This window comes from Rosa chinensis, chromosome 6 (genome assembly GCF_002994745.2).
Source record: "Rosa chinensis cultivar Old Blush chromosome 6, RchiOBHm-V2, whole genome shotgun sequence".
NCBI classification, from domain to species: Eukaryota; Viridiplantae; Streptophyta; class Magnoliopsida; order Rosales; family Rosaceae; genus Rosa; species Rosa chinensis.
The window spans coordinates 36,913,345-36,965,280 of record NC_037093.1 but is presented as its reverse complement, the minus strand read 5'-3'; the positions used below and the strand labels follow the sequence as shown (position 1 = coordinate 36,965,280).

Sequence of the window (51,936 nt, the reverse complement as noted above, 5' to 3'; positions counted from 1 at the left end):
GAAGATGGGAAGTAATTGTCATTCAGAAGTATGGGCGACAATATGGAGGCCAAAAATATAAAACCAACTATGCAAGAAGAGCAATGTCATGTAAGCGGAAAATCAATCACATAGCATATATAAATAGAATATATACAGTTGTGGTTGAAAGAGTATGAGTTTCATGTAAAGAATGGGTGATGCTACCATAAAGCAGTAGTAGCAACAACAAACTTCATAACAAATTACGGGAGAAAAAGACTTGCATCTTGGCTTGGTGGATTTGCAAGGAATATACGATGGAGATGGGGATGACAAAAGCTGCAGATAGGTGGCTTAACAAAACCAACCGTGGTCATAGATGAGGTGGCCATAGTTGGAATATACTGCTCTTTGACGCAAGAGGTTTACGAAATGAAATGAAAATACAGTGGCTCCTAGAGGGTTAATATTCGGCCTGCAATAGCTTTACTAGCTTAGGAGCTCTGCAATGTTTTGTCCTCATCATCCCTGCCATATACCATTGAGAAAGCAAACAAAGGAATCTCACTTTAAATTTTATATTTAGGAGCAAAGAGTCCAAGTAGGGGTTGCCTATGAAAGGAAAAGTGGTACTAGTTTTCCAGATTGTCATCTGTGCAAGTACAGAGGTTGACAAAAAACCATTCCATGGTGACTAAGTTGGGATGCCTTTTGCTGATATCAAGATGGTTGAAAACACATACAATAGTTGCATTGTTGAAAACACACCCGTCGGGTAGCTAGGAGGAACAAAATTATGTGACAGGACATGGATAAGATTATGAGATCAAGTGCTACACATATATAAAATTGAGAAATATGAAACAAGTGGAGGCCATGTGAGCTATAGGCAAGTGCTGATCAGGCCCCTACAAGTTTACATCCATTGGAAGTTCCATTTGACAAGAAAGTTGTCATATGATTATGCTGCATTTGAAGATTGGACATGGATGATGGTGGAAAAACAAATATGTTAAAGCAAATAAATGTGATGGTGCAAATACTCGTCCCAACTATGCATTCCTATAAAAAAAATAAGGAGGATTTGAACAAGCATGATCTGTAGGCGGCCAAATTGCTGCTTAAGCTAATATGGAATGAATTTCACTTTATTGTAATGTAACGCTCTCATCATTTCAGCATATTGGACAAGAGATGGGTTCTTTTAGAGGAAATATCTTCCCAAATCAGATGTGGGATCCTTGGACGAATATTGTTGCTCTTCCACAATATATGGCCTCCTTTACAAGATAGTGCATTGGCCCTAAACAGGAAATAGGGTCGACGATAGTTGATTTCAGCATCTAGGAAGGAAGGATGAGTGCAGCGGATATAGGTAAAACAGGGTCTACGCTGGAAACCTATTAGTTCTCGTCGACGTTATATATACTCGTCGACAACATATTTCGTTTATTGACAAAATATTGCATGCTCGACATGAATGGCTTCATTTTTAATAAATTTCCTCCTCCACAACATAGGTGGACACGGATGATAGTTTAGTTTATTGTATGAGTTTCATATAAAAAGATGCATGAATCGATGTGTTGATCACATGAATGTGTGTTATGTTATATTGATGGTCAAGTTTGACTAATGAGACACATAGGTAGTTGCTATATATATATATATATATATATCTCTATAGATATATATATATATAGATATATATCTATCTATATATATATGTGTCTTCTAACTAAACAATTTGCCACAAAGCTGCAAATTTCTAGATATCCTCTCATCCAACAACGCAAACCACCATTGCTAGCTACATTCAAGAAGGTCAGTGAACTGTAAATTTCACAAATAACATTTGATGTGGGTGAGCTCATGTAGTTATTAAATTGAGCTAATGTCATTGTTTCCTTTACACAATCATGCAGCACACACCATCTATGGAGATGCTACCCTACTTCTTATTAAAGATTGATCAACCACAAACCATTGAGCTTCCCAACAATGCAATGAAGGTACATGTCATTCCGATCTTTGTTGTCAATAACATAAATGTTTAGTGGACAGAGGACAGTTTTAAAAACTGAGCTCCCATAATCAATAACAGTATCGTGTTTTATGTGAACAAAACTCCTCAACCGCAACATTGACACTGATGGGGCTGCGTAATCACGTTTGGCATGTTGGAATTGTTCACATGGGGGACGAAAAGTACTTTGGAGCAGGGTGAAAAAAATTTGTAAAAGATGTTCGCAATGGACAAGTTTCTTTGGAGTTAGTAGTCCTGTACGAGGGGAATATTGGATTCACAATCACACGCTTTACGCAAAGTGGGAGCATGATGGTCGATTTACCTATGTTACCGAGTGGTCACCTTGCTGTTTCTGTGGGCCATCTTGAAGATTTGGAAGCAGCTTTCTTATACCGCATGGCAGAAGAACCGGAGGATGAAGTGGTACGTAAGAAGACCTTGGAAAATAAACTTGATAGTATGGATTTGAAGTTAATTAAAGTCTCGAAACTGTAATGAAATTGTCCGTGGGAGATCCTTCCCATAATTTCGTAATACATACTGTTAAGGAGATTTATTCACCAAGTTTACAGTTGGTAAATGTAAATAATTTCATTGACCTCACTAAGGATCTTGTTTATTAACCACAGGACGTTCCTAGAGGCAATATGTACGACACTTTGCGGAATCATCTACCAGCTGCGGTTTTCATATTGGTGCTCACTAACAATCCTGAAATGGTAAGTACGTTAGCCATAAGGCAGCAGGAGAGCCAAATCTATTTGTCCGACGGATGGTATGGCTTTATGGATGCTGCAGGGATAGACCAACACCATACAGTCATGTTCACTTTGGGACAAGACGGTGAAATGTTTGCCCTTGCATTCGACAAAAAAGATCAATTAATTGCAGGAATTGCAGATGGAGATGATTGGGATGAGGATATTCCAGTGTAATGTATTGAACGGTTAAGTGAAGTTCAATTTATGACGTTTGTACTAAAAATTATGTAAGTTTTTAATGTACTTGTATTTTGGGTTCAGCAAAAGGCGTCGGCCTGAAGGTAATAGGTGTATTATGTGTGAATAGGAGACCTATTTCACGAACACCAATTATTTTGCTGAATTTGAATGCCATGGTTGTTTTTGGATACTGAGCTCATATTAGGGCACATACAGAGTGGAAGGGTTTATATGGCAGGGGTTATGTGATGAAACATTTAATTGGCTTAATGACATCATAAACGGACTTCCATATAGAAATGATTTTTTAATAAATACCCTATTCAATCCAAATGGTGAAGTTATGCTCCTGAGTAGTTTAGTTGTAGGTTGACAAGATTCTTGGGACCCCAAATGCATTGCTTGTTATATTTGATACGACGTACATCACGACCCATAAATCCATTAAACTAATATTCCCTACATTTGATGAGGGAAATAGGTGGAAGGCTGAGAAAGGACACAGGTTGATGTCATCGCTTGTTTGGCTTTATAAATGCAAGAGACCTATAGCCTTCTGCAAATTGGATTGACATAGTGATTTTTCAGAGATTATTGTGAGGTCCAAGCGAGTTTAGCAGCTCCTTCTGCAGGTGTGCATGTAATAGGATTGTATGGTCATTGGATTAGAATTGCAGTGAAGGAGGGGAAGGTGTAAGACTGTTCATTCAAAGATCTGTCAGTACGAATGGAATCATCATCTACAATAATGTCTACAACAGGTAATTAGAATCCATCAAATTCTACGAGTGTCCTATACAAATGTTCTTTATATGTTGCTTGATGGGAGATATCTTCAATTCATAGGAATGATCTCCCATTTCAAACTTGATAGCAGATTTACATAAACACAAATTAACCAACAAAACTAAATGTCAAAAAGCAATTACTGAATGGGGATGAAATCCAAATAAGTTCTCGTTGGGGTAGGGTTGGTATCATATAGTAAATTATGATTCAAACATACAGCTTAAACGTTAGTAGGTACAGTATTGTTATATAATATATGTGGCGTTGGTTGACAGTAGGATTTTGTAGGCGAAAAGCCGGTGGAAATGAAATGGAGCACAATTGCAGATATTATCAAAATCATCAACGCTGTACAAGGGCTAGCTTTAACAAAGATCCCTGATTGGTTTCCACTAACCTACGGGGAAGGGTGGATCTATGATGCATGGTCATATTATCCGTATGTAAATTGTAAGGGGAGAGTGTGAGAGGGCAGACATGTGGTAGGAGACGGTGAACCTATAAAACATATTGAACATTTTCTGACCGACTATATTCCATCTATAACGGAGTTTCAAAACTGGAGTGACGAGAGGAGAGCAAGGTACATATATAATAAGGTGAGTAATGGAGACGAGCTGAAGACCATCAAGGAAGAAGTCGACAACGGGAACGATGAAGAACGCGGTGATCATACTGTGCGAGAAGATGCCAAGAACGTCATAAATATGTCAAATTGGACAGCGTCGGCAAATGTGTGCAGTTCCCCTCTTATTGAGGTTCCACCGCCAATTTGCACGTGTGGTGGACATATGGTCCATATCCGGACAGGAGAAGGAACCGAGTATCGAAAGGCATTTTGGATATGCAACGCCTCACTGGTTGTAAGATTATTCAATTTTCACTCTCCATATTGAAAAAGTATGTTTCATATCATAATTTACAGTACTATATGGGTTTTGGTTCAACGTAGGCCGCAAGCAACCGAGCATTTGAAGGAGTGCGGTGCCGCACTCGTATATCAGTAGACAAACTCCATGTTGGTGGGAATCCGGATGAGGAAATTAAAATAGATATGGTAATTATGATATTACTATGCCTTATTTGTTCAATGTTATTACAAATTTACAATGGTGTGCGTACTTGTTTATGCATTTGACGTATGGGTTGTAGGATATGGTGAAAAGTGCAGCTCATAAATACAATAGTGTGCCGTATGAAGGACCCATTTGAAACATATGTGGGATGCAAATGTGATCATACATATCTAGAGGAATATCCAAACACTACGGCAGACCATACTGGTTTTGCGGGGGGAGCGAGGTAATGTTTGCATAATCATTAGTTATGGTAGTATATATCGAGTAATGGCAAGTTGAACCGTGAAACTTGGTGGTTTGATATATTTCAAATATCTTATGGTGGTCAGGTTGCTTGCCATGGGGGAGGATTCATATGGGTAGATAAATGCAACGTGGCATTTGCAGTTAATGAGTGATAACCAATCTATCTCAATATTTGATGAATTCACACACAAGGACTGGGAATGATCTTTCGGAGTAACATTTAAGTATTTGTGTTGTTGCGTTTTCAGTATGCAGTAGGATAACTTCAATATATCGAGTTTTACAATTAGTTGACATTGTTTAATGAACGGTTACCGGATGGTTGGTGAATAATATGACCTTCTGACATTTTGTTTCTAATCCGCTATTTTAATTGTCCAGTGCAAATTTCCACTGCAACCGTACAATCACATCTGTCAACTACGACTAAATCACAATTAAACAGATAAGAAACTGCCAAACAGGGAATGATAATTTCCAAATGACGAATGAAACTTCCATACGGGTGGTTGACACTTCCGGAAAGTGGTAATGCAATTCAGAAATTACCGAACAGGCCTTTATAACTGCCGAAAGTCGAATGCAACTTCCATGTAAGATGAGTATCAATCTTTCAATCAGCTTCGCATATGGTTTGGGAAAAATAATGCTTACTTTCGATAGAACACCAAAAAAAAATGAATTAAAAAAAAACAAGGATCCAAAATTCAACACCTGACAGCAGCTTCATGCCATAGGTTTATCTCAGACGATGTGGCCAAATGGTGACTATATCCACAAAAATATATATGTTCAACGTACAAGCATATGGGAAAGTAAACGTGATGGTTTCCCATAAAATTAATAAAAAGCACTTTCAATTGCAGGAGATGCATTATAGTGAAATAATCGGTTACATTCAATGTACATATAAAACATATCCAACAAAAAATTAACCGAGGTAGTTCATTAAGAAACTATGAGGCTTGGCAAAATATTAAAATATTTAAAAATCAAAACGCAAACTAGTGCGCACATACCGATGTTTTGCCGACAAACTTGCTGTCACCATGACCCTTGGGGTTAACCGATGCTGGAACTTTCATGTCATCTGGAGGTGGACATAGAGGGTATTATGTTGTCATAACCCCCAAAAAAGGCAAAATCCCGGGCTTCTTCATTGTGGTGCAGCAAATTATTAGTATTATGGCTACTACCAGTAGTCTCATATTCCTCCTCTCCGCGACAAGTGTGGTCAGCGGAGGAATCAAATAGCACATTGTCACGATGTGATTTGCCCCATCCTTTCGGATCATTAATGGCCTTCTCGCATGTTCGCATATTGTGGCCCGGTTGGTGACATTTACCACATTTAATAGCTCCTTTGGTAAGCCCTGCTTTGCCTTCATCGACAACAGTGGGGGGATTTGCTCGAGTAATTTTGGATCTGCATATGGTAGGATCCTTCACAACATTCTCGTGAAGTCCGTAAAGACTGTTATGTGTTGTATCAACCTGGTCTTCATGAACTGGATATCTCCTCGCCCTAATAGACATACGCCTCATGGATTCAATAGTTTCATAGTAACCGTCTTCGAAAAATGACGCCCTGAAACAAGTATGTGTACATTCTGCCATCATCTCACAGTACCTTGCTAGGCAAAGGGAATGGTCGGGGATCTCACCATTGGTAGGTAGGGTTTTCACATTTGTAGTCGTCGCATCTTTAGTCCACCTGTTTGTCACCAAAGAATCTGGAAACGCTGTTATCTGCTTCACTTTCATCACAGCAAATATATGACAGCAAGGAATTCCATCCGACTCAAACAGCTTGCACATGCAACTCAGTGTGGGGTTGTCATTGCTGTTCATAAATGTAATGTTCCACTTCCTGTGCGGTTTACCGTACTGCGTAAGAGTAACTATTGAGGATCTCAAAGCAGGAAAAAGAAACTCATCTTGCACGAAAAAACGGGATTCAAACTTAATTTGATCCTGTATCAGAAGGAAAATGTCATGTGTAAATTTTTCCCCAATTTGTTCTTGCAATAAACGCATGTGGTCGCCAATAACCGGACTTGCGTTGATAGAAACGAAATCATCAAACAACACCCTTTCCCGTATTCTATCCATTGTCTTATCCAACCGAGGTAACACCTCATAAAGCCTCATATGTTTACCCATTCTAGTCTTCAGATCACGATGCATTTGTTCACATCTCTGTGTGGAATGAACACCAGTAAAGAAATCTTCCCTGAAGAAGGCCTCAGCCCATCGCTCTCGCTTGTTGAACATGTCGATAACCCAATGGTTGTCTTGTAGACCAGCCATGGCAACTACGTAGTTCCAATAAGATTCCCACTCAGAAACTAACAACCCAGCGTATATCAAATGGAAGAAGTCTCTTTGAACATTGACATCATGAATTTTACCAATAACATTCTTCGAAAGTGCCATACACAAAGTCGATATCTAGCCTCCGGTATAACCTCCACAATGGCATTTCTCATAGTGTCATCCTGGTCGATAATGACAGAAATCGGTTTCTTCCCGTCCATAGACGAAATGAAGGTTGATACCACCCAATTGAAAGTCTCTTCGGTCTCATCCACCAACAAAGCGCAACCAAACAAAACCGTAGCTCAATGATTGTTAACTCCCACAAAAACGACTAATGGCTTTCCATACATATTTGTCTTGTAAGTGCTATCCATTATCAGAATGTCGCCAAAGTTGTTGTAGTCAACAAGACACTTTGAGTCTCTCCAGAAAAGATTTGCCAGCCGCCCTTCTTGATCAACACAAAAGTAACAGTAAAAATGGGGATCATGGGACGCTTTCAGATTCATGAAGCTAATGCCAACTTGAGCGTCATCGTCAACCAATAGTTCTCTCCTTTCGGAATCTTGGTGGTTGTACAAATCCTTTAGTTTGAAGCCAACATATGTATATCCCCCAGCTTGGTCAACCAATAAGTCATAAGCGCGGCAAGTCAGAACGGAAACTTTTTTCAAAGAACTAACTTGTGCATATGCATGTTCTCCAACCATCCTGTTAGATCTCAGAAAATGAACCATTTCCTTAGGAACAAGAACATGGTTGTGGTCGGTATCAAACTGTATCTTGCACCGAATGACAGTTAGGCGTGCTGGACAACCGCATCTAGTAACCTTCCTCTTAATTGCAGGTTGTACATTGTTGGTGACTTGAGAGGGGGCACTCCCGTACACTTTTGTATGCTTATTTGGATTGTTAACCGTATGCCACCCCTCCTTAGAACAACAAAGTGATCTTCTTAAAATATCACCATCACGGTCCTTGTCAGATTTGCTTTTCCTTACGGAAAAACCCTTTGCAATTGAGTGGTATGCATAAAATCTCTCAACGTCATCAACTGAACGAAACAAAATTCCGTTGAAATCTGAAAATTGTAGGTCTTCATACTTCTTTCCCTTGTAACGTAGACAATCTGTGGATTCATCCGGCCCAAATGTGAATGTCTCCCCTTTTGGTTCATCACTTGATAAACCATCCTCCTTATTAGAAATGCGGCCGGATTGATGGTATTGTGCCTCACTAAAGCGCAAACCATGCTGCTCCGTGTCACTGTCCATTTCCAAGACTAACCTGTAATTGGAATGGATGAATTACGGTTTTGTTACATAATAAGAATAATAAAGCGCCGACTTGTTGTAACAATTTTAACAAAACACACATGACGAAGGATATCGATGTTAATTATTAGTTTCAATTCATCATATGAACCCTAGAGCGTGATTACATAATCATTGGGGTGGCATGAAAACGATCAAAGAAATACTAGCTATGCAAGGAAGTGCGCTTTATGAGGATGACTGACAGTGAAATATGTTGGGGTTTGTTTCACAGCAGGTGATTTCAAATTCGTCTGTTCATTCTGTTAGAGCTAAAGCAAGTTCACAAATAAAATGAAGATAGCACAATAAGTATCACATCGTCACAATATCCACCAATTATGGTCAAAAGCATCCTACAGTACTACTTAAATTCTAGTTAAGCAGATGAAATCAAATGACAAAGAAAGAGAAGACAAAACACTGCTAATACGAACCTAATTAATAGCATTACAATACCAACTCCCATATCCAAACTCTCATACAATTATCCGATTATGAAGTAAAATAACACCCAAAATAACCACATAGCTGACACAGATATGCGTTAAGCCTCACACCAATTTTGATAAACCTACTTAAACCTACTTCCATAACAAGTTATTAACATTTAATAAGGTGATCAAGGGGATTGGGTCGGCCTTGTGTGCTAGTTCAGGTAAGAAGCACCACAATAGCAATATAAATAAATGAAATCATATGTAATTTCAATAACAAATTAGTTTGCCAGAATACTCTTTAAAGTCCGAACATAGGCACAGTTACTTTATAAACAAAGTAGTTCAGACCTAAAAATCAATGCAAAATAAATAATAAGATACATTCTAAAGTTCTTGCATTAGATGCTTTGTAAAGATATTACTACAGTCATAATCATAGGAAATACTATCATCCTTTGCACCTAAATCATAGTACTAAACTTCCACCAAAACTATAGTAAACTAATTTAAACCAAACAGTATTGCCCCACAGCAACATCCAAATTATAGTCATGCAACTACTATGTCTAAACCGAGTTGCATAGTAGGTATATGCTGAATAAGGAACTGCCAAACAGGGAATTTGATGTTCCATTTCAATTTGCAACTTCCATAACTAATTTTGTGTTGACTAGGCAACCGCCGAACAGAGCATTTTAAGTTCCGTATCAACATGTAACTTCCATAACTAAATACAACGTGAATAGGCAACCGCTCAAAGGTATGTTCCGTGTAATGGAACTTCCCGGCAAATGACAGCTGATGATTCCCTTGAGAGCATATCATAGTTTGTACCGTAGTGGTAACACATGTTTTAACCAGAACTGCCGAACTCGGTTATGAGCACTAGCTTTGATGGTATTGGTATATGATGTTTTCCCTATTTGCTCCCACTGGAAAAAATAAATAAATAAATAAATACCAAAAAACAAAAAAGCAAAGTATGCACTTATTAATGAGAAAACTATCCAAGAATTAATGACTATATATAAACCAAAAACAATGTCCAAACTGGACTGAAATAAACAATTACAGATTCAAAGGTAATCACCAAGTAGAAAACTGCAAAAATAGATAAACATAAAAGAGAGCTATTAATACCTCATACCACACTTTTCAAACAGTACATGGAAAGAAAATGGTGGGGGTCTGGTATTAAGTTAAACCAGATTTGTTTGGTACGTTAGGAAGATAATCATGTAGTGAATAGAAGCTATGTCATACATTACAGATACTCGGTTTATGAGTCAATTACCCAACATACAAAAAAAAATTTCAATTTGTTTTTGTTTCAACATCTGGTTGGCAACCTTATATACTTTTTACTGACATTGAATTACTGGTACTTTTCACAAATATCATTTAATTTCATTTTCAGGTTGGAAGCACAAAAAACTCGTAATAACGACCATGTCAACTAAATGAATATACTTCCATACTGGAGGAGTTGGTAATGACCCATGACATTAAGTAACATACATGAATGACATCACCTGTTTGGTATAATTACAAACATAATCTAACTCAAATCATAATCGATTGATTCTTGCTATTGTTGATACTGAATCAGTACTACTATTTATATTATCATTATCATTTGTACTACAACCAATAGTAATAGTACAGAATGAGAAAAGCAAAAGCAATATCGGTGCCTATGAGTATTACACTGATTATATTACTTCCAACAGTTGTAGATGTGTTACACAACCTAACAGATACTTATAACAAACCCCTTAACATAATGTAAAACGCAGGTATAAACCTGTGGAAACAGGCAATCTGAATGTGGCTGCATGCTGTCAAGCTAAAGCTATTAAACTCCGATATCTTTTAGCCGTGTAAGAAATATAGTAGCACAGATAGGAATGATAGCAAAAACTAAACAAGAAGACAAAAAAGAAAAATGGTAAACAAAAAATGGGGATCACGCAACAAATATAAGTGGGGGGATTTGCTATAAGCGAGAGTTACATATCTTCTGAGAGAATGAATTTCTAAACTATGGATGGATAATAATGCAGAACAGAAGAATGGATTTTGAATGAATTGTGGGAATAAGATTACCACAATGTTTCAATGTATGAGAACGTGGAATAGTTAGCTTTCATCTCTATTCCAGGAAATGGTACTCAACTTTTGAGATCCGCCAACTCCCACCCAACTGAAACTGAAACAGGTTTTGTTAGTAACTTCAGGTTATGGATTGACAGTATTGGTTTTGCATGCAGGACAATCTTTGGGGACGATGAAGCACCATAACGGCATATAAACTGTTGTATAACAGTGATGCTGTATTTTTATATCAGGCAAGGTCTTACCATATATAAGTATGAAGCACATCTGAGTTCAGATACAATATTCTACCATTCCTCACTTGGCATATCGTACATCATATGATAGTGGTAGCAGCCAATCTGCTATCCTACAAGAGGGTGAGCAAAAACAGTGGTCAACTCTACCATAATCAGATAAGAATGATAAGCCAAAGGAGGCATAGATTCAAACAAATGAAAAAATAATTCCCACACAACACATTTCTCAATCCTTATTATGTGAACATAGATTATACCTCAGTAAAGGATAAATGCAAGATTGAATTACGAGTACAGGTAGGTATATAATTTATGAACAGCCTTGCGTTTGCAGACTCTAGAACCGTAGAATTGAAAGACAAATCAAGACACATTCAAAGACATGGTCGTTGTTCAACATACAAGAACACAGACTGAACTGTATTAAAAAAAACTGTTTGCTTACTACAGGTTTTGTCCAAATACAATTTTTGTCCCACCCCTTTTCAGCGTGAATCCTGTGTGCACTACTTTCATGAAAAGATCGAGATTTTTGGTCTGAAATCTACCAATATTGTTTTCCTTCCTTTCCAGAATTTAGTTTACCCACATTCATCACCAACACCTAGATTCATATATGTTAAAAAACCTATGACACCATAAAGAAAAAGCTATTGGGTACTATGATAGATAAAGTGCAGGAACAAAGGAACAAAAATAATCAAATTTTTAAAGTATACCTTCGTCCAGCAGAAGGTATAGTAAACAGGAACGATTTCTGAACAGCAATGCTTTTGCAGACGATAGAACCATAGAAAAGAAAGTAAAATCAATGCCCATTCATGCATATGGACAAATTCCAACACAGTCGAAGAAAATTAATTTCTTACTGAAACTATTGCCTTTGTTTGGAGGAGACACCAACTGATCTTCTTCTGTCAAACGGAAACAATATGCAGGATACGTTCAGATCGAAATTAACAAAAATGCTAAGTCCATTTCAAAATACCCAAAAACCCAACACCCAAATGGACTTCCTTAGAAAACCCTAATTCCCAAATTCACTTCGCTATACAACTGTAATACCAAATTCGACTTCAATATGTACAGCCTAACTCCAAATAAACGTGACACCTTACCTTCGATCAATGGCGGAAGTCGTTAATTGAGAGAGAGACACCGACACAGATATGCGTTGTAATATATGGTGGTGCTGACAGTGTAACTTTGTCGGCCCGATGAGAGTACAATGGAGATCTTCGATCTGTCGGTGTTTCTTCTTGATGAGAGTATTTCTGCTTCAATGTGCTGGGTGAGAATGAACGATCCTTGCTGGGGTGAGAGGCGCCAGAAGAGGAGACTAATCTTTTTTTCGTTTTTCACGGGATACGAAACTACATAGGATGTTTTTTTTTTTTAATGAACTACACAGGGTGGTTTCGAATGTTTGGATAGAAAAAGGTTAATTTTACTGTTTGGATATTTGTACGTTTTCACCCCAGCAAATTTTTTTTTTAAATCAATCGATCAATGATTGTTATTTATCACAGGCCAGAATAGGCTGTTACATACCATTCCGCTGCCATTTAAGGTCATAAACAACCAAGAAGATAGTGGTCGTATCTACATGGTACATATAAATAGACATACTCATTTATACAGTCAAATTCATAGAGGTAGCGGTTCCCTCCATTACTACTACGCCAACAGTAAATTAATATGTTGACTGTGTGTTGTTGATAGGAAAAAGACACAATTTTTAAAAATTAAGTCTCATTAACTCAGAGTTGTCTGATGAGTGACGTGTGATTTAATTTCGATAGTAGCGGGTTGCGCAGTTACCAGATATTTTTAACCCCAAATTCATTGAATGCCAACTAATGTTCTCTAACATCTTCATTGGCTATATGGAATTTAGTACAACTCTAAATAACAAAAAGGATGTCGATATATAATTTCTAGGGTTACTCCTGACGCCAACCATTAGATGTGAAACATATATTATTTCAGGCGTCAGATCCAAAAATAATTTCATTTTGCCACGGTTAGTAGTTCGATCTGCTAGGTCAACCAAATGTGGAATAATACCGCAATATGTATCAACTCCACGGTATAAAAAAAATATTAGAATATAATATTTCACAGAAAGCTTCATAGGGAAAAGGCGTCATTGTATCTTACACATTCCGATAGTTATCAGTCAGATGTGTCACGTACATTTTTTTTGGCATGGAGTAAATAATTCACAAAAAGCCGTCGTATATAGGATGTCCATCGCGTCGGTCAAATGGTTAAGGGTTAATAACCGTATCTCCGTTCACTACAACCTTCAAACGGCAACACCGTCACCGAATCGTAAACTTGAGCATCATTCCACCATATGTGCCAAGCACCTTATTTTAGGGTTCGGTTCCAAAAGCACGATATTTTAGGAATCCACTCAAAAATTGAGAAAAATTCGTCATCGTTAGGACGGCGATCGGCTCGGTCAAAGGACTAGGGTTTAATAACCCTATTTTTCCCCCTAAACAACGTTCCAAGGGCAAGGATTTGATCGGATCGTGCACTTGAGGATCCTTCCGCCCGATTTCCCAAGCACGATATTTTAGGAATCCACTCAAAAATTGAGAAAAATTCGTCATCGTTGGGACGGCGATCGGCTCGGTCAAAGGACTAGGGTTTAATAACCCTATTTTTCCCCCTAAACAACCTTCCAAGGGAAAGGATTTGATCGGATCGTGCACTTGAGGATCCTTCCGCCCGATTTCCCAAGCACGATATTTTAGGAATCCACTCAAAAATTGAGAAAAATTCGTCATCGTTGGGACGGCGATCGGCTCGGTCAAAGGACTAGGGTTTAATAACCCTATTTTTCCCCTAAACAACCTTCCAAGGGCAAGGATTTGATCGGATCGTGCACTTGAGGATCCTTCTGTCCGATTTCCCAAGCATGATATTTTAGGAATCCACTCAAAAATTGAGAAAAATTCGTCATCGTTCGGACAGTGATCGGCTCCGTCAAAGGACTAGGGTTTAATAACCCTATTTTTCCCCTAAACAAAGTTCCAAGGGCAACGATTTGATCGGATCATGCACTTGAGAATCCTTCCACCCGATTTCCCAAGCATGATATTTTAGGAATCCACTCGAAAATTGAGAAAAATTCGTCATCGTTTGGACGTCGATCAGCTCGGTCAAAGGACTAGGGTTTAATAACCCTATTTTTCCCCTAAACAACGTTACAAGGGCAAGGATTTGATCGGATGGTGCACTTGAGGATCCTTCCGCCCGATTTCCCAAGCACGATATTTTAGGAATCCACTCAAAAATTGAGAAAAATTCGTCATCGTTGGGACGGCGAACGGCTCGGTCAAAGGACTAGGGTTTAATAACCCTATTTTCCCCCTAAACAACCTTCCAAGGGCAAGGATTTGATCGGATCGTGCACTTGAGGATCCTTCCGTCTGATTTCCCAAGCACGATATTTTAGGAATCCACTCAAAAATTGAGAAAAATTCGTCATCGTTCGGACGGCGATCGGCTTGGTCAAAGGACTAGGGTTTAATAACCCTATTTTTCCCCTAAACAACCTTCCAAGGGTAAGGATTTGATCGGATCTTGCACTTGAGGATCGTTCCGCCCGATTTCCCAAGCACGACATTTTAGGAATCCACTCAAAAATTGAGAAAAATTCGTCATTCTTCGGATGTCGATCGACTCGGTCAAAGGACTAGGGTTTAATAACCCTATTTTTCCCCTAAACAACGTTACAAGGGCAAGGATTTGATCGGATCGTGCACTTGAGGATCCTTCCGCCCGATTTCCCAAGCACGATATTTTAGGAATCCACTAAAAAAATTGCGAAAAATTAGTCATCGTTGGGACGGCGATCGGCTGGGTCAAAGGACTAGGGTTTAATAACCCTATTTTTTCCCTAAACAACCTTCCAAGGGCAAGGATTTGATCGGATCGTGCACTTGAGGATCCTTCTGTCCAATTTCCCAAGCATGATATTTTAGGAATCCACTCAAAAATTGCGAAAAATTCGTCATCCTTCGGACGTTGATCGGCTGGGTCAAAGGACTAGGGTTTAATAACCCTATTTTCCCCCTAAACAACCTTCCAAGGGCAAGGATTTGATCGGATCGTGCTCTTGAGGATCTTTCCGTCCGATTTCCCAAGTACGATATTTTAGGAATCCACTCAAACATTGAGAAAAATTCGTCATCGTTCGGACGTCGATCGGCTCGGTCAAAGGACTAGGGTTTAATAACCCTATTTTTCCCCTAAACAACCTTCCAAGGGCAAGGATTTGATCGGATCGTGCACTTGAGGATCCTTCCGCCCGATTTCTCAAGCATGATATTTTAGGAATCCACTCAAAAATTGAGAAAAATTCGTCATCCTTCGGCCGTCGATCGGCTCGGTCAAAGGACTAGGGTTTAATAACCCTATTTTTCCCCTAAACAACGTTACAAGGGCAAGGATTTGATCGGATCGTGCACTTGAGGATCCTTCTGCCCGATTTCCCAAGCATGATATTTTAGGAATCCACTCAAAAATTGAGAAAAATTCGTCATCCTTCGGACGTCGATCGGCTCGGTCAAAGGACTAGGGTTTAATAACCCTATTTTTCCCCTAAACAACGTTACAAGGGCAAGGGTTTGATCGGATCGTGCACTTGAGGATCCTTCCGTCCGATTTCCCAAGGACAATATTCTAGGAATCCACTCAAAAATTGAGAAAAATTCGTCATCGCCAAGGACTACGGTTTAATAACCCTATTTTCTGCCTACACAACCTTCCAAGGGCAAGGAGTTGATCGGATCGTGTACTTAAGAATCCTTCCGTCAGACGTCCCAAGTACAATATTTTAGCATCGCAGTCGAAAATTAGGTAAAATCCCTCATCGGTAGGATGTCGATCGGTGATACGCTAAAAGCAAGCGCGCAATTTAACTCTGCATGTAGTTGTTAGTATAGAATAAGTAGGGATCGTTCTAGCCGGGGATTGAGGGTACACCTGTAATTGCAAAAACAAATAAAGAATTAATAAAAGTAAAAAGTATAATATTTACAATAATAAAATAAAGGATATATACAAAATAACAAAATAAGGGGGGTTTTAACATTAGGGTTTCGAAAATTAAAATAAATAAAAGAAAGAAAATATAAAAACACATGTACAAGAATGGAACGTAAGAAACAAAGATCAAAACCAATTCCGTGTAATCAAATTCGATTCAAACTCTATAATTGATCATCCAAGTCATGAGAAAGAAGTTGATCATGTAAAACATTTGAAGCAAATGATTTTCCATTTTTTACTTTCCTTGCTAATTAATCTAAGTGAAAGCACCTAGATCAATCTTATCAAACATGCAATCAAAGTCTAGAAAGTTAGCCAATCATAACATGTTCAACGCAATACACATAGAGAAAGGCTATCAACTTAAGTGAACAACTTAGTATGAAAAAGTTCATCTAATTGCAATCCTTTTCAATTAAACTCGATTCTTGTGCAAAACCTTTACTACTTTTGATTCAAGTTTACAAAACTATTAGGTGAATCACAAACTTAAATCTAGCATCAATTACATGCATATATCCTAAGTTGGCCACCAAAGAACATAAACATATAAAAGTTTTCTGTAAATCAAATTTAATTGAACAATCTCACAAAAGCAACTTAGAATCACAATTATAGGAATTGAAAATTCATTCAATCATAAGAAATTCAGAATTAAACTTTGTTCAAATATTATTGTCAACTAGAAACAATTCCAACGAAATCAAACAAGGTTACAAAGAAAGAGGTTGAATTACACCATGAGATGGAGATGAGGATGGAGGGTTGATGTTTGGATGCTTGAATCTTGGAAGCAAGTCTTCAAGGTGGAGGATAGATGATGATGCTCACGGCTCCTTCTTCTTCTTCCTCCTTGCTTAAAACCGTGGATTGCACTAGAGGGTGGAGAGAGAGCTTGACGATATGGAGAGAATTTTCTGAATTATGGGGTGTGTCTTGTGGTGTAGCATAGGAGGGGTTTATATAGGGGAAGGCAAGGCTTAGGGGTGTAAATGAGCCGAGCCGGAGCGAATACCAAAGTGATCATGTTCGGCTCATTTGTTTTTTATCGAGCTCGAGCCGGGCTAAAGCTTGAATTTTTTTTTCCATGCTCAAGCTCGGCTCGGCTTGAATATTTTTCTTAGGCCCGAGCTAGGCTCGGCTCGGCTTGATTTATTGGACGAGCTCGAGCTTGAATAGGCTCGGCTTGGCTCATTTGACTTTAAATTTAAAAAATAAAAAAGATAGAAAAAATTTAAATTAATAATCCAAATTTGATGTCTGACCATCATACAAATCCCTTTTGTTGTCTAGAATAAACTCAAAATGATGAATCCAACTCAAAATTGCACTTAAACTAATTAAATAAGAATGGGGCCAACTCAGATTCTCTTCCAATTGAAAAGGAATGTAATAAAAAGAATTGAAGAATTGAGATTAGAATAATTATATGAATAATTATATTTTTATAGTATAAATTTCATTAGTCGAGCTTTAACAAACGAGCCGAGTTTTAACAAGCTCGAGCTACTCATGGAAAATACAAGCTACTCACGAGCTAGACGAGCCGAATATATCCTTGCTCAAGCTCGGCTCATTTTTTGGCCGAGCTTAATATTGTGCTCAAGCTCGGCTCATTTATCTTACGAACACGAGCCGAACGAGCTAAAATCGAGCCGAATACGAGTCGAACACAAGCTGTATCGAGCTTACTTACAGCCCTAGCAAGGCTTCATGAATTTAATTTCTAAGGAATTTTCTGGTTGCACCACACAGCTCCAACCAATGAATTAATGCCACGTCAGCTCTGCCATGTCATTCAACCAATCAAAAAGCTCCAAAATAAATCCATAATCTTTCCAAATATATTATTGCTGATTTTCCCAAGATTTAATCTGATTTTTCTCTTAATTTTCGGCCAAAAGAATCTTAAGTGAAAATAAGAATGAATCTGGACTTGTTTTGGACCTTTTCTCCCTTAAATCTCTCCATGGCTTTATCCTTAATGTCCTCCCCTTGATTTTCTCTTGATTTTCACATTAAAATTGCATATTTTATTCTCTAATTTCAGCCAACATATCTTGAGGGAATTGAGGAACGAATCTGGACTTGTTTTGAATCTTTTCTTCCTTAAAATTCTCCCTTGATATTCTCCACGTAATCTCCTTGATTTTCCATGCAAAAATCAGATTTAATCTCCCAAAATATCTCCCACGTCATCATGTTGTCTCCTAATGCCTTCAGGTTTCCTAGCCTCATTAGGATTCCTGCATTGACTGGGATTCCTAGTCGGACTAGGAAAACTCAATTTCTTCATTTCAGCTCCATTTATTCCAAGGTACCTAGAAAATAGAAACTTTTATTAAAATTACTAAAAATAGAAACTTTCTAAAGATGGAAACTTTCCTAAACAAGAAGGATTTATTTAAGGAAATAACTAAGTAAATATAAGGAAATAACAATTAAAACGTCACATTAAAATGCTCATATCAATCGGCTGGGTCAAACGACTAGGGGTTAATATCCCTATTTTTTGCCTATACAACCTTTCCAAGGGCAAGGGGTTGATCGGATCGTGCACTTGAGAATCCTTCTATCAGACGTACCAAGTACAATATTTTAGGATCGCAGTCGAAAATTCGGTAAAATCCGTCATCGGTAGGATGTCGATCGGCTGGGTCAAACGACTAGGGGTTAATAACCCTATTTTTTGCCTACACAACCTTCCAAGGGCAAGGAGTTGATCGGATCGTGCACTTGAGAATCCTTCCGTCAGACGTCCCAAGTACAATATTTTAGGATCGCAATCGAAAATTCGGTAAAATCCGTCATCGGTAGGATGTCGATCGGCTGGGTCAAATGATTAGGGGTTAATAACCCTATTTTTTGCCTACACAACCTTCCAAGGGCAAGGATTTGATAGGATCGTGCACATGAGAATCCTTCCGTCAGACGTCCCAAGTACAATATTTTATGATTCCATGGAAAAATTCGGCAAAATCTGTCGACGGTAGGATGTCGATCGGATGGATCAAACGACTAGGGGTTAATAACCCTGTTTTTTCCCTACACAACCTTCCAAGGGCAAGGATTTGATAGGAACGTACACTTGAGAATCCTTTCGTCAGTCGTCCCAAGTACAATATTTTAGGATTCCATTCCAAAATTCGGATAAATCCGTCATCGTTAGGATGTCGATCGGCTCAGTCAAACGACTTAGTTTTAATAACCCTCTTTTTTTCACTACACGCTTCAAAGAGCAAGGTTAAAGTTGGATCTTGAGATTAAGATACCATCCGTTAGATTTCCCAAGTACATCATTTTAGGCTTTAGGTAAAAAATTTGGAAAATTCCATAATAGTTATTACGTCGATCCGCTTGGTCAACCGACCAAGTTTTTTTTTGCTTATTTCTATCAACTCGCACTTCGAATGGCTAGACCGTTGACGAGTAAAAGTTTTGTGACACAATATTAAAGTACACGTCACGTCGAGTTTCTCCGAATTTTTATGAATTTTTCCCGACCCCAGAGCTATTTATTACAAATTTTTGAAGTTTTAGAATTAAAAAAAATTATTTCTGTATTATATTATTAAAAACATATCAGTTATTTATTAGAAATTTTTTTTTTTTCAGAGGTTCGATCTGGACCGTAGGCTCTGTAGCTTTTGATCTACACAGTTAATAGAAATTTAATATATATATATATATATATATATATATATATATATATATACAGATCCTATCCAGAGCGGAGCTTTGCTTTGAAATTAACGTGTGAAGTTCAAGTTTTGGGTCACTTTTCGGTCGCATATCCACATCTCGACCGTTCAGTTTTTAGGTACTAGTGTATAGATCATCTCTGCAAATTTTTAGCCAAAATGATGATCGTTAAGGCATTGATAACTTCCTTAAAGCTAGTACGGTTCAGGTTGACAGATTCAGTCCGTCCATTGGTTTAAGCGAGTTAGATACCTTAACGATCATCAATTTGGCTGAAAATTTGCAGAGATGATCTATACACTAGTACCTAAAAACTGAACGGTCGAGATGTGGATATGCGACCGAAAAGTGACTCAAAACTCGAACTTCACACGTTAATTTTCAAAGCGGAGCTCCGCTCTGGATAGGATCTGTATATATATATATATATATATATATATATATATATATATATATATATGTCGACGTCGCCTCCAAATACCCAGAACTTCGCCGTCTACAACAGCACCACCGCCAACGTCGACGTTGTAGGCTAGGATTTTGGGGTGGTGCTTGTGGAGCCCGAGCGCCGCCGTCGCATATGACCTTCACGGTGGCAGAGCAGTTCTCATGTTTGCCCATCGGGGGTTTCGGGGTTGGCTTGTTGAAATCGCCGACTATGGAATCGATGAAGGGTTCGCCCTAATGGGGCTCCGGTTGGGTGGTGGATCGGTTGTCCGGTTGACCTGTGGATGTCATCTCCTGCGCGTCGGTGGTCTCCGTTGTGCAGGTGGTTTGGGGTTTAATGGAGGGAGGACGGAAGGAACCCCGTCGAGGTCGAACTCGGGGAACAGTCAAAAACCCGACAGTTGCAGATCAGTGGTCCCACGCCGTCATATTTCTTCTTCACTCGCCTGAAAACCGCTCGTTCTCTTCACGCGCCGGATTTAACCGTGGTCCACCTGGACCCTAGTCCATATTAGAATTTTTGTTCCACTAGACAATTCTGCTGAGCATGATATCTAAAGATCCAAATAATATGCAACCAGACTATACTAGATTTCATGGGTATATTTCGCAGAGCCATTAGCACCGAAAAAGAAGCTCAGAGTAGGATTTGGCCCATGCCTTCATCACAAAGGGGTTATTCACACCGAGGCAGAGAATTTTGTCAACACCCTTCGATTTAAGCTCATATGTATTCTCAATATATCTAGGAACATGCTTCAAACTGAAAGTGTGGTTGAAGGCATTGGGGACTCCGACGATCTTCTGGCCAGCGGTGATGGAGTGAATGTTGACCGTTTGCATATGGTCTGGGTCGTCGAAGTAGGATAAAATACCATTTGGAATCGAATCGCCGAAGGCAATCAGGGCCTTGGTAGCTTCTAATTGATGGTGGTGAGATTAACGGCATTAAAAGACGGCGGAGGACGAGTGGCGATTAATAGCGTTACGGCGTTACCTAATGGAACCTGGCCTTGGGCTTGGTTGGATGAATGCCGGCGAGGTCGGTAGCTGTGGTGGTGTAGCTGGTAGAGCTCCGATTGACGAAGAATTAAAAGAGTAGTTCCCAAATCTGTTTCTCTCTCATCAAGTGTAAATCTAGGTCCATTCTTTTCTTCTCCTCTGTCTGGATTAGATTCAAGAACATGAAAATTTGTTGGTTTCTTTTTTGTTTGGTATTTTGGCGTTTTGGTTAATCTGGGTTCAAGAGCATGAGCAATTGCAAGAATTAAGAACATGAACATGAACATGAACATAAACAATTGCTTGGGAATTAATCTTTTGTTTCCTTTTTGGCTATTTTGGGAACAATCTCCTTTCTTTTCTCTTCCTCCGTAATGTCATCTCTGAAAAAAAAAATTCTTCTCTTTTCTCGTTCTCTTAAAAAAGGCCACTTTCAAGTTCAAATTAATCTCATTTAAAGCCAATGATTCGATCATACAGTAAATACTAGATCCAAATTTTTCATCTTTTAATTTCTTTGATTTAGTCTTTGTCAAAAAAAAAAAGTTCTTCAGTTTAGTTTTAGCTTTAATCACACACTACGTAAAAGAGTGAGCTAGGGCTAATATGAGAATTTTCTTTTCCCTGTGGGACCCACAACAGCTTAATTAGCATGCCACGTCAGCAAGTTAACGTTCCACTTTAACGGAGATCTGACGGAATGATTTATTGAATGAGAACTTATAGCGCAGGGGTGTTTTTGATGAACTGAATTGATTTTGGACCTAAAGTACGAGGTAGTAACTAGTATTTAGCTCTTATTAAAATGAGGGCAAAATTGTTTTTTTGTTTCTAAATGAATAGTGATAAACAGTTAACTCATATTTTATATGTAGTATAATATCTCTGAATTCTATTTGTTGCAGATCATTTGGTCTTTAATCATGTAAATCTTAAGGTTTGGTTTTCTTGTATTCCTCTTTCTGTATCCCCAGCGTTCTATCTGAATCAGCTGGGAGGGTGTTTCTCGTGGTTTTGTTCTATAAACTTTTTTTTGTCATAAAAAAAAAAAGCTATTGGTTCAAGTTTAATTTTCATATCTCTGAATTCTATTTGTATGTTGAACTAACAGTAGTACGTCATCCGGTTATATTCAATGGATGTGGAAAAGTATGAAACAACAACTAGTCTCTGTCTAGACTGGTTAACTAAATGCAGCTGCAGACACTAAATACATGATGATCAATGACAACGAATGAATGAAAGAGTTCATTAGCAGCAGAGAAACCATATACAAATCATTTTTCATCAGATTGATCAATTGACTGTTGACGATTATATAAGGTGTAATACCAGTTACAGCTACTAGAAACCGGACTTTCGATCACAGATATGTACATGCATGGTTTTACTGGGTTCTAAACTTCTAATTTCGATCATTGTGGGGGTGGTCAATTAATTTGACCATGCAATCAAGGCAATTAAAGAAAAGTAATGGCAGCAATAAGTGCGACAGTTAATGTAGCCATAAATGCGATGGTTAATGCGACATTTAGTGTGGCAATCATGGCCGCCAATAAGTGGTGGTCATTGTAGGTGTGAATACGGCCTTACTGGTGGCTTGTCGCTTAAGTCACTGCAAACTTGTTGTACAAGTTTACTTGCAACCCACGCCAAAATGCACCTATAAATAGGCGGCTCGACATCGAGGTAATGCATCGAATTCCAATTCTCAATACTCTACTACTAAGAAAAGTACTGACTTAGTCATCGGAGGGTTTTCTGCAGGTACCCCCCCTTCTCCTCGAGCCGACGGTCAAACTCCAGGTCAACGCTCGAAGGAAGCTTCTCGATTGTTCCCGGTCAGCTCCCGCTCCAGTCCCCATTAATTGGTGAGTCAAACTCCTCAACGGAATTTTTCATCACCAACAAGTGTCGCCGTCTGTGGGAAACACTTATCCCTAAAAAGTGATGGCGGCAACTGCCCCTGACGGGATTCCATTTCTGTCACTAAGGACTCTAGTGACAAAATTCCTCCCCACTAGCCGCCGAATGGGTCCATCCCGAGCCTCATCGATGACCTGAACTTACCTCTAGCTGAAGATACGCAGAGGCTGAGGCAGGAACTAGAGCAATTTCGGAAGGAAAAGCGGGACCGCGAGGCTCCTCGTCGACGAAAACTTGAAAGGTTCTTGCAACTGGACAGTGATTCGTTAGACGACGACGCCATCGGCGATCTCCACCAAACTAACAACATAGTAGCAAACGCAGGCGCTAGCGGCATTATTGGGGGAATCTCTGGTGGACCCCTCGGTGAGGGGGTGGGAGGTACGTCGAATAGGGGGCAGAACGGCGAAGCCGGATTAGGCCAATCCAAAAGGGCGCGCAACGAATCATGGCGTGAGAAGATGGAAAAAATGATTGATGCATACAAACGTGCCGGCCCACGAGAGTTGGCAGCGGAAATGGCAAGGGACGTTGGTAAGTCTCCGTTAACAGACGACATTTTGAATGTGCAAAACCCCGCCGATTTACCACGCTGGTATTCCACAAATACGACGGAACAACCGACCCGGTGGATCATATCAAGGGTTACAAACAACAGATGTCCATTGAGACAACCGACTAGAAGTTAATGTGCAATATCTTCCCTTCCAGTCTCACGGGGCCTGCGTCGACATGGTTCCAAGACCTTAAGCCGCATTCCATACTGGATTTTGACACATTGAGCCGCGCTTTCATTTCACAATACTTCTGCAATCGCAAGCAAAGGAAGGATATGGCGACTCTGTTCAGTACCAAGCAGAAACCGGGAGAAAAGGTAGGAAAATTTTTCAAAAGGTTTAAAGCTGAAATGCGCCATGTTAACTGTGATCCCCAATTTGCTGCGATCGCCTTCCGAGAAGGGTTGCTCTTAGGGACGCCATTATACTAAAGTTTATTGCGAGATCCGCCGAAGGACATGGACGACATCATCACAAGGGTTGAGGGAGATATCAAAATTGAAAAAGCCAAAGAAGCACGCGAGGCTCGATACACCAGTGTTGTTGCCTTCGGTGATGAAAGAAGGCAAAATCGAGGCAGCCATCCCGGCGTGAGGCCAGACAACCGACACCACTACGAGGCAAAGCCTCGAGCTCGTCAACCTAAGGAATGGTTCACCCTTAGCCCTACATCCATATTCAGAAAACACCAACATGAAGGGCTCTTCACGAAACCCCCACCTCAACTAGAGTCAAGAGACGCATTTGAACGGACCAAATATTGCCCTCTCCAAGAGGCGTTCGGGCACAAGTTGTCTAAGTGCGATGCACTGCGGCCAGCCATCTCAGAGTTGATGAAGGCAGGGAAGTTACGTCAATACCAAACTGACGGCCAGTCCGAAGGATGTTGGGCAGCAAACAAGGTTGAAAGCAGAATCCCGGCAAAAGGCACATAACCGATCATCAGAGAAATATTGGCCATCCATGGAGCCCCGTATACCGTTGTAGAGGAGGAAGTGCGCTTGAGCTCGGAAACCCGCCAAGCGGAGAAGATTTGTTGAGTATGCCAGATCGCGGGAAGCCCCATGACAGGGCAGAGGAGGTCCCCCACGCAGGTAATTAGTTTCTCCGCGGTAGATACCATTGGCATCCAGTTTCCCCACCGGGACGCCTTGGTCGTGTCCACCCAAATCGCGGACGCCCTCGTGCGGCGGATAATGGTCGACGCCGGGAGCAGCGCCGACGTCATATTCTGGGAAGCGTTTGAGCAGCTTGAATTAGACAAGACACTTATCCATCCCAGCAGAGCCCCGTTGACGGCCTTTGAAGGCTCCGAAACATAGCCTGTGGGCGAGATTTCATTACCAGTGACGACGGGAGGGAAAACTGTGGAGGTCGATTTTGTCATTATTAAGAAGCCATCGGCCTACAACGCCATTCTAGGCCGAGATTAGCTCCATAGGATGGGAACCGAGGCTTTGACTAGGTGTCAGGTACTCAAATTTATTTTCGACGACGGCCAGCAGGTGATATCAGTTCGAGGCGATCAACTGCTCTCCAAAAAGTTGTATGCCATGGAAATTAAGCGCTCTCCGCCTTCGAATAAAGGCGAGGAGGGTCCATCAGCATAGCAATTAACGGAGGACCTACCAGAAGATGAGGAGCTTGAACCCAAACCTGAGCCAGCGACCACCGAGCCACTTCGAGAGGAAGCCCTCGACGCTTCTGGCGAGAGGAAGGCCTGGATCAACACGAGGAAGGCCTAGATGAAATTCAAAGAGGGGTGCCCAAAGAGAAATATAAAGATGTGGAGCCCATAGAGAAATTTGAGCTTTGGAAATTTTCTCTTAGGATGATTTCCCAAGGAGAAAATTTGGGGGCATTGTGGGGGTGGTCAATTAATTTAACCATGCAATCAAGGCAATTAAAGAAAAGTAATGGCAGCAGTAAGTGCGACAGTTAATGTAGCCATAAATGCGACGGTTAATGCGACATTTAGTGTGGAAATCATGGTCGCCAATAAGTGGTGGTCATTGTAGGTGTGAATACGGCCTTAATGGTGGCTTGCCGCTTAAGTCACTGCAAACTTGCTGTGCAAGTTTACTTACAGCCCACGCCAAAATGCACCTATAAATAGGCGGCTCGACATCGAGGTAATGCATCGAATGCCAATTCTCAATACTCCGCTACTAAGAAACGTACTAACTTAGGCATCAGAGAGTTTTTTACAGGTACCCCCCCCCCTTCTCCTCTAGCCGACGGTCAAACTCCAGGTAAACGCTCGAAGGAAGCTTCTCGATTGTTTCCGGTCAGCTCCCGCTCAAGTCCGCATTAATTGGTGAGTCAAACTCCTCAACGGATCAACGGAATTTTTCGTCACCAACAATCACCTATTTCCCTTGTCACGAGAGAGAGAGAGAGAGAGAGAGAGAGAGAGAGAGATCTTAAATGGGCACGTGGGTTTGAATAGATATATATTCTGAAAGGTGCGAAAGGAAGATCTCAAGGAAAGTAGTAATAGCGAGCTAATGATCATGGCGGCCTGACTAGCTGATAGTTTTTAAGGTTTGCTTATTTATTATCTGCACACGCAGCTGCTGGCCGATGGCTCGACCTCGATCTCCTGGTCCATGCATGAAAGGAGAGGATCCAATAATTCGACCTTTCAACTGTTTTGCGGTTTGAGTTTCCAACTAACTGCTCAGTAGTGACTAGGGACTAGGGAGTGACGTCCCAGGCCCAGGCTTACTTCCTTTTTTGCCTTAATTTCATGTCCATGTCGGTTATAGCAACTTTCTTGACCTAGATACCCGGGTAAGCTAGAATGCTGGATGGGTTTTGAGCTACTTAATTAGCTATATATCGATATCACCTTTTCAGTTTTCACCCGCAACTTGGTATAGATGGATATCTAAACTATAAGCTAGACCACGACAAGTAACAACTAGCTCTATTGGTACCATTTAATCAATCAAAAATAAAATTTTGTTATACTCAAATATGTATAGTTCAATAGTTCATATTAGATACTAATTATAAGTTACAACTGTCGGTTCTTTAAAGGAAAATGATTTGTGGCCTAAATGAGGCCTAAAATTTGTGGCCTCAATTTTAGGTGTCATGCCATGTCACCTACATACATCACCTATTTGCTAAATCATACAATCTAATTCTTGACTAAAAAGACTATTTTATCATTCTAAAATCTAATGGCTCTAAATTATTTTAGTTTTTTTTTTTCTATAAAAAAATATTATTTTTTTCATTATATATATAATTCGTCCAAAAAAAATATGTGCGTGTGTGTATATATATATATGTCTGTAAGCCGTAACTTGTTGGTTAGCTAGCCTAACTAACATTGTGGAGGTTATGAGTTCAAATTTTATTGACATATCAAGGTGGGGTGGGGAGTTACATTGTTGTCTGGAATAAAAAAAAAAATATATATATATATATATATATATGTGTGTGTGTATATATATATATATGTGTGTATGTGTGTGTGTGTAATTATTCCAAATTTTTTTAAATGTATATATATATATATATATATATCATATATATATATATATATCATATATATATATATATGATATATATATATATTCTATGTAGAATTAATATGGTATAAGTATATATATTAATATTGTAATTCTGACCCACAAAAGTAAAAAAAATTAATAAAAAAAAGTCAAAAATAAAAATTGAATCCGCAAAAATAGAAAGATGTTTAAGTAAATCCAGAATATGTGTCTGGTCCAAACTCTAGGTTACTTGACCTAGTTGTAATAGGGTTTTGAATTAAAGATATTCTTGGAGATATTCATAGATATCCGATTAATTGTACGATTATCTTTCCTTGTACAACTCTGATTCTATGTCTTGTAATCCTCTATATAAAGAGACCCCTATTATCAATGAAAGCACGACTCAATTCTCTCTCAATTTCAGTTTTCCTTAAACACGTTATCAGCACGAAACTGTAACCCTGAAACCCTAAATTCATAGCCTTCAAACCCTACCCACCACTGCAGTATATATTGAAGCCCTCAATCCAAGGATTCCAGAACCTGCGGCGGAACCACTAAAACTTGCTGGAAATCCACCGAATCGGCCATCGAAAGTATCGAACCAGCCCTCCAAGAAGAAAAAAAAGGATCCCTGCACCAGTTCACCACCTTCCGGACCTTCGATTGTACCAAATTTTGCTACTAGCAGAGTCTCGATCCCAGGATTCAGGAACCGGAAACAGAACCCTAAAAACTGGTCTTGAAGTTGCTGAACCGGCCTACAGAAAAGCTTGCAGAAGAAAGAAAGAAACAAACAAAAAAAAAAACAAAAAAGGGAAAAGAAGGTAGCCCAGAGGCCCACTGCCACGTCAACACGAGGACCCACTGCCACGCCATCACCGGACCCCACTACCACGTCAGCGCTAGACCCCGCTGCCACGTCATCACTGGACCCCACTGCCACATCAGCGGACCCCACTTCCACTTCAGCACTGAACTCCACTGCCACGTCAGCTCAGGCGACCGGTAACTTTTCCGGCCAAATTTTTCGGCTACCTATTTCAAGGTATATTTTTATTAAAAGTTTTTTTTTTTTTTTTGTTTAAGTTTTTATTCAATTTCTCTTCTTTTTCTCAGAGACTTGTAAACTCTCTTCTTCTACCCCCCTTTCTTCATCATATAGGGGAGACCTAATTAAGCCGAACTGTGGGGGTTCATGCTAACTCCAAGCTTGGAGCTTGTTGAGATCTCCAAACTTAGAGTTTGTAGAGAATTTATGATCGACCACTTACTCCAAAAAAAAAAAAACTTACTTCACAAACCCGCAACTAGTATCTATTAATGCTAGTAATAGAACTTACCCATGATCGATCTACTTCTAATGTTGAATTTCATATCGGATTCGTTTGTTGGCTTCATTTCTAAAACCTGAATTTTGTTAACATGTTGGCTTCATTTCTAAGACCTGAATTTTTGTAACAATATTGACATTATGAATAAATGTAAGAAGATAAGTATTCCCCAAACTGAAAATCTTTTGATAGCTATTGGTGATACAATGATATGGAAACTCAAGACAAAATTATGTATGTATCGGTTTGCTCAAGAAGTTTGGAGTAGCTAGCACTACCAAATTCTCTCGCTACTAGCTAGATAGACAATGTTTATTGACCACGCATGTGATCAAAGCTTGATGAAAAAATATCCTTGTCTGTTGGGAAAATTGGGAAGCTCCAGCAAGTTGATCCTCAAGCAAATCCATCATCACCTCTCAAGGTATCTGTTTGCTGCTGTTGTCAGCTCTAGGTACTGAAAGAGAACATCCCTTCTCACAAGCAAGGTCCCAGCTGCAACTATCACCGTATGAAGTTCAATTTTGATGTTATTGATATATAGTTAGTGACTATTGTAATTAGCTCCAAGTGAGAAACTGTACGTAAAGTTTATATTCAGATATATATCGTAGCGATGACTCCTATTTGACATCTTGGAGAATCAAGAAGATTGTAGAAGACATATTTTCGCTCTCATTATCCTTTGAAGAAATTTAATTCACTTGTAGTTTAAAGGAAGCTAACTTCATTGCTGATTATTTGGCGAAACTCGATCACTATTTTAATTCAAGCCGCACATGAAATGCATGACTGCATGCCTTTCCTTACACAGTTTTGATAACTTTACATAGAGGCTTCTTTAGTAGTTTTTTTATGTACACAAGAAAATTAATAATTATACGATATATAGTACTAGTCCGACAAACAAATATACAAATAACAATAGGGGGCCTTGACATCGAAGAACATGAGCATTTTACTTTTTTCTACTGGGTTAAACTTGGTGCATTTTTAGTATAACAAGCATACATTTATATACACAACATGAACTATCCTGTAGAAAGGTTTCTGTGGGTGCTACGTACCATGTATCCTGAGTTAGGTTCTCATACAAGATTTGGTCATCTCCTTTGTCACCATAGTTCTAGCTCTATTGATAGTTACAAGACACAGATATACGTGCTCTTGGAGCTCCTCCACTTGCTTTCTAAACCCGCCATTACTCTTCTTAAGCTCCTTGACAACTTGCAAAGAATACTTTTCCTGTCTTCTCTCCAAGCAGAAGTGTATCATCATCTTGTTGTGTTCAACTTCATCATGAAGCCTTGCAACCAGTCGACTCATCATGTCGAAATCCCTATTTAATATATAAGTCCCCTTAGCTGCCACATCAAGTTGTTCTCCTGCTTTGGTAAGAACCCTACTCCTTAAAAATGGAATGTAACTACCGAGCTTTTTCTTCAAACGCTTAAATGGGAAGTTGAAAAGGGCTGGTCCCATGAGCAAGGCACCAAAAGCATGAGCTGATAGAATAACAGCAGTTATAGCAACCAAACTACAAGCTACTGTTAGGAAAATCCCAGAAGCCTTCTTGAAATACTCGATAAGCTTAAGTTTCCTTGCCACCTTTTTTCTCATTGACTTTAGGTGCTGTAAAAATGAAGAGTACTTGTCATGGATGAGCTTGAAGTCATGGTTATTCGGATTTGAAAATGGGTTACCATGGTTTTGGACAATGCACAAGTGTAGCTCCAAAATAATCGATTTTATTTTTTCAGGAGAATAGTCCTCAACTTTGTCAAGTGCTTGTTCAATGAAGTGGTAGTTAGACCGAATATGGTGGATGCTTTTCAAGAGGTGGGTGCAGATTTTTGATGCCTCAGCACTTATTTCAAAGTACTCGAGCATGAGGCCTTTCAATTCGGGTAAGTGGGAAAGAATTGTGGATTCAAGAATACCGGTGATGGATTCTTGACCAGGTTCTAGGAGGATTTCTGAGGATTTCTGATCATGGTCGTGATTAGAAGAACATGATGGCTGGCTCACAATCAGTTGAGCTTTATTGAAGAAGTCTGCATAGGACTTGGTTCTAAATGCACTCCGGTACTCCTCGTTTAGATTAAAGCTTTTTCGAACATTTCTAATAGCTTCCTTCCCTGAAAACAAATACAAAAATTTGTCAAACTAATCTTTTTTTTTGCTTTTCAGAATTTTATAGAAAATTGCAAACCAAGAAAAATAGGACCAATTGATTCATAAAAACATGCATATCACAAGATTCCACTTTTCTAATCGGAATATTCCGAATAAGATTTTAAGTTTTTTTTTTTTTTTTTTTTGGTCCAAAACAGAATCAATCTATATGTGCATGTTCTTCGATCTTAAACTTTTGTCACCTTTTTCTTCTCTAGGCAAAATAAATTAGACAACATGGCAAACCCACATGCATACTGAAAATTCTCTCTTTAATTCGATCATATCTATTAGAAGAGCTAACTCATATAAATTGACTAAAGAGACTGTGTATAGAGAGAGACAGAGAGAGAGGAACAGAAACAAAAATAGATGGAAATTAGCTAAAACACATACCTTTAATCTTTGAAGCTTTAAATTTTGCCCACATCTTGAGGTCTGAGGAGATCGATCTATTATCTGATCGAACTCATAACCCAACTAAGGCTTTGCCAACAATTATAGAAGCTATAAAGAAGATCAAAGAGCTTGAATTAATGAGCACGCATGCAGGTAGCTATTGTTGTTTGTTGATGATCAACTTCCTAGGTAGTTTGTTGTATTATATGTGCAGTTTGCTCTAAAAAATGTGTTGAAGGATTGTAGCTCACGCTCACGCTGTCGTACGTTTTGATAACTCTAATCTGGTCATTTGAGAGAGAGAGAGAGAGAGAGAGAGTTGTGTGCAAGCTTCAAAGGAAGGCTAAGTTTGCTGAAGAGAGCCCTCGCTCCCCTCGTTCTAAGGACTCTTTTCTGCATCTGACGGCCTCCTTTTTTCCTCCTTTTATTCGCCTTTATGAATATTTTGTTCTTGCAGTTATATCTATACACTTTATATGGAATATATATATATATATATATATATATATAATTTTTATCTAGAGCGAGACCTCGCTATGAAATTAAAGTGCGAAGTTTATGATCACTTTTCGGTCTCATATCTACATCTCGACCGTTCAGTTTTTAGGTACTAATGTATAGATCATCTCTGCAAAATTTCAGCTAAATTGATGATCTTTAAGATATCTAACTCGCTTAAACTAATGGACGAATTGAATCTGTCCAACCTGAACTGTACTAGCTTTAAGGCAGTTATCAATGCCTTAACGACCATCAATTTGGTTGAAATTTTGCAGTAATGATCTATACATTAGTACCTAAAAATTGAATGATCGAGATGTGGATATGCCACCGAAAAGTGACCATAAACTCTAAAAACGCACTTTGATATATATATATATATATATATATATATATAGGAGAGGAGTTATCATTACCCTATAGCAAAGCTAGCCTACAATAATGTTGTTATATACGGACAGCCTTGATTTAGGACATCGATCAAAATGGCAACTATACACTTCGTGATGGAAGGGTACACGTACATATATACCTTGTAAATTAAGGCACCTGTCGATGCATTTTCCGCACTAATTTCTGAAAAATCACCACCATCCAATTGATGACCAATTTTAACTAACTAGGTAGATACCAAATCGTACTAATTAGCTATCCATCATTTTCCTTTAACGTCATTTTACTTAATTAGGAATACCAAATTAATTGATGAGGATAGCTAGATATAGATAATTAGGGATGGCAAAAATCCCCAGTGGGACAGAGCTCCATTGGATACCCGCCCCTAATGGGGGGGGGGCAGAATTCGGGGACAAATGGGGAATGGGGATGGGGATCCCCAATCCCCGCTATCTAAGATTGGGGATGGGGCGGGGATAGTATTGTGATCCCCATCCCCAAACCCGCCCCAATAATATATACATATGATTAACTTATATATATATATTTTAATTTATTTTTTATAATATAAATTATAAATATATACATTAATGGCTACACTTTTACTTTAATAGTGTTTTGACTTTTGCACTCACTTAATTATGATTTATGAATTTAATCATATTTTAAATTTATTTGTTGCAGATTTTGATTTTAAAAAAGGCAATTTGAGAAAAAATTATTTTATTTATTAAATTCTTATTGGGGATTTGGGGGGGGGGGTTTGGAGGTTTAGTCCCCAATGGGGATGAGGACGGGGAATACCCAATATATTTTTATTGGGGATTGGGGCGGGGATGAGGGTAGAAAATGACCTCGGGAATGAGGATGGTATTGTGATCCCCATCCCCAATCCGCCTCATTGCCATCCCTATAGATAATGCTTATAAAACGACGTTAGGCAGAAATTCCTAATTAATCAATGCACGAGTTATTAACCTCGCATATGATTTCCAGGATATTTTTCAATTCAGAGCCACGTACCACTTGTCAGTATGACACAATTCATTAATTACTGACATTAGTTTGATCAAAATCTAAGATCAGTATTTAGATTGCTCTCCATCTTTGAGTATGCATGGCGTACCTTATTAACCTTCATTTTTGTCATCAAAAAAATAAAAAATAAAAAACCTTCATTTTCCTTGGATTATATATCAGAGCGTGAATAAAGGCCGGCGGGCTTCGGACCACCATGGTTGTTCTCATGTAAAGCGTATATATGATATATCGCGTAAGAAAACGGAGCAGGGTGTATGGTAGCCCTAGCCCTAAAGGCCGCTATGGTGGAGGCCGTGGTAGGGTTCTTCCGAGGAGTCTTTTGGGTTGCAATCTTTGCCATGACTGCCGGTATATTATCATTTAATTTTCTCTATTATTCTTTAATTTCTGTATTATTTTATGATTGTTGCATCAATTATTGCTGTGCTTGATTTGAATTTCTGCAATTGGGGGTGTTAGATTAGTACTATTGGGTAATTGGGTTTGTTTGATCTAATTAGAAGTTTATTCTTTTCAGGTAGAGTTGATAAATCTGGAACTTTGCTTTGAAATAGATGTTGCGCTTGACTTAGATGTATGCAATTGGGCATGATTCCATCAAGAAGCAGCTTTTTTTTTCTGTTTGATCCAAAAATAAGAACTTCATTGATAATGAAACAATCAAGAAGAAACTTTTTTCAAGAAAAATATACTTTTAAGTTTTGTCTTTATTTAAATTTTCTAATTTTAGTTTGTTACATAAAGAAATATCTTTGTTCAATTTAGATCGATTTCTGCAATTGTATTTTACTGAAGCATGAAGTACGAGTCATGAACAATTCGTACTTCATGCTTCAGTAAAATACAATTGCAGAAATCTAAATCAATCACAGATATTTCTATTAAGATACTAGCTTCTACTTAGAATTTTCACTTTTGTAGTATATATGTAAATGTACAATGTTTCATAACTTATGAATATATAAAACTTAGCAAGTAAACAAACTCGCAGCATCACGGGCTATCCGGCTAGTTCTCTCTTCTAAACCCCTATGGGGATATGAACAGTAACAACCCTTAGTAACATAACCCTTACTGATTTGCCCCCATATTTTCTGTGGCCTGTACGTGAAGCTTTTGACCCTTGAGTGTTATGTCAACTCTATCACGCCATTTGCTCTGTTGTTTGCTTGTCACCGTTTTCATTTATCTATTTTGGTAGTTGAGAGAGAGAGAGAGAGAGAGATGGTTTGATTGTCAGAGGCCAGGTAGCCAAGAGATTTATGGGGCTAATTTCTAGTCTTTCTTTCTCCTCATCAGCTACAAAGGATTTTGGTCAAGTAGCGAAGAGACTTAGTTTTGCAAATTAATTTCATGTCTTGCTTTCTCCTCATTGTCTTGAATTATTTGTGTTTGTTTTATTTTGCTCAGATGTACGTTGTGGGAATTTCAGCATCATATGAGAAACAAAGAATTCTTTGATTCTGCTTTTGTTTGTCTTCTAAGATACAATAAAAGTTTGATCTTCTAAAAACTGAGGATAGGCTAAGTAACTGAAAAGGCTATACCACGAAGCTAAGTTCTTGATAGTGTACACACACACACACACACACACACCTCCTTAAACTTGAAATGTGAGGATATTTTTATTTTTAGCATGTAGTTTAATAATCTAAATCATTCATTCGCTAATTACATACATACATATGAATCTTACAAAAATTTAGCCAAATAGAAAAATGCTTACCATTTTATTAGCACAATGTTCATTTTAATTTTATATAACGGACTACATTTGTTTACACAATTTTGAATTACCAAATGATTATGGATTTGGTTGATTTCTTGTAGAGACAATTCTTGCATAGGAATATAAATGATCAACAGTTGAAATCATTGAATTATGTCATATATTAGTGTAAAATAGTAAAAATCCTTAAATTATTAAAGTTAGGAGGTTTTCTCTCTAGAACGGCCCTATATATACATGTGTTTGTGTGTGTGTAAAGCTTTGGGTACATTCATTGTTGATCCAATTGCTGCTGGTTTGTTATTAATATGGACTTGTAAATGTGTACAGTCTGCTTGATATTTTTGTTTCTTATTGGATGGGTTGAATTCTCATACACTTGCAGCAGAATGTCAACATTAACTTATGATTATCCAAAATTGCAAACCCCTGAACCCTGGACCCTGAACTCTAAACCCTAAATATTAGAGGTTGATTTCGGAATTCAACTTCTCTATAGTACCAAGAAATTTGAATTCAGAAAAGTTTCAGAGTTTGGGTTTAGAGTCAGTATACATGAATTTAAACCGTGAACCTAATTGTTCAAGGCCATTTCTACATAAGTAGTAACTCTTAACATTTGTTCTGTTTCTGTTGCACCTGTTTGTTTTGTCATATTGGTGTTCAGGTTTCAGAACCATTTGAATAGTTGCACAGTTAAAATGGATTATGATGCTACTCATGAAGCAAGTGATTTTGGCAACGATGTTAATATTGACGTCCCAGTAGTAGAATCAAATAGAGTTGATAGTCTTGAAAAGGTTTCATTTGATGGCATGGTTATAGAAGAATTACAAAATCTGGGCGAGGTTATAACTGGAGTTGAGTTGGATCTAGCATGTGCTTATGAGAAGTTGCTTAATTTAATTGGTTTTATGATGCATGTGGCAACCAAGGAGAGTGACTTTGATGCCTTTATATCCGATGAAGAGCAGACAATAGTTGGTTCTGTCGAGAAGGCTCTAGAGTTCACTCTCTTGTCTGGAATATTAGACTCTGAGGTAGGTGAATTGGATAAGGTCATAGCTTTACTTCAAATGGAAATTACGGCTGCGCAAGAGCTATTATCTTTATATACATACTTAGGAGAAACATTTACAGTAATAGAAGAAAAGCTGCAGGATTCTGAGCAGTCTTTGAAGCAGTTGCAAGAACAAATCTCTGAAATCAGGATGCAATCTCTGAAGTTCCAGAGGACCCTTTCATGCTTCGATGGAGAAGAAAATTGTAAGCTACCAGTCTCATTCAAAATGCTTTAGTGATTTTATTTCAATATGATCAGCTTCTCATTCTTATTGTGTATATGGTGATCAAGGTTGTTGGGGTTTTATAATGGTAGGATAGGCATGCTTTATAATCACCTTTGGTGCATAAATCGGATTGTTAAGGAGTGTTACTGTTACTTCCATTCCGTTTCGTTCCATTCTAATGCATGCATATTATGGGGTTGCCAGGAAACATAGTGGTAGACTAGGTAGGTTTTTCTAACCACCTTCAGTGCATAAATCGATATAGTAGAGACCAACTGTTGATTTTATTCCATTCTAATTCATGCATATTGACAGGGAATAACAACAAAGGAGTACTGGGCCATTTAGAAGATGATATATTTTCAAGCAAGAATGTACTAATGAAAATGCAAACTGTTAAACATCAGAGACATATTTTGAGGATGCTAGATAAATCTTTGGCAAGAGAAATGGATCTTGAAAAGAAATTGACTGAATCAAAACAAATTGAAGAGGATCTAAAACTGAGACTACTCTCTTCAGAACAAGAGGCATATTGCATGGAGGATGAAATCAGTGAAATGAGAAATGTTGTTACAGATCTGAAAGAAAAAGAATCAAAAGTTGAAGATAGGGCTCGGAATGCAGAAGCCAAATATAAATTATTAGCAGAGACCAACACAGAACTTAATGAAGAGCTCAGACTTCTTAAGACACGGTTAACAGAATTGACATGCGGTTGCAACATGCCGTGGCAACTGTTGAGGCTAGGTAGGAGAAACAAAACATGTTGAATTCGACTATCATACATATGGAAAATGTGATAAAGCATCTAAAGCAGGAGGTTTCAAAAGCTGAAAGTCGGGCTGATAGTGTAGAGGACAAGTGTATGATAGTGTTAATTAGAATCTAATGCAGCACTAAATGAGGAAGTAAACTTTCTGATGGATAGATTGAAACGCGTGGACGCAGCTTTCCATCAAGCTAAGGAAGCAAAATTAGCTACTGCAACTGATATTGCACTCCGGTCAAAAGTTATTACAGACTAGATTGTGCAACTTGCTTTTGAAAGACAACACTTTCTTAAGCAGGTCTCTACCATCTTATTATATCTTATTAATATTCAAGTTCAGGATTGGAATTTGACTATCAAGTGGAAAACATATATTCTTTTGCTGTCTATCATTATTTTTTCTTGGACTAAGTTCAAGTTCAATTTGCCTCATCTAATTTTTGGTCGAAAATCATGTTAGTCCATGGTCTTTTTATTTTTTTTTTGTTTTTTATTTTTTATATAATCAATATCATCCCTGCACTTCCAATATTCCTCTTTCATGTCCAATTCTCAGAGCTCGATCCAATTGTGCAGTCAAATGATGGTGTGGCACTTACAGCATGGCCTACTTTTCAGCTGTTCAAGTTGAAAAGCGTCCCCCTTTCCGATATTTCTCTCCGGTCACTCAACTCTCCCCTCCATCTGTAGGATTCTTCGAATTACTCTCTTTCTTTCTTGCTTGCAAAATCGAGCCTTTATTAGGTATTGAAGCTTAAGCTAGATTTCTTCTTCTTCACCAACCCTTTTTTTAAAAAAAAAAAACCCATCACTTGTCCTCATTTCCCACAACATTTTCTCTTTCTCTTTCTATGTTTCTCTCTCACTAAACCACACTTTCTCTCACACAAAGATCGAAGCTTTAGCTCAGATAACACAAAGATGGACTCAATTTCAAGCGCAAGGAGGCCTTGTTTCAAGAGTTGAGTGACCATCTTGAAATATCCAGTTCAAAACCACCATAGCTTGGTACGGCAGGGAAAGAGAAAGGTTCGAAGAGTGACACTGATTTGAGTCAGAAGAGTGCAAGCAAGAGCAAAAAGGCCAACTTGTTACTGTGGTTGTTAGCTGTTGAAGATGGAGCTGGCTCCAACCTTAAGGGAAAAATGCTTGCCCTAAATTTGGATGCATGCCTTTTTTGAGTAGGAGTAACTTCTATATGCTTTTCTGAGATGTTTCTTGTTGATATCTATACCACAATTGCGTGGCGGCAGATTAGGCTAGATGAATGATCTTCCCTTAGAAAGTGAGTTTGTTCTTGCTTGGTTAGGCTTGCTTCATGCGAGCGTCCCATACACTTTAATGAGTTTAGTATAGGCTTAGATAAATTTATCAGTTTTTTATAACCGGATTCTTGTGTAAGTGCATGTTAAACTGATGCCTACTTTATGTCTGATTTTTTATAATACAAATTCCTATTAAAATATATATATATATATATATATATGTGTGTGTGTGTGTGTGTGTGTGTGTGTGTGAGGGCAATGGCCTTCCATCAAGAGATTCTTTTTAGCCATTTTAAGGGATTTTTTGTGACTTTGTGGGACCTATTTTTTTTATTATTACATATCGGCATCTCGACCGTTCAGTTTTTAGGTATTTGTGAGTAGATCATTTCTATAAAATTTCAGCCAAATTGATAATCATTAAGGTATTTATAATCATGATCTAGCATTATGAAAAAAACTGTTCAGTTTGGACAAATTTGGTTCATCTATTTATTTAATCTAGTTTGGTACATTAACGATCATCAATTTGAATGAAAATTTGCAGAAATGATATACTCATGGAGACATAAAAACTGAACTGTCGAGATGTTGACATGAGATTAAAAAGTGAGTCACACATGTGATTCTTTAAAATGGCCAAAAAAATGATACATCATGTCTCTGTTTGTGTGTATATATATATATGTCGATAATAATTAACAAGAAGACAAATAGTGTAGAATTTAGTATTATTGATGTTCATATATGGTATGATATGAAAAAAATAGGAAAATAATGATGGGTCGAGACGTGGAACATGTTAGGCCAAAAAGACAAGACTAGCCAGAGCCCACAGGTAATAGAGTTGGAAATGGGAAATGGGCGTGCAGATAGCTACTAGAATTTTGTCCTCACTAAAAATACTTATACTGTGTGATTGAAGTTTTTTTTGCAAAAGAATGGATGATGTTTTCTTATTGAAAGGAAGAATGGATGATGTTAAAAGAGTTCAGCCAAAAAAAAAAATGATGTTAAAAGAGTAAAAATAGAATCCAGCAGCCCTTATCTAGACACAAAAACCTTGGATAAAAAAAAACTCACATGATCAAGGGCAGAACCGTCCCCACACTATTCATAAGGGGAAAAGAGAAACAAAATGAACAGTACAGAGGGAATTGAGAATTAAAATAGAGAATTTGTTCGAAAATGTCATAAGAAAACTGTTAAAGGAAAAACACATTATATGTCTTCGCGAAACTGACGAAAGAGAGAATCAAGGAATTGCAATCACATCACAATCAGCATTTACTATCATTATTGTAATTGATGTTAATCGATGTTTCCATTGTAATTCTATCCCTATATAAAGGGGCTATAAAATGAAATGAGTAGACAATTTTCCAATTCTCATTTTACTTTTACAAGTTATCATCACGCTCAGAGTAACTAGCCAAGAAAAAAAAAACTTAGTTTTCTAGTTTCTTTCTTCCTTTCGTTCCGTTGAAAAAAAAAAGGGCTAAATACTAGTTAGTATCCTGTGGTTTAGGTCCAAAATCAATTCAGTCCCTGGACTTCTAATTTCATAAAAAACACCCCTGCACTTTCAATTTTGATCTAATAGGTCCAATTCGTTAATATTATGTTATGGGTTCAAGTTATAGTTGGATTATTTGTTGAAGAACTATTTATTTTTAATAGTAGGACTCACTCCTAAATTGACTATGCAGACCACCTCGACACCACATCATAAAACATAGGCCATATATGAGCCACGTTAATAAGTTAAATAACTCAATTGTCGGATTGGACCTATTAGATCAAAATTGAAAGTGCAGGGGTGTTTTTGATGAAATTAGAAGTTCAGGGACTTAATTGATTTTGGACCTAAACCACAGGGTAGTAATTTGTATTTAGCCAAAAAAAAAAAAAAACCCTTGCAAACCCTAGAATTTTTTTTTCCTGCCACCCTAAACAAAAAAAAAAATTCTTCTCTCCCCGGCCGAGCAGCCCCAGTGTCAGCGCCTCCCACGCGCACCAGCCAGCATTAGCCCGCACAGCCTACACCGGCCTCCATCTTCTCCGGCGGCCTTCCCAGCCCACCAGGCCGCGCACCAGTCACTGCACCGAGAAATCCCGCCTCCACCTGTCGCCATGCCCAGCCCACTTCTGCACATCACAGCCCAGACCTGCACACACCACCGCCCAGCGTGCGCTCCACCATTGCTCCTCGCCCAAGACCTGAGTCAGCCACCCATCTGCAAACTAGAAGGAAGGAGAAGAGAGAAAAGGAAGAAGAAACAAAGAAAAAGAAAAAGAAAAAAAAGTGACCGGCCCAAAGAAAAGGCCCGGCCCAGAAAAAAAAGAATCCCAGCCCAATAAAAATTAAAGAAAAAAACAGTAGATAAAAAAAAACAAATGGGCCTTGAGTGGTGACGCGGCCCAGCTGAAAAAAAAAAAAAAAACACAAACAAAAGGTAGGCCGGCCCAGAAAAAAAAGAAGAGAGAAAAGCAAAGAAAAAAAAACAACAAGGCCTTGTGGCCCCTGCAAGAGGAAACAGCCCAGTTTTTCTCAAGCCTAAAAACATCGCTACGCACGCCTGCATCAACACGCGTGTGCGCTAGGATTGTTTTATTTTCTCCAAACCAAGTATGTTCTCTTTTATTTATTTAATTTCATACTATGGTATATTTAATTGTTTATAATTAGAACTTTTGAGCATGTTTAATTAGATAATATTGATTTTTTTAAGCATGCCTTGTTATGATTATCTTTAGGGGCCATGACCATTTACCCAATTTTAGTCTAAAAATTGCCCACTTACTCCACTAATAGATTTTTACTCCCATTTACCCAATCTAACATCTATTGACAGTATTGCCCTCATTTTAATTAACAACTCTCCCCTCATACTCTCTCTCTCAATCGACTCCCCTCAGCCTGTCTCACTCTCTCTCTACCGTCGCTGGAATTACGTCTGAAATCCTACTCCAGACCAGAACTCGACGCCGCCAGCTCACCGGACTACAACCCAGACAATAGGAAAACCTGTTTCTGCTCCACTCCGGCACGATCAAACAGATGCTCGACGCCGACGCAGACCTCAATCAGCCCTGCTATCAATCTCCACCTTCAGCCCCTGCTCGACGTCGTTCTCGAGTCTGGCACGGCGAGGTATCAGAATTCTCTCTCTGATCTATACTGTTTCTGCACTCTCTTTCTCTCTCTCACTCTCTCTCTCCAGCCGAAAGGCCAGATGCCGAGCGACAAGACCATTTGAATAGTCGGATTTCCGGCGCACTCCTTCTTTATCTCCACCGACCACCGGTCCTGGTCACGCCAAACACCGATCTGGTGCCCAGAGCAAATTTTGGGTGGCCAATTTTTTTGTTTTGGTATACTGTGAGCTTCGAGAATGGGGAAGGGAAAAAAAAGTAAACATGTAGATACACTAGGGCTTTATAAAGGCACTTACTTTGGAATTAATTTTAATTTATATCAGTGGCTTTATTTTATGTCATAAGTAGGTAATGAACATGTAGAATTGGGGAAGGAAAAAAAATGAACATGTAGAATTGAATATATAAATTGATCAATTGTGCCTGTAGTGTTATTCATTTTGGTTTTGGGAGTTTATGCAATTCACTAGAGGACAATAATATGATTATTGGGGGGCAATAATATGAGTATTGGGGGGGGGGGGGGGCAAGAATATGATTGTTTGGGGGCAATAATATGATTACAATGTATTATTAGGAGGCAATAAAATCAGACGCCGGAATCAGGTAGCCAGATTAGGGATTCCGGTCACCGGTCTCCGGATTTCGGTCACCGGTAGCTGGAGTCTGGTCACTAGAGTCCACGGTCGGCCACTGGTCACCGGAGTCTGGCAAGGTCTCTGATGACTTCTCTCTCTAAGTGACAAAGAAGGAGAGGGCAAAATTGTCCCAAAAATAAATAAAAAGGAATAAAAAAAATACTTAATTGGGTATTAGGGAAAAATATATATTAAATATTGGGTAAGTGTGCAATCTCGTTGAGAGTGTTTGGGTAAGTGGAGTTAATTAACCCTAAAATTGGGTAAATGATCATTTTCCCTTATCTTTAAGCATAACTTTATATATTATTGTTTATGTTTTATTATGAAATTTTAAGCATGTTTTGCGATTTTTTTTATTTACGTTTATATAATTATTCCTAAGCAGGCCTTTATGTTATGCTATTGTTTATATATTTTTTTTTACGCATGATATATTATTGCTATTATTATGTGTAACATATATTTTGTTGTATATTTGTGAATTTTGAGCATACCATGTACTTTATTTTCTATGTTTTATTCTTTATTACGTGCTATGATTATTCCTTATTTAGAATGCTATACAAAAATTGCGTTTTGCCATGATAATGAAAATTCATGCGCATTATAAATACATACTTACCGTGATAAAGCATTTTCACATCGCATCAAAAAAAAAAATGTGACCATTACGAATCTTGGTCTTGAAATCTAATTCATATTTTTGGAAAATAATTTACGTGGATATCTTTATGACTGTGTAATTTATATATTCTCTCTTGTTTATGTAGATGATTGATCCAACTAGACTTGAATTTGACATTTTGGACTTAGAAGGACTTGAGTACCACAGTTGGGTTTCCGATGTAGAAACTGCCTCTGTGGCAAAAGACTACACTGCCACAATCAAAACTCCCACTGACCCCAAAGACGATGGACCGTCTGACAAGGTGAAAGCAAATGCCTTAATGTTTCTGAAGCAACATATTTATCCTAGCTTACGCTGGGAGTACCTTCAGTTGAAGACACCCAAAGAACTGTGGGATGCCCTTACGGGATGTTTTGGGAACATTCATGATACTTTGCTCCCAGACGTTCAGTGGAATGAAATCCGCTTGCTTGACTATAAAAGGGTCAATGACTTCAACAAGGACATACTGCGCCTAAATGCACGTCTCAATTTCTGTGGAAAGGAACTCACAGAAGATGATAATCCAGAAGACTCTTTCCATTTTTCCTACTTCAGCACTTATACTAGCGAACTAGTATAGGCTGGAATATGACAACAAAAGAATCACAACCTTCAATAAGTTGATCAACCTACTGCAAGTGGCTGAGAGACATAATAAGGTTCTTTTGAACAACAATGCCAGAACAAAGAAAATTCCCAAGACTAATTATGGCAAAGTGAAAAGTGGAAAGAACCCCAATGCAAAGGGAGTTGGACGTGCTAATCCCTACCCACGTGGTAATAATGCACCACGTGGCAAGGGACGTGGGGGTCGTGGTATGGGCCGTGCCCCAATGTATGGCGCAGAGATGGTGGTGCTGGCCCTAGTGGTCATGGAAACAAGGTGTAAAGGGCACCCAAAAACCCTTCAGTCAAACATGAAATAGTTGGCAATGAACCATGCTATAGGTGTGGAGTCATTGGGCATTGGTACAAGAACTGCCAAGCAAGCAACATAGTTGCAGCCACTTACAAGAGGTATAGGGAGTCTATAAGAGGCTCACTATATGGAAGAAGGAGGCCATGACCCAGATGTCAACCTCACAATTGCAGACTTCAATGGCAACAAGGAACTTGCTCAGTCAATAGATGCACTAGATTTTGACTGATCTACATTATCTATTTATTTTCCAAAGACATTTTTGACGACATAATGCCTCATTTTTAATTAGACTATTACTTGGTCTTAAAGTTTATTTTAATAATGGTTTGATGAATTAGATTTCTGAACAAGACCTTGATTTGATTATCGTTGGCTTATTAATAAATTTCAGATTTTATTCTGAAGCATTGAATTTATTCGATTTTTATTTACTACACATATTTACATGGTTCGAAATAGCACTATAAAGATGTAAAGCAATACATCTAGAGAAAAAATTATTATTAGAATGAAAAGATTATCATTCTAAATACTTATAATTCCTTTGTGACTTCGATTGGATCATCACAAGTAATAAAAGGGTGAGGAACTGCCAAAATTTTTGCTGCCTAATGGCACAACATTTAATGTCACAAACGCTCTATATGCACCAAGAGCTAATTAAACCTTGTTAAGTTTCAAAGATATTCGTGCCAACGGTTATCATGTAGAAACACACTGTGAGAATGGAACTGAATACCTTTATATTACCTCTAATGAATGTGGAAGGAAACGCATTTTAGAGAAACTTATGAGTCAATCCAGTGGACTGTACCTCACTACGATTCGGATCATTGAATCCTATGCTGTCACCAACAATGAAATGTGGGACACTGACTCATACAGGCTTTAAAATGACTGCCTAGGGCACCTCGGTAGTGACATGAGGATCCGTATTTTAAAAAACTCACATGGACATCCCTTCTTTCGAGTGAAAAATAAAATGGGAGAAAAATCCGCCACACTGCAAGGTGTCGGTCTTAGTATTGCTCAAATGCAGCCATTACCTCCTGAAGTACTAGAAGCACTACCTCCCTCCCATTATGCCTCATTGACTATTTCAAAGGCACATCACTCGTTTTGCAAAGCCTGCTCTTTAGCAAAAATAGGATCGAGACCTACCTATACTAAAGACACAAAACAAAACATTCCATTCTTACAAAGGATACAAGGAGATATTTGTGGACCTATTCATCCAGAATGCGGACCATTCAAGTATTTTAAGGTTCTGGTGGATGATTCGACACGCTGGTCACATGTCGCTTTATTGTCCACAAGAAATGTTGCATTTGCAAAACTCCTAGCATAGATTATACGTTTAAGGGCTCACCACCCTAATCACCCTATCAAGTCTATAAGGCTTGATAACGCTGGAGAGTTTTCATCAAAAGCATTTAATGATTATTACATGTCTATTGGGATTGATGGAGAGAATCATGTACCCCATGTGCATACACAAAATGGTGTCGCAGAAGCCACCATCAAAAGGATACAGATGGTGGCAAGGGCACTAGTTATGCGCGCCAACCTGCTTATATCTGCCTGGGGTTATGCAATATTGCACGCAGCTTTACTTATTCTTTTCAGACCCACTGCTAGCTAACCATTTTCTGTGTACCAGTTGGTAACTGGATATAAGCCTGACATTTCACACTTACGCATATTTGGTTGCGCAGTATATGTGCCTATTGCACCCCCACAACGCACCAAAATGAGTCCTCAGAGACGATTAAGTATTTATGTTGGATACGAATCTCCAACTATTATCCGCTATTTGGAACCCTTGATAGGTGATCTCTTTACCGCTAGATTTGCGGATTGTCACTTTGATGAGACAGTCTTCCCGTCGTAAGGGGGAGATAGGAAAAAGGATTTTCCAAGGGAATGACAGGAATTGTCGTGGTTTGGCCCCACTCTGTCTCATTTTGATCCCCGCACTTCACAATGTGAAAGTGAAGTGGAAAGAATAGTTGATCTTCAAAACGTAGCAGATTCGATGCCTGATGCGTTTACTGATATCGCAAAAGTGACTTGAGCACATATACCAGCTGCAAATGTGCATGCAAGGTTAGAAGTCCCCAACAAGGGGAATGGTGCCGCAGATAGAGGCACTGCAACCACACTTAGTGGAGGTCTGTTGAGGCCGTGGCTCCCCAATGGAAGAGGCGGAGGCCACTTGGTTCGATTGACACTCACCCAAGGAAGAAGAGGGCGAGTAAGGCACAAACTGATCCATTAATCATCAATGTAGAGAATCCCTCTCATGAGATTGTCTCTGATTATAGTTATGTCCATAAATCAATACTGGAGGACGCTCCGATGTTTAAAATGATTCCTGAGAACAAAGAAATCTCAATGGATTATGAGAGTGCGTATGAGTTGATGGAAAGATCTTCCATACACATTGATGATGTATTTGCATATATTGTTGCTCAAGAAATCATAGAGCACGATGATATCGAACCACGCTCTGTTGCAGAATGTCAACAAAGAGCAGATTGACCTAATTGGAAAGGAGCAATCTAGGCAGAATTAGATTTTCTGACAAAGAGACAGGTATTTGGTCTGGTAGTGCTAACCCCACCAAGTGTAAAGCCTTGAGGACATAAATGGGTCTTTGTCAGAAAGTGTAATGAGAAAAATGAAGTCCTAAGGTACAAGGCTCGCCTTATGGTGCAAGATTTCTCACAACGCCCTCGAATTGATTACGAGGAGACATACTCTCCCTTAATGGACGTTATAACGTTCCGCTACTTAGTTAGCTTGGTAGTTTCCGAAGGACTGAAAATGCAGCTCATGGATGTGGTTACTGCATATCTCTATGGGGATCTTGATTCAGAGATATATATGAAAGTGCCTGATGGCCTTACATTACCCAAGTCAAGTGACTCTAAACCACGAAGTGTGTTTGCAATTAGGTTGAACCGCTCACTTTAAGGATTGAAACAATCCCGGCGGATGTGGTATACCCGTCTAAGTGACTACTTGATTGGGAAGGAATATAAGAATGATGAATTATGCCCCTGCGTATTCATAAAGAAAACAAGTTCTGGATTTGCAATTGTAGTAGTATATGTCGATGATATGAACATAATAGGTACTCTTGCTAAAATAAGAGAAACCGTGAGCTACTTGAAATCTAAATTTGAGATGAAGGATCTTGGGAAAACTCGATTCTGTCTAGGCCTTGAACTAGAACACCGAGTTTGTGGAATACTAATCCACTAGTCTGCGTATGTCCAAAAGATGCTCAGGCGATTTAACATGGACAAAGCGCATCCTGCTAGCACTCCCATGATCGGTCGAAGTTTGGATGCAAGGAAAGATCAATTTCGTCCAAAGGAAGATGACTAAGAGGTGTTAGGAGCTGAAATTCCCTATCTAAGGCTCATTATTGCTCTTAGTCCCATGTACTCGACCAGAAATTGCATTCTCAGTGAACTTGTTAGCTAGATTTAGCTCAGCGCCAACGCAGCGTCATTGGAATGGTATCAAGAACATTTTCCGATACCTAAAAGGAACCATTGACTTGAGACTATTATTTCCCTACAGAGAGACAAGAGGGACCACAGATAGAACTGCAATCCCTAAAGGAAATGTTGATGGCGAAAGCGTCACTCACTATGCCGAAACGCCAAATGACGTTTTGGTTGGTTTTGCTGATGTTGGGTACCTCTCTGACCTACATAAAGGTCGTTCCCAAACTTGTTATGTATTTACCATTGGGAGCACGACGATATCTTGGAGATCAACCAAGAAAACCCTTGTGGCTACCTCCTCGAACCACTCAGAGATCATTGCTCTGCATGAGGCGGTTCGTGAGTGTATATGGTTAAGAGCTATCATTACACATATTTGAGGGACTAGTGGTTTGAGTTCTACCACTGAAGAGCCTACTTGCATTTATGAAGATAATGCAACTTGCATCTAACAGATGAAGCCAGGATATATCAAGGGTGATAATACAAAACACATATCGCCAAAGTTTTTTTAGAATCAGCAACAACAAGCTCTCCTCAAGATTCCAGTGAATCAAGTAAGGTTTGAGGAGAATGTGGCAGATTTGTTTACCAAATCATTGCCTAAGGCCACATTTGAGAAACATGTGAAAAACATAGGAATTCGAAGACTTTCTAAGCTCATTTGATTAAAGTATCAGGGGGAGGTGTAGACGTCAGGGGGAGTCTAACACACACATGCATGTCATCCTCAAATGTAGAAGGTGCGTTGTGCTCTTTTCCTTCGACCAAGGTGTATTTTTTTGTCCCACAGGGTTTTTATTGTTACTTGACAAGGTTTTTAGTGAGGCAACAACTCATGCACCATTTCGTCTTTGACTTGGCACAAGGGAAAGTGTTTAAGGAAAAACACATGCATTATGTGTCTTTGTCAAAGAAACTGACGAAAGAGGGAATCAAGGAATTGCAATCACATCACAATCTGTTACACCCCACATCCGATTTACCCCTTTTACTGTGTTACAAGAATTACTGTATGTTTTACCATTCGCGGTTATAGTTTTACCTTTTAGGGGGGGGGGGGGGGGGGCTAGAGGTCGACTTTTTATGGGTTAACAATTTGAGAAAATTTCCTTCACGTAAGTTGTAGGGGACGTTAAACCGAGTCCGTGGACATGTGGTACATTTAAATCGGAGTTCGTATGTGAAAGTTATAGCTTAAAATGTGGAAGTTACTGTTCATGGTAATAAAAATATATATATATATATATGGAAAGTTACCACTGTAGGTTTCCATTTTCAGAAACCCACGGTAACTCTCTCTCTCTCCTATCCCCCGACTCCTTCCTCTTCGGCCCGATTTCGTTCTCCTTCGAATTCTTCCGTTTCCGGCCGACCCACAACTGAACCCGGACACCGGCAAGCTCGCCTTCTCTCCCTTGTCACGCCTGGGGTGGTGTTTTGCGGTGGCTCGACCGGAGGAGCTCGGAATTTAGCTGTGAAGTTCACTGTAGCCAAATGGAGGTTTCGTCGATTTTCGGCGATTCCGGCCGCCAAACCACTGTCGAAGGCGCAGTTTTTGCCAAGGATCGTTTCGCCCCTATCCTTGAGCCACGATTTGCAGTGTGGAGGTCGAATCGATCAAAACCCGATCCTAGGGTTCTTGAATTTTTCTGGAAATTTTTCATCGGCTAAATTGGAGCTCTTCCAGGTAAAATTGGAACTTGTTGTAGTTGAGAAAGAGGTTGGGTCTGTTGAGTAGGTGGTGCTGCCAAAATTTGTGGCCATTTGTGGTGGTTGAGTAGGTGGCCACTGTGGGTGGCGCGTAGAGCTGCGTTTTATTTACTGTTTTGGCTCTATAAATCCTTTATTGATTGTAGAATTTTATACATGAAGTTTGGTGGAAATTGGAGGAATTACGAATTGAGCACGAATTGTTAATTTTTGATTTACGTGAATTCGATCGCCGAATTTCTTTCGAATTCACTTTAGAATTTATATAGCGATGAATGAAAATTATTGGAGAATTATGGATGGATTCGATGTGAATTAAGGAGTTGGATTTTGAAGGGGGACGTTATGAATTTCAATTTCTAATTATCGTAAAGTTAATTTCCGTCCTGTAAATATATTTTTACGAGTGCTATTCGTACAGGACGAGAGGAGTCTTCGTACGAGGAAAATACCGAGCGACGTCAGGATTGACCATATACTGTGAGTGGACTTTTATTTTCAAAGAATGATGCATGCATTTATTTATTTGTTTCCGAGATGATAATTTGTTTATCGTATTACTTTCTCGAGCATATGGTTATTTTCGGAAATGGTTTTGGATATTTGATTATTTGAAGATTTTATGGCATGCGGGGTCACGTCATTGGAATATGCATATTTTCTTTTATTTATTTTTGAATTTGAGTTTATCTTGGCGTGTGGGACACGTCATGGGAATTCTTTTGCGAGAGTTGGGGAAGCCCTATGTATTTATGATTTTACTGTGGTTTTCGGATTTTCTTTTGCCATACTTTGGGTGACTTATCATTGCTAGCTTTGATCTTCCGCCTTTGTGGCGAGGTGATGGGATCACCGAAGCCCTCCGCCTTTGTGGCGCTGGTTACTGTCTCTGTGACAGTAATTCTGAAGCCCAGTATCCTATCGCTACACTTAGTGGCGTAAGGGTATATTACGGGAGTAATGGGAGTACTTTAGCCTGGGAGGCTATCACCCAAGCCTGGGAGGCTCACTTGTATGGCTATCGTCTTCCCCTACTCACTTTACTATTTTTGACTTGCGGGGCTAGTTCGATTTCCGTTTAACCAGCGGGGCTGGTCCTATTTTCTTGAGTACCGGAGTTTCAATCTCTTCATTTAGTTTGTGACTAGCGGGGCTAGTCGGTTTTTCTTGTACAGAACTTCTCTTGTTTCGTTTTCCTTAAACATTGCATGCATCGGGAGTTTATAGAGAAATAATTGGGGAAAGTATAAAATTCCTTTTGTTTAAAATTGTTTATTTTTGTCCACTCACGCTAACGTGTTTTCAATACTTTTCCCCTGGGCCCTTCGGTTTCAAATGCCCAGTTGACAGTATTGCTGCTCGGCGTTCAGGAGTGAGCCATAGTGACCGCATCCGCTTCCGTCATCCTATTTCGTAGGTTACCTGTTTAGCCTACTGTACTCTATGTTAATTTACGTTCCTAGAATTGCTCTGATTACTATGGGATTTGTGACCCAGACTTGTAATGAATTATATTTGAGGTCTACGACCTAACTTGGTGAATTGTGGTATCTTAAATCTTGGAGTTTCTTGGACTTGAAGTATTTGATACACTATAATTATCTTTGAGTTTGAGTTGGTTGAATTATGGGAGCAGGGTGGCTCCAGGAGTATGTGGTTGGATTTTTATTAGAAGTGAAATTTGTTTTCCACAGGTTTTTGGGTTGTCCATTTTTAAGGGATGTTATGCCGAAATTTTTGGTAAACCTTCTTTAAAAGTGGGTCCCGCAGGGCCACTTCGGATTTCAGGGTGGAATTCGGGGCGGACCCTGTCACAATCAACATTTACTATCATTATTGTAATTAATGTTAAATGATGTTTCTATTGTAATTCTATCCCTATATAAAGGGGCTATAAAATGAAATGAGTAGACCATTTTCCAATTCTCATTTTACTTTTACAAAAACAACAACTTTTATATTTTTTAGTGTTAAGGATTATTATCAATGACTTATCTCTAATTAGTAACTAGCATGGCCCACACCTTATATGTGTGGAGAGATATGAAATAGCGAGAAGTTTCTTTCCTCCATGTTTGCAGGAATTTATTTATTTATTTTATTTTTTATATTCTATTGAATATACTTTATTTTAAAATTCATTGCCATAATTGGAAATGTATGCTATTTATGTCTAGAAAGCGTAACTTCAGTCGGCGGTACAAATTTATCAAGCTACCACCATAGTTTGACGGTTTACATATTTTTGTGGAGAACTAACTCATGAAGATGTCATCGACCACACGGAAGCACACATACCACCTCCTTTACCTCGACTCCCCCTCTTCATATTATTTGACTTCATGTGGATGCAATCGATCTCGACGGACCTTGATGTTGAGATTTGAAGGTTGAAGGTTGATTTTGTCTCTCAGCTCATCCAAACTCTACAGCATCCCACTGAGACCCGGAACAAACCAAGTCAGGTAGCTTAATTATCTCCTTCTAGTTCTTCATTCCTGAATACCTTCATCCCCATTTTGTTTATGATCAAAGATGTAGGTGATCTTTATTTTCTTTGATTTGGATCCTCATTTAAAGATGTGGGTTACTCTGATTTAGGAGCTTTTGTCCTTTGAGAAAGAATGGTTAGGAGCTGAAATTCCCTATCTAAGGCTCATTATTGTACTTAGCCCAATGTACTTGACCAGACATTGCATTCTCAATGAACTTGTTAGCTAGATTTAGTTCA

General features: G+C 38.8%; 3 protein-coding genes across 6 annotated transcripts; 1 reads left to right on the top strand and 2 right to left on the bottom strand.

Moving 5' to 3' along the window:
* Positions 1-7,666: 7,666 nt before the first annotated feature.
* LOC112171264 (protein FAR1-RELATED SEQUENCE 5-like) lies at positions 7,667-8,638 on the bottom strand. The gene has a single exon (XM_024308474.1). It carries the CDS (start codon positions 8,636-8,638, stop codon positions 7,667-7,669), a length of 972 nt encoding a protein of 323 aa, XP_024164242.1.
* A 20,594-nt stretch (positions 8,639-29,232) lies between these two features.
* Positions 29,233-32,045, bottom strand: LOC112169182 (UPF0496 protein At1g20180). 3 transcript variants are annotated; one of them, XM_040509577.1, is made up of 3 exons: positions 31,587-32,045; positions 30,083-31,153; positions 29,233-29,516 (listed from the first exon to the last, which is right to left on the bottom strand). In XM_040509577.1, exons 1-2 carry the CDS (start codon positions 31,618-31,620, stop codon positions 30,096-30,098), a joined length of 1,092 nt encoding a protein of 363 aa, XP_040365511.1. In that variant the 5' UTR covers positions 31,621-32,045; the 3' UTR covers positions 29,233-29,516; positions 30,083-30,095. The 3 variants fall into 3 exon arrangements, with proteins under 3 accessions (XP_040365511.1, XP_040365512.1, XP_024161933.1); XM_040509578.1 differs by having other exon boundaries at positions 29,233-29,510; XM_024306165.2 differs by lacking the exon at positions 29,233-29,516 and having other exon boundaries at positions 29,956-31,153.
* A 1,499-nt stretch (positions 32,046-33,544) lies between these two features.
* LOC112168917 (WPP domain-interacting tail-anchored protein 1) lies at positions 33,545-37,708 on the top strand. 2 transcript variants are annotated; one of them, XM_040508064.1, is made up of 4 exons: positions 33,545-33,875; positions 35,924-36,296; positions 36,417-36,522; positions 36,861-37,708. In XM_040508064.1, exons 1-4 carry the CDS (start codon positions 33,748-33,750, stop codon positions 37,316-37,318), a joined length of 1,065 nt encoding a protein of 354 aa, XP_040363998.1. In that variant the 5' UTR covers positions 33,545-33,747; the 3' UTR covers positions 37,319-37,708. The 2 variants fall into 2 exon arrangements, with proteins under 2 accessions (XP_040363998.1, XP_024161617.1); XM_024305849.2 differs by having other exon boundaries at positions 33,547-33,875; positions 35,924-36,522.
* Positions 37,709-51,936: the final 14,228 nt, after the last annotated feature.

Coding starts and splice junctions, on each gene's coding strand:
- LOC112171264 (XM_024308474.1), bottom strand. CDS start 8,638: ATGGACAGTGACACGGAGCAGCATGGTTTGCGCTTTAGTGAGGCACAA.
- LOC112169182 (XM_040509577.1), bottom strand. CDS start 31,620: ATGTGGGCAAAATTTAAAGCTTCAAAGATTAAAG. Junction 31,154..31,586: donor TAAAGCTTCAAAGATTAAAG/GTATGTGTTTTA, acceptor ATTTGTTTTCAG/GGAAGGAAGCTATTAGAAAT.
- LOC112168917 (XM_024305849.2), top strand. CDS start 33,748: ATGATATATCGCGTAAGAAAACGGAGCAGGGTGTATGGTAGCCCTAGC. Junction 33,876..35,923: donor AATCTTTGCCATGACTGCCG/GTATATTATCAT, acceptor ATTGGTGTTCAG/GTTTCAGAACCATTTGAATA. Junction 36,523..36,860: donor CTTCGATGGAGAAGAAAATT/GTAAGCTACCAG, acceptor GCATATTGACAG/GGAATAACAACAAAGGAGTA.